This window comes from Hypanus sabinus, chromosome 29 (genome assembly GCF_030144855.1).
Source record: "Hypanus sabinus isolate sHypSab1 chromosome 29, sHypSab1.hap1, whole genome shotgun sequence".
Taxonomy (NCBI): domain Eukaryota; kingdom Metazoa; phylum Chordata; class Chondrichthyes; order Myliobatiformes; family Dasyatidae; genus Hypanus; species Hypanus sabinus.
This window is the reverse complement of record NC_082734.1, coordinates 13,904,088-13,958,807: the sequence shown is the minus strand read 5'-3', so window position 1 is coordinate 13,958,807 and position 54,720 is coordinate 13,904,088. Positions and strand designations below refer to the sequence as shown.

The following is a 54,720-nucleotide window of genomic DNA, read 5'->3' as shown; positions in this document are numbered from 1 at the left end:
AATCATTCCAAGCCAAATTGAGATCATAAACCAGGAGCAGCTGGAGTTGGCTCATAGCCTCAGTCTCACTCTGTCTATAGCAAATAAGGAGATCAGAACTGTCTAACTAAGGGCCTTTGTAATTGCAATTAGACTTCCTGACTCTCATACTCAAATCCTCTTACAATAAAGTGCCACCTGTGATTTACCTTCCACATTTCCTGCTTCACCTGCAAGACACCCTTTCAGTAAATTGTGTACAAGAATGTCCAGGTTGTTTTGAACATCTCCATTTCTCAGCCTTTTGCCTTCTAAAAAAATACCCAGCTTTTAAGTTTTCTACCAAGTGGGGCATAATTTCAATGTCGTGTTCCATGTGTCATTGTTAACTCAACTGATGCCCCTTGCCTTTCTTATCACCCGTTCATATTCTCTAATTCACTTGTAGTTTCATGTCATAGGTTGCATTGATTCCTTTTGGCCATCCAGCTTAAGAATGAACCATAAATCTCTACTCTTTCTAGTCTATCAGACGACAATACTCACTATTCCATGTCTTCTAACCTTTTCTCGCCACCCTCCTGGTTGGACCATTGTTGAAAGTCTCCTGAGAATCCAAACATCTCACATGGACGGCCTCTCTCAAAAATCTCTTCAAATGGAACTTTCAAAGAGATGCTTTCGCGCTGCCCAACAGAGTATACTCCAGTTAAAAGCTAGGAGAGTGAGGGAGGAGAGTCAGCCTCAAGGGTGGGTATTGGGCCCGGAACCGTTCACGACTTGCATGGATGATTTGGAAGAAGACACTGGATGTGGTGCTGAGGATGTGGAGAATTTGCAGAGAGATGTGGGTAGTGAGTGGACAGGGGAATAAAGGAAGGTATCAAACAAAAAGCCCATGCATACTAAGTCATCAAGAGTAATGGGAAACTGAAAGATTCGAAGACTTTTAAAGGCAACAAAGAGCCACAAAACAATAAAGACAAGGAAGACAGATTAATAAAGTGAGCTAGCACAAAATATAAAAATAGATAAGAAAGGCTTTAATAATTGTATGAAGCAGAAGGTGGTGCCTTGAGTGAACAAAGATCCTTTGGAAGATCATAAGGAGGAATTAATATTGGGCAATATGAAAACAGCCAAGAATTTGAATGATTATTTTATGTTTGTCTTCATGGTAAAGGAGATGCCTAATGTGCCAAAGACAGATGTTATGGAAGTGATGGGGAGCTTGATACAATTGCTGTCACTGAAGTGTTAGTACTGAGCAAGACAGCAATCCTGATGGAATGGTTCCTAGGGATTTGAAAGAAATGGCAGAAGTTAAAGTTGTGATAACTTGCCAACATTCTCAGGATTCTGGTCAGTTCCTGGCAGATTGGAGGACAATGGGCATCACACCATGTTAGAAAAAGGATGCAGACAAAACGTAGGTAACTACCAGCCAGCTAGCTTAACATCTGAAGTTGGAAAGATATCTGAAGTAATCATTAAGGAAGAAATAATGAAGCATCTGAATGGAAATCATTCAGTCAGGCAGGTGCAGTGTGAATTCAGGAAGAGCAGGTCCTGCTTGATAAATTTACGTTGCTCTTTGAAGATGTACTGAGCAGAGTGGATAGCGAGAAACAGGAGAATATTGTATACTTGGATCTTCAGAAAGCATTTGATAAGGTGCCACATAAAAGATTTATCCGAAAGACGGGGGTGCATGGAATTGTGGGTAATGTATTAGCATGGATAGAGAATTGGTTAGCTAATAGAAGGCAGAGAGTTGGGATAAATATTTCTCCTGTTGGCAAGCGGGATGCCTCAAGGGTCAGTATTGGACCCACAACAATTCACAATATTAATGATTTGGAAGAATAGAAACATAGAAACCCTACAGCACAGTACAAGTCCTTCAGCCCACAATTCAAGCTGAACATGTACTTACTTTAGAAATTACCTAGGGTTGCCCACAGCCCTCGATTTTTCTGAGCTCCATGTACCTGTCCAGGAGTGTCTTAAAAGACCCTACTGAATCCGCCTCCACCACCGTCACCGACAGCCCATTCCACGCACTCACCACTCTCTGAGTAAAAAACTTACCCCTGACATCTCCTCTGTACCTACTTCCAAGCACCTTAAAACTGTGCTCTCTCATGTTAACCATTCCAGCCCTGGGAAAAAGCCTCTGACTATCCACATGATCAATGCCTCTCATCATCTTATACACCTCTATCAGGTCACCTCTCATCCTCCGTCGCTCCAAGGAGTAAAGGCCAATATCACTCAACCTATTCTCGTAAGGCATGCTCCCCAATCCAGGCAACATCCTTGTAAATCACCTCTGCACCCTTTCTATAGGTTCCACATTCTTCCTGTAGTTAGGTGACCAGATCTGAGCACAGTACTCTAGTCGGGGTCTGACCAGAGTCCTATATAGCTGTAACATTACCATGTACATGTAGTGTATCTTCTGTAAGTTTCTCATGAAGCTAAGCTGAATGGAAAAGCATATTGTGCAGAGGATGAGGAGAATCTGCAAAGAGATATAGATAGGTTAAGTGAGTGGACAAGGGTCTGGCAGATGAAATACAGTGTTGGTAAATGTGAAGTCATCCACTTTGGAATGGAAACTAAAAGGTCAGACTACTAGTTAAATTATGAAAGATTGCAGCATGATGTTATGCAGAGGGACTTGGGAGTGCTAGTGCACGAATTGCAAAAGGTTGGTTTGCACGTAAAACAGGCTATCAAAAAGGCCAATGGAATGTTGGCTTTCATTGCTAGAGGGATTGAATTTTAGAGCAGGGAGGTTATGCTGCAACTGTACGGGATACAGCCGCACCTGGAGCACTGCATGCAGCTCTGGTCTCCTTGCTTGAAAAAAGATATACTAACTTTGAAGGTAATGCAAAGGAAGTTCGCCAGGTCGATTCTGGATATGAGCCTATGAGGGCAGGGTGAGTCATCTGGGAATATAATCATGGGAATTCAGAATAATGAGAGAGGACCTTCCAGAAACATATACAACTAACATAAGGTGGAGCAGGAAAGTTTATCCGTTGGTAGATACTAGAACTATGGATCATAGCCTAAAAAATCAGAGGGGAGTTGGGGGGCGGTGGTAGATTAGGATGGAGGTGAGAAGCTTTTCACAAAGAGCATCTAATCTGTGGAATTCTCTGCTCAAGGAAGCAGTAGAGTCTACCCGCCCCCCCCAAATATAATTAAGATACAGTTAAATAGATTTTTACATAGTAGGGGAACCAATTCTTCATTAAGATGGAGAGTGATATAGTTAATTCAGAAACAAAGGTTTTGAACTTAAAGAAGGGTAACTTTGAAGGTATGAGATGTGAATTAGCTAAGATAGACTGGCAAATGCTACTTGAAGGGTTGACGGTGAATATTGAATAGCAAGAATTTAAAGATCGCATGGATGAACTATAACAATTGCTCATCCCAGTTTGGCAAAAGGATAAACCAGGGAAGGTAGTGCACCCGTGGCTGACAAGGGAAATTAGGGATAGTATCAAGTCCAAAGAAGAAACATATAAATTAGCAAAAAAAAAGCAGCACACCTGAGGACTGAGAGAAATTCAGAGACCAGGAGAGGAGGACAAAGGGCTTAATTAGGAAAGGGAAAAAAGATTATGAGAGAAACCTGGCAGAGAACATAAAAACTGACAGTAAAATCTTTTATAGATATGTGAAAAGAAAAAGATTGGTCAAGACAAATGTAGGTCCTTTACAGTCTGAAACAGGTGAATTGATCATAGGGAACAAAGACATGGCAGACCAATTGAATAACTACTTTGGTTCTGTCTTCACTAAGGAGGACATAAATAATCTTCCGGAAATAGTAAGGGACCGAGGGTCTAGTGAGATGGAGGAACTGAGGGAAATACATGTTAGTAGGGAAGTGGTGTTAGGTAAATTGAAGGGATTAAAGGCAGATAACTCCCCAGGGCCAGATGGTCTGCATCCCAGAGCGCTTAAGGAAGTAGCCCAAGAAATAGTGGATGCATTAGTGATAATTTTTCAAAACTGCTTAGATTCTGGATTAGTTCCTGAGGATTGGAGGGTAGCTAAATGTAACCCCACTTTTTAAAAAAGGAGGGAGAGAGAAACCGGGGAATTATAGACCGGTGAGTCTGACATCGGTGGTGGGGAAAATGCTAGAGTTGGTTATCAAAAATGAGATAACAGCACATTTGGAAAGGGGTGAAATCATCGGACAAAGTCAGCATGGATTTGTGAAAGGAAAATCATGTCTGACGAATCTTATAGAATTTTTTGAGGATGTAACTAGTAGAGTGGATAGGGGAGAGCCAGTGGATGTGGTATATTTAGATTTTTCAAAAGGCTTTTGACAAGGTCCCACACAGGAGTTTAGTGTGCAAACTTAAGCGCACGGTATTGGGGGTATGGTATTGATGTGGATAGAGAATTGGTTGGCAGACAGGAAGCAAAGAATGGGAGTAAACAGGACCTTTTCAGAATGGCAGGCAGTGACTAGTGGGGTACTGCAAGGCTCAATGCTGGGACCCCAGTTGTTTACAATATAAATTAATGATTTAGACGAGGGAATTAAATGCAGCATCTCCAAGTTTGCGGATGACACGAAGCTGGGCAGCGGTATTAGCTGTGAGGAGGATGCTAAGAGGATGCAGGGAGAATTGGATAGGTTAGGTGAGTGGGCAAATTCATGGCAGATGCAATTTAATGTGGATAAATGTGAGGTTATCCACTTTGGTTGCAAGAACAGGAAAACAGATTATTATCTGAACGGTGGCCGATTAGGTAAAGGGGAGATGCAACGAGACCTGGGTGTTATTGTACACCAGTCATTGAAGGTGGGCATGCAGGTACAGCAGGCGGTGAAAAAGGCAAATGGTATGTTGGCATTCATAGCAAAAGGATTTGAGTACAGGAGCAGGGAGGTTCTATTGCAGTTGTACAAGGCCTTGGTGAGACCGCACCTATAATATTGTGTACAGTTTTGGTCCCCTAATATGAGGAAAGACATTCTTGCCATAGAGGGAATACAGAGAAGGTTCACCAGATTGATTCCTGGGATGGCAGGACTTTCATATGAAGAAAGACTGGATCGACTAGGCTTATACTCACTGGAATTTAGAAGATTGAGGGGGGATCTTGTTGGAACATATAAAATTCTAAAGGGATTGGACAGGCTAGATGCAGGAAGATTGTTTTCGATGTTGGGGAAGTCCAGAATGAGGGGTCACAGTTTAAGGATAAAGGAGAAGCCTTTTAGGACCGAGATGAGGAAAAACATCTTCACACAGAGAGTGGTGAATCTGTGGAATTCTCTGGCACAGGAAACAGTTGAGGCCAGTTCATTGGCTATATTTAAGAGCCAGTTTGATATTGCTCTTGTGGCTAAAGGGATCGGGGGTATGGAGAGAAAGCAGGTACAGGGTTCTGAGTTGGATGATCAGTCATGATCATACTGAATGGCGGTCCAGGCTCGAAGGGCCGAAGGGCCTACTCATGTACCTATTGTCTATATTTCTATGTTTCTATATCACCTTCCACATCCTTGGGTTATCCCAGGCAACTTGTATTTAATCCACTGGTTTCACACACTCAAACCAACCAAAGCATTTTGCATTGCTGTAAAAAAAAGGTGTTACATTTTCAGGGCACTCAATGGAACTCACTTTTCTTGTTTTGTAAGAAAGCAGAGATGTCGGTTTGCACAGGAACGTTCCCATGGGCAAAAAATAATAGAGCATTTCCACAAAGAGTGTGAAGTTTATGGGCTTTGAGAATTTTTATTTGGTATTCCAATTAAGTTTCTTTCTTGGCTCATTTAAAAGGGGGAAACAAGAGACTGCAGACATTGGAATTTATTTCTGTTTCTTCCTCCACCCATTCTATCTGCCCTCAACCTCTGACTGGGTTCCCTCCCCCACTGTCCCCATCTGCCCTCTCCCATTTAGTTCCATACTCCACCTTCCTTTCCTATCAGATCCCGTCTCGGCCCTTTATTCACCTCTGCCTATCAGCTGCTAGCTCCTGTTCCTATTAAGCACTCTACTCTCCTCCATCAGCATAACACCCTCCTCACCTGGATCCACCTGTCACCTGCCAGCTCAAATGGTTCAATTTAGCATCAGATAATGTGTACAGTTCACAAACTGAAATTCTTACTCTTCACACAGACATCCACAAAAACCCCAAAAAGAGAATGACAGAAAACGTTAGAACCCCAAAGCCCCCCACACACAGCAGCAAAAACAGCAACCCTCCTTCCTCTCCCCCCCCCCATTTGCTCCAGCAAAAGTATCACCCCCCCCCACGACCTCCTGTAACTATTAAACACACTATCCTCCTCCATCTGTCTATCTCCCTCCTCAGCTGGATCCTTCGATCACCTCCCAGCTCAAATGGTTCAGTTTACTATCAGAGAATACATACAGTATACAAGCTGAAATTATTACTCTTCACAGACATCCTCAAAACAGAAACAAAAACAAAGAATGAATGACAGAAGATGTTAGGACCCCAAGTCGCCTCTCCCAAGCACAAGCATCAACCCTCCCCCCACTTGCTCCAGTAAAAGCATCAATTGCCCCCTCACCTCCTGTTACTATTAAACACTCTACCCTCCTCACTTGGATCCACCTATCACCTGCCAGCTCTCACTTCACTCCTTACCTCTATCATGTTGTACTGGCTATCTCCCCAGTATCTTTCAGTCAGGTGAAGGGTCTTGACCTGTAACGTTAAATGTCCGTTTCCTTCTATATAGCGTTGCCTGACCCACCGAGTTCCTCCAGTTTTGTTTTCAAAGTTCAAAGCAAATTTTAGTATCAGAGTACATATATGTTCAAAGACAACCCCGAGATTCATTTTCCTGTGGGCAGGCTCAGCAAATCTGTAAAATTGTAACTTTAACAGGATCAATGACTGATAGAGTAGAATATAGAAGAGAACAAACTGTGCAAGTCCAAATATAAATAAATAACAATAAATAATGAGAGCGTGAGATAACAAGATAAAGAGTCCTTAAAGTGAGATCATTGATTGTGGGAACATCTCAATAGGTGAGTGTAGTTATCCCCTCTTGTTCAAGAGGCTGATGTTTTAGGGGTAGTAACTATTCTTGAACCTGGTGGCGCGAGTCCTGAGGATTTTGTACCTTCTACCTGATGGCAGCAGTGAGAACAGAGCACAGCCTGGGTGGTGAAGATCTCTGATGATGGATGCTGCTTTCCGTCACAGCATTTCACGTTGATGTGTTCAATGGTTGGGACAGCTTTACCCAGGCCAAATCCACTACCTTTTGTAGGATCACACACAAAGTGCTGGAGGCATTCAGCAGGGCAGGCAGCATCTGTGGAAAAAAGTAACTGTCCTTGAACCTGGTGGTGAGAATCCTGAGACACTTGTACCTTCTACCTGATGGCAGCAGTGAGAAGAGAGAAGGGCTCCTGTACTTTTTTCCACAGATGCTGCCTGGCCTGCTGAGTTCCTCCAGCATTTTGTGCGTGTTGCTCGGATTTCCAGCATCTGCCGATTTCCTCTTGTTCTACATTTTGTAGCATTTTCTGTTCAGAGGCATTGGTGTTTCCATACCAGACCGTGATGCAGCCAGTCAATAGACAACTACAGAAGTTTGTCGAAGTTTTTGAGGTCATGCCGTTTGTCGTGATGTCATGATGTTTTGAGTGTTGCCCAATCAAAAGGGACACTTCTTTTTGGAGGTTCTTGAGAACCCAGTATCTCACTGTGTACCAGAACAGATATTTTGCTACTGGATCCTTTGCCAGCCACACCCAAAAAAAGTTTGCAAAATACAAAGAGAAAATAATAAATGAGTAATTGATCTATTTTTAGTAATATTTCTTGAGGGTTAAAAGTGGTGCAGGAAGTTGGAGATTTCTTTAATGCTGCTTACAACACTTCTTGCATCCACCTGACAGATCAGTCTGGGCCTTATTTTCAGATCAACCCTGCAGGCAGGGCAGTAATCTCTCAGTACTGCACTGGGATGTTGTGCTAGATTACATGCTTAACCTTTTGAAACAGCACACACCCAGTAATTCAGAGACACGGAGGAAAGAGTGAATCTAATATAAAAACTAAGTAAGGATTTGAAACGCAGTTTATGCCCAAATGGATACTTAACCATGTCCTTGTCTGTTTTCGGGTAGGTCTCTTCACTTGTGGCTCTTTCCCAACTTGGAGATCAGTTCAAATGTGTAATATCTAGATTAATTAGTTAATTGCTGACTATTTAGACTAAAATCCATCTTAATGTTCTAGTAACGTTGGGTTGGCTAGGCCAATATTCATTAGAGTTCAAAGTATATTCTCATCAAAGTATGTATACATTATACAACTTTGAGATTAATCTCTCAACAGGCAGCTGTGAAATAAAGAAACCCAAAAGAATTCATATATATATATACATACACAGTAGTCAAACACCCAATGTACAGGGAAAAAAAACACATCATGCAATCAAATAGCGTTCTGTACTGAAGTCCACAAAGAGAGGCCCATAGTTCAGTACAGAGCTGAGACTGAACTGGCCTGCCCATACAACATGTCCAAATGACCAAACAAGCCCTTTCACTTACAATGTCTACATCAAACACCAGTCAAATTAAACTAAATATCTCTGCCTTCATATGATTCATATCCTTCCATATGTCTATCTAAAAATATCTTAAACACCACTATTGTATAGAGTATAGAAGATTGAGAGGGAACCTCAAAAGAAGTCCAAAAAGACATAGCGGGCTAAATACAGCCAGGCTGTGCATGAAGGCTGAGTTTGCACAGATACTTTGTTCATTATGTGCCCTGTTGTGTGACGCAGGCGATCGTGGTCTTCCCATCACCCTGATTGTTCTTGGCAAACTTTTCTACAGAAGTGGTTTACCGTTGTCTTCTTCTGGGCGGTGTCTTTACATTTATGTCACCTGTGCTTGTGAAGCATTGCTTTGGACAAACTGGTTTGCTGCAGTCACTGTATCGACTACACCAAGTAAATTCTGAAGAGGACTTAAGGAACCTGGTGAGAGATATAGACAGGTTAATTGAGAGGGCAAAAAAAGTTGGCAAATGGGGTATATTGTGTCAAAGTGTGAAATTGTCCATTTTGGTAGGGAAAAAAAGAATTATTTTATCAAAATCATGGAAGAATGCAGGCTCTATGGCACTGAGCGATCCATGTGTCCTACTTCACGATTCACAAAATATTAGTATGCGGGTACAGCAAGTAATTAGGAAGGCTGACAAACATTGCTCATCATGACCAGGACAGAACAGTGAAGTGGAAAAGTCATACTTCATTGATCGTGTGGATAGTCAGAGGCTTTTCCCCCAGGGCTGAAATGGCTAGCATGAGAGGGCACAGTTTTAAGGTACTTGGAAGTAGGTACAGAGGAGATGTCAGGGGTAAGATTTTTACGCAGAGAGTGGTGAGTGTGTGGAATGGGCTGCCGTCAATGGTGGTGGAGGCAGATACAATTGGGTCTTTTAAGAGACTCCTGGATAGCTTAAAAAAATAGAGGGCTATGGGTAACCCGAGGTAATTTCTAAAGTAAGGACATGTTCGGCACAGCTTTGTGGGCCGAAGGGCCTGTATGGTGCTGTAGGTTTTCTACATTTCGAAGCTTCTATGTTTCATACAGTGCACTGGTGAGGTCACAGTGTACAGAGGGTTTACTCGGCAGGTACCTGGAGTGGGCCTGTTATTTTATGGGAAATGATCAGAGAAACTGTGCTTGTATCCACTGAAGGTTACAAGAGTTAATCTGATTAACCCACTGTGGTGAACTACGTATACCTGTCTGGACACGCCCCTCTGCTGACTGCTCCTGTGGCTCCTCCCACAGACCACGGTATAAAGGCGATTGGAGGCACTGCTCCCCCCTCCGTCTCCAAGATGTTGTGTGGTGGACTCTTGCTGCTGACAGTGCTTTCTTCCAGCTAATTAAAGCCTATCTCTCGCCTCACGTCTCCGAGAGTTATTGATGGTACATCACCCACCTCTGGCCATTACCTCAGTTACTGCACTGTAAACACTTTAAACTGCTTTTTATAATGTTGTTTACATTGTAAATTCATGCTGGGATTTATGTATTTATGTGCATTTTATTCAGTATCTGTACTTTAACCTCTAACTTATTTTTAAATTAACACAAACTTATTTTTATATCATTCTTTATAAGTGTTGGATGTTGTACTTCTGTTGCATGCCGTGCCAACACACCACAGCAAATTCCTGACACGTGTAAATGTAAATGACAAGCAAGGTCGATCCGGAATCCTGAGAGATCTCGATTGAAACACATATGATCATGAGAGGATTAGCAAGGTGGACGTGGAGAGGATGGGAGAACCTAGACTAGGGGTCACTTCTTAAAAATAAAGGGTTGCAGATTTACGACCAAAATGAGGTGGCTTTTTTTTTCAGTCTCAGAGGACTGTGAGTCTTTGGAACTCTGTTCTGAAACAGAGCCTTCGTATACTTCTGAGGTAAGGATGAATTATTGAGTATAAGAGTTGGAATGTAATGGTCAGGTTGTATAAGGCATTGGTGAGGCCAAATTTGGAGTATTGTGTGCAGTTCTGGTCACCAAATTACAGGAAGGATATTAATAAGGTTGAAAGAGTGCAGAGAAGATTTACAAGGATGTTGCCGGGACCTGAGAAACTGAGTTACAGAGAAAGGTTGAATAGGTTAGGACTTTATTCCCTGGAGCGTAGAAGAATGAGGGGAGACTTGATAGAGGTGTATAAAATCATGTTGGGTATGATACAGTGAATGCAAGCAGGCTTTTTCCACTGAGGCTAGGGGAGAAAAAGACTACAGGACATGGATTGAGGGTGGAGGGGGAAAAGTTTAAAGGGAACATTGGGGGGGGGGCTTCTTCACGCAGAGAGTGGTGGGAGTGTGGAATGAGCTGCCAGATGAAGTGGTGAATGCGGGCTCACTTTTAACATTTAAGAAAAACTTGGACAGGTACATGGATGAGAGGGGTTTGGAGGGATATGGTCCAGGTGCAGGTCAGTGGGACTAGGCAGAAAAATAGTTCAGCACAGCCAAGAAGGGCCAAAAGGCCTGTTTCTGTGCTGTAATGTTCTATGGTTTTATGGAATGGATTGTTGGTAAGCGAGAGGTTGCTGAGAGATGGGCAGTGAATGGCGGAGCAGGCTTGTGGGACCGAGGAATTAACTCCTGCTCCTAATTTGTACGTATGTTTGTACTTGTGTTGGCACTTCATCATAAGGTATTTAGGGGACTTCAAGGCTGGGTAAGGCGCTTCATGTGTGCAAGGCAGTGTGGTAGCTTAGTGATTAACATAACCCTATCACAGCGCTAGTGAGCTGGGTCCAACTCCCACTAACATTTGTAAGGAGTCAGTATTTTCTCCCCGTCAATGCGCGTGCTTCTTCCCAGTGCTCCTGTTCCCCACGTTCCAAAGACGTGCGGGTTAACGTTAGTAAGTTGTGGCTTTGCTACGTTGGTGCTGGAAGCGTGGCGACGCTTGCGGGCTGCCCACCGCAATCCTCGGACTGCACTGGCTGTCGGCACAAATCGACGTGTTTTCGGGGCGGCACGGCAGCGTAACGCTCTAAAAGCGCTAGTGACCCAGGTTCGATTCCCGCTGCTGTCTATAAGGAGTTTGTATGTTCCCCCCATAACTGCTGTGGTTTCCTCCCACAGTCCAAAGACCTACGGGTTAGTAGGTTGATTGGTCACATGGTGTAACCTTTGGGCCAGAAGGGCCTGTTACTGTGCCATATTCTAAATAAATACAAGTAACTTTTTCGTTCTATGATGGAGAAGGTACCTAGATGAATAGATGATGCTGCAGAAATAGATGATGTGAAATCAGATCTGTTCCGATGTTACCGATGATCCGAGTTTACCCTAAGTTACAATTCAACACAATAAACCAGGGAACGTCTTCTTCAGTGGGGAATAATCAGAGGATGTGGGCTAGAATGTACTCAAAGGCTTCTGGTGGCTTCCTATACTTGCGGAGGTCCATTCACTCGAGTTGAGTGTGATGTTCTCCTGAGGGGTTATCCCAGAATGGAGAACGCCTGGGCGTGACTTTGGGAAGTCTGATGCACAGGCGGTAATCACACGGTCCTTGACGGATCGGAGTCAGGGTCCAGTGGCGCGGAGTGTAATTTGACACTTCATTCTTCACTGCGCGGCCGTTGTGACGTCTCCTCATCTTCCGCCAGCTCCACCGCTGAGGTCCTGGGTGGATTGCTCTTTTTCTGGAACCTTCCCTTGCCCTCACGGACACGAGCGACCCTAGCAGGAGTTAAGCTCTGCGCAGCATCGTTCTCAGGATCTCAGGCTTCACGAGCCTCTCCGCCACGACAAGGTGACGCTCCTCAGGGAAGACATACCTGTACACAGTATAGAAGACAGTATGTATCTCGGAGTAAGTTATAACCGACATATTGTGACTTTTATAACAAAGAACCAAGGTATTGTGACTTTTATAACAAGACAGAGCAATATATATCATGAGTGAATCGGAATCTGTCGAGAAGCTGCAAAATAATGAACAACCCAGGGATTGACATGTACAAATCCATGGAAGTCACAGAGTTCAGTTTGGATCCATCACAGCTCGGTCGGAGGAGCACCACCTTATATTCCTGACTGCAGTCCTGACCAAGGGGCTCAGCTTGAAACGTTGACTGTTCGTTTCCACGGATGCTGCCCGACCTGCTGAGTTCCTCCAGCGGGTTGTGCGTGTACCTTATATTCCATTTGGTTAGCCTCCAACCTTATGGCATGAACATCAATTTCTCAAACTTCTGGTAATGCCTCCCACCCCACATCTCCTTCACCATTTCCCATCCCCTTTTCCCTCTCTCTCCTTACCTGCCCATCACTTCCCCCCTTTTCTTTCTTCCATGGCCTTCTGTCTCTCTCACCAATCAACTTCCCAGCTCTTCACTTCATCCCTGCCCCTCCCGGTTTCACCAATCGCCTGGCGTTTCTCTCTCCTCTCCCCCCCCCCCCCCCACCCGCCTTTTAAATCTACTCCACAGCTTTTTTTTTCCCTCCAGTCCCGCCGAAGGGTTACGGCCCGAAATGTCGACCGCGCTCGGTTCAGTAGATGCTGCCTGGCCTGCTGAGTTCCTCGGGCATTTTATGTGTGTGCGCGTTGGTGCAGCAAGTGCTTTGCCCAAGACCACAGGAAATTGCGGGGCGTTGTGAACATATTCCAGTCCATCTCACAAACCAGACTCTTCTGCATTGACTCTGCCTTGGCAAAGCAGCCTTCGTAATCAAGGACCTCCCCTACTCAGGTCTTTCTCTCTTGTCCCCCCTCTTAGCGTGTGGAAGAGGCTAAAACCTGAGAGCACGTAGCACCATCAGGCTCAAGGACTGCTTCTGCTGAACTGTTCTAAGCCTCCCATACACTGAATTTTTGAACAGCTATTCTCCCAACCCCAGGCACTTTGTCTGCCTGCAATGTTCCTCCTCTGTAAATACAACATGGTGTTCTACATTCTGGTTTTCTTTCAACTACCTTGATGAGATTATGTCTGATATAATCCATCTTGATGGCATGCAAAGCAAAAGCTTGGCACGGTATTGCAGTGGCAATAATAAACCAATTCTAATTTGTACAGAGCATTTTATGGAGGGCTGAGCTTCAGATGAGGGCACCTAACGGCGACTCCTTTGCTTCGGAAACAGCTCTACTCCTGTCTTTAATATCTCTATTTTCCCCTTCAGGGTTCTTTTGAAGACCCTGACCTGGAGTTACACGCTGACTTTGGTTCTTTGCGAGAATGGGACCCGCTCTCAGGGCCTCATGACCGGCCATTTTTCAATACGCCAAGGACGCGGCCTAGAAGACTAGCACGCCTGCAGGGTGCCAGATTTTCGTGGCTCTGGAGGCGGGCAGATTCAAAGCCGGTGCCGCAGCAGAAAACTGGTGTGTGGTGGGAGTACACGGAAGATCGAAAGCAGTGAGCTGGCTGCTGGCTGTGCGCCCAGGGACCCGAGATCTTTGGGCACAGAGCTTGGAGAAAGCGACGCAACAGACTTTTAACACCATAAATCGGTGAGTTGTTTTGTTATGTCTCCCCCTCACTGTGAAATGGGGATCGTCTATGGCTGCTTTTAATCCAGAGACTGCATTAGATTTGACACTCTATATTCAAGACTATGAGATTCAGACAAGAATTGATATCTCATCGTTCACTGGTTAGTCCAGTGAATGTACGCACTAAAAAGTGTTGAACAAAGTTGCACAGAATGAAACACAAGAAATATGGATAACAGCAGGCCATTCAACCCCTCCTACCTTCTACACCAGCTAAAAAGATCATAGATAATCTTTTTTCTCAATACTATCTCCATATTATAGAAGAACATATAAAGAACAAGAAAATATAGACGATCCAGTCTTGCTTCATATGAAAGTCTTGCCATCCCAGGAATCAATCTGGTGAACCTTCTCTGTATTCCCTCTATGGCAAGAATGTCTTTCCTCATATTAGGGGACCAAAACTGCACACAATACTCTAGGTGCGGTCTCACCAAGGCCTTGTACAACTGCAGTAGAACCTCCCTGCTCCTGTACTCAAATCCTTTTGCTATGAATGCCAACATACCATTTGCCTTTTCCATCCACACCAACCATCAACCACCATTCCACCATTGCATCCAAACCTGTTTATAATATCCACGCATTTTTACCATTCCCTCCAGATCTTATTGCTCACCTACAAAGGTGGAAGTACAGGTAGTTCAGGAGACGGGTGGTACTGTTACTTTCATCGCCCAGGAATCTGAGTACGAGTATGGTTACAGCTTTACAAAACATTGGTTGAACTGTACCGCACAACCAGAATCAGAGTCAGGTTGATTATCACTGACATGTGTCGTAAAATGATGAAAGGGATAGAGGCAGGAAAGTTGTTTCCACTGGTAGGAGAGACTAGAACTAGGGTACATAGCCTTAAGATTCGGGGGAGTAGATTTAGGATGGAGATGAGGAGGAACTGCTTTTCCCAGAGAGTGGTGACTCTGTGGGATTCTCTGCCCAATGAAGCAGTGGAGGCTACCTCAGTAAATATATTGAAGACAAGGTTGGATAGGCTTTTGCATAGTGGGGAAATTAAGGGTTATGGGGAAAAGGCAGGTAGGTGGAGATGAGTCCATGGCCAGATCAGCCATGATCTTATTGAATGGCGGAACAGGCTCGACGGGCTAGCTGGCCGACTCCTGCGCCTATTTCTTATGTTCTCACGTTCTTATGCGAAACTTGTAGATTTGTGGCAGGGGTACAGAGCAAAAACATAAAAATACAATAAATAAATAAAGCGTGAAAGAGGAATCGTGAGGTAGCGTTCATGGACCGTTCTGAAATCTGACTGCAGAGGAGAAGAATCTGTGTGGGTATTTGGACTCATGTGCCTCCTCCTTGAGAAGAGGGCATGTCCTAGCTGGTGAGGTTCCTTCCTGGTGGGTGAAGATGTCCTCTAGGCTGGTGAACTAGTGCCCATGATGGAGCTGGCTGGATCTACGACTCCCTGTAGCTTTTTCCGATCATGTGCCATTGGCACTTCCGTACGACACTGTGAAGCAGGCAGTCAGATTGTCCTTCACAGTACGTCTGTAGAAATTGGCCAGAGGCTTTGGTGACATATCGAATCTCCGCAAAGACCTAATGAAATGCATGTGCTGGCTTGTCTCCTTGGTGGCCGCGTCAATATGTCGGTCCCAGGGTGGATCCGATAAGATGTTGATGCTCAGGAATTTGAAACTGGTTGCCCTCTCCACTGCTGACTTGGAGTGCCCTTGTGCAGCTCCTGATGGACATGATTGAAGTGGAGACATTGCAGCAGAGATTCATGGGGACGTTGCCTGGATTGGAGATCTGGAATTATAGGGGGGGGGGGTTGAATCAGATGTGCTTGTTTCCCCTAGACCAAAGGAGGTTGAGAGTTGACAGTGAAGAACTATTTAAAATTACGAGAGTCTTAGAAAGGAAAGAGTCTTAAATGACAGCTGAGAAAGTCTGCAGATGCTGGAAATCCAAAACAGCACACACAAAATGCTGGAGGAACTCAACAGGCCAGGCAGCATCTATGGAAAAGAGTAAACAGTCAACTTTTCAGGCTGAGGTCCTTCTTCAGGACTGAGAAGGAAGGGGGAAGATACTAGGATAAAAAGGTTGGGGTGGGTGGGAGCAAACTATATGCCTTTAAACCTTATGTCTTAAAGATTGGAGAGCAGCAGAGATCACAGAGGGGGAAGCAGTGATAGAGGGTTTACCGAATTCCTGTCGAAGAGAAGATTTTAACTTCTCCCGGGTAGGCATCCCTCAAAGAGATCCCTCAGTGGAGCAGCACGAGATTCTGCAGTTGCTGGAAATCCAGAGCAACACATATAAAATGCTGGAGGAACTCAGCCAGTCAGGCAGCGTCTGTGGAAAAGAGTAAACAGTCTACATTTTGGGCAGAGACTTGTCAGGACTGAGAGGAATAAAAAGAAAGGGGGAAGGACAGAGTCTGGTTCCCAGGAGAGGGGAATCTAAAACCCTGGGGCAGAGGTTCAGCCGACATCCCATGCATTTCTTTCTTGTGACTGTATGGGTTTCCTCCCAGTTCTCCAGTTTCCTCCTGCGCCCATCCCAATGATACATCGGTTGGCAGATGAATTGCCCACTGTGAATTGCCCCTACTGTGAGGTGAGTGGTGGAATCTGGGGGTGAAAAGATGATAAGAATGTAGGAAGAATTCAAAATGGGATTTGTGTAAATGGGTAGTCGATGGCCAGCATGAACACAGTGGGCCGAAGGGCCTGTATCTCTTTATAACTCTTTAATGACAGTTTTATATCCCCTCACAAGGATATAGCGACAGCAAAGAGGACCGGGGAAGATTTATTGTGATTTCGACCAGGATAACGGGTTTTAAGTATGAAGATGGAGACGAGTAAAGGAGATTTAATTGAGGTGTATAACACCACGAAAGGCCTGGAGAGGTTTAAAAGGGAAAAAAACTCATCTCTCAACAGAGGTACTTGATGCACCAGCAATAACTCTCGGAGATGGGAGGCGAACGATAGGCTTTTATTAGCTGCAAGAGACCACGATTAGCAGCAAGAGACCACCACACAACACCCTGGAGACGGAGGGGGGAGCAGTGCCTCCAATCTCCTTTATACAGGGGGCTGTGGGAGGAGCCACAGGAGCAGTTAGCAGAGGAGCGTGTCCAGACAGGTATATGTAGTTCACCACAGTACTGCAACAAGGAGGCATAATTAAAGTCAATTAGCAGAAGGATGGAAAGGGAATCAGTCACCAAGGGGGTCTAGAGCTTGCTGACTGAAAGGCTGGTGGAGGCGTTTAAAAAGTACCTGGAAGAGCAGAACTATGGATTAAAAGCTGGGGAAGTGGGATTAAATTAAAGCCCCTATGAGGTCAGGAAGGGGCTTCTGGGGTTTAAATTTCAATAATCTTCTCAGATCGAAATAACTAAACCATTCTCTTTTATCTCAGCCAGTAAATTAGCAACCTTGTGTGAGATCACATCCCAGGCAGAGTGTGACGTGACGTCTACCTTCACAGTTCTCTGGCCCTTGGTCCTGCTTGGTGATTCACAGCTCCTTGTATTTCACTTGACGTTGTGTTCCACAGAACAGCTCAGTTCAGCGTGCCCTGTGTTATGTATTGTTACGGGTTTTTTCAGTGCCTATTATAATGGGATTAGCTAACTGCTGACAGCGATGGCAAATTTCTTTAAAACACTAAACAGGCTCGCTTAGTTCAACGGCTCAGTCCTTGAAACAACTGGCACAAACCTAACCATCACAGTTTCAAAAGTCAGGAGTCCTGATGAAGGCTCTCACCTCAAAGTCACAGACTGCCCGTCCCAATGCTGGAGTTTAGGGCAGCAATGAAGGTCCCCCATCGCTGTCTGCCCTTGGCCATCCCTGTGGTTCAGAGACCTCATTTCTGCCTCCGCCTTACGGCACCAAGCTGCCTTTGTTTCCTCTGCCCTTCAGGGCTCCAATGAAGTGCCGTCTTCTCCGTGGATTGTCGCCTTGTCGTGTTGGAGAAGCTTGTGTGGTCCCGAGATCCCGAGAGCGAGGACGTCTGGAGCTATGCTCCTGGTCGGGTCACCTGGTCGAGGGTGAGGTCCCTGACAGAGAACAATCCAACCAAGAGCTCAACGGTGGAACAGGCGGACGAAGTTTCTTCGAACTCAATGGCTGTGAAGGCGGAGGAAGGCTGCAACAAATCCATCAGCTCCAACCGTCGTGGTTTCCACGCCATTGCAATCAGTTGGTTGATTTGTGAAGTATTGTGTGCTTCGTGGAGTGCAACATCAAGTACGCGTAAAACAAATACACGCACAGGCGTCTTCACTCTGTGGAAACAGAACGAAAATGATCATCCTTGACCTCGAGGGATAGCCATGATGATGAAGTGCTGTCTTGTTCACCTCAAAATGTCAGCTGTTTATTCCTCTTCATTGAAGAGTTCCTCCAGCAGTTTCATGCTTTGCTCTGGATTCCCAGCAACAATGGCCATTTTGACCACTTTGCACTGAAATGGACTTTATTTCATTCCAATTGCATTCCAACTCATTCTAACTCATGGATAGTCAACATGGCTTTGTGACGGGAAGATCATGCTTCACGAGCCTGATTGAGTTTTTTGAAGAGGTAACAAAAGAAATTGATGAGGGTAGGGCAGTGGATGTGGTCTACATGGACTTTAGCAAAGCATTTGACTAGGTCCCTCATGAGAGACTCATCCAGAAAGTCATGAGGCACGGGATAAGTGGAACCTTGGCTGCTTGGATAAAAAATTGGCTTAAAGGAAGAAAGCAGAGGGTAGTTGTGGAAGGAAAGTATTCTGCCTGGAGGTCAGTGACTAGTGGAGTGCCGTAGGGATCAGTCCTGGGACCCCTGCTATTTGTGATTTTTATAAATGACCTGGATGTAGAGGTGGAAGGATGGGTGAGTAAGTTTGCGGATGACACGAAGACTGGAGGAGCTGTGGATGGAGCTATAGGTGGTCGAAGGTTACAAGAGGATATAGACAGGCTGCAGAGTTGGGCAGAAAAATGGCAGATGGAGTTCAATCCGGACAAGTGTGAGGTGATGCATTTTGGAAGGACAAACCAGAAGACTGAGTACAGGATTAATGGTCAGTTACTTAAGAGTGTGGATGAACAAAGGGACCTTGGGGTTCAAATCTATACATCCCTCAAGGTCGTTGCACAGGTTGATAGGGTAGTTAAGAAGGCCTATGGGACGCTAGGTGTGGTAAACTATGTGTATACCTGTCTGGACACGCCCCTCTGCTGACTGCTCCTGTGGCTCCTCCCACAGACCCCTGTATAAAGGCGATTGGAGGCACTGCTCCTCCCTCAGTCTCCAGAATGTCGTGGTCACGTTTGCAGCTAATAAAAGCCTATCGTTCGCCTCCCGTCTCCAGGAGTTATTGATGGTGCATCACTAGGCTTCATTAACAGAGGGATTGAGTTCAAGAGTAGAGAGGTCATGTTGCAACTCTACAAATCTCTGGTGAGACCTCGCTTAGAGTATTGTGTTCAATTCTGGTCACCTCATTATAGGAAGGATGTGGAAGCTATGGAGAGGGTGCAGAGGAGATTTACCAGGATGATGCCTGGATTGGAGAACATATGAAGCAAGGTTAGCAAGGTTAGCAGAGCTGGGACTTTTCTCTTTGGAACATAGAAGGATGAGAGGGGACTTGATGGAGATCTACAAGATTATGAGAGGCATAGATAGGGTGGATAGTCAGTACCTGTTTCCCAGGGCACCAATAGCAAACATCAGAGGGCCTATGTACAAAATTAAGGGAGGGAAGTTCAGGGGAGACATCAGGGGTAAGTTTTTTTACACAGAGGGTTGTGAGTGTCTGGAATGACTTGCCAGGGATGGTGGTGGAGGCTAAAACATTAGGGGTATTTAAGAGCCTCTTGGACAGGCACATGGATGAAAGAAAAATGGAGGGTTATGGGGTGGTGTGGGTTTAGTACTTTGTTTTAGGGATTATATGGGTCAGCACAACATGGAGGGCTGAAGGGCCTGTACTGTGCTGTAGCTTTCTATGGTTCTATGGTTCTATTCCTTCTTATAAAAAAATTGCATATAATTAATATTTTTTCTTGTGAATATTGATTATATGATGTCTTGCACCTGTAACGTTGCAGCAAATGAGTTTTACATGGCATCTGATCCAGTGAACTTGACTTTGTCTTTACTTAGCCGGCATAAGTGGTCCCTCCTCTCTGCGTCCAATGGATCTGTGGGCACTTTGCAATGTTCGGCTACACTCTTAGAAATGCGGTCAGTGCTAGCTGGTTTAACAAGTACGCTTTCTGACAGCAGAGCTTCTTTGCATGCTGACCTATAACTGTTTTCGTTCCACAGTATCCTGGCATGGAGCTGTCTCCAAAAGTAGGAGAGTCCAGGACAAACTCGGAATAGAAGGGCGTCCTTTTAGAACGGAGATGAGGAGGCATTTCTTCAGGCAAATGGTGGTGGACCTGCGGAATTCTTTGCCGTATCAGCTGAAGAAGCCAATTCTTTAGGTGAGTTTCTTTCATTCATTTTGTACAGTGTCATATGACATCATTATTATGTGCTGGGTCGTATGACATCATCATTATGTGCCATGTTGTATGACGTGGATGATCATGGTCTTGACCATCACACACGAAATGGAGGAACTCAGCAAGTCAGGCAGTATCTGTGGAAAAAAGTACAGTCGATGTTTCGCGCCGAGACCCTTCGGCAGGACAGACCCTTTCACAGTCCTGCCGAAGAGTCTCGAAACATTGACTGTACTTTTTTTCCATAGATGCTGCCTGGCCTGCTGAGTTCCTCCAGCATTTTGTGTGTTGCTTTGACTTCCAGCATCTGCAGATTTTCTCTTGCTTGTGATGGCCTACGACCATGATTGCTCTTGACGTATTTTTCTACAGAAGTGGTTTGCCATTGCCTTCTTCTGTGCAGTGTCTTTACAAAATGGGTGACCCTCCCAGCCATTATCAATACTCTTCAGAGACTGCCTGCCTGGTGTCAGTGGTCGCATAACCAGGACTTGTGAAATACATCAGCTGTTCGTAAGACCATCCACCACCTGCTCCCATGGCTTCACGTGACCCTGAACTGGGGGTGGGGTGGGGGCTGCTAAGCAGGTGCTACATTTTGCCCAAGGGTGACCTGCAGGCTAGCAGAGGGGAGGAGCTCCTTAAAGCTGCCTTTGGCAGAGACATACTCCACCCGCCACCCAAAGTACTAAGTATATTGATTAGTAAGAGTATCTCAGGATAGGAGACTGGGGTTGAGAGCAAAAATACGTCAATCATGATCGAACGGCAGAGCAGGCTCAATGGGCTGAATGGCCTATTTCTGTTCCTGTTTTATGGTCTGACGGTGTTCAACCGTCTAGATCACTGATCCCAGCCAGCACAACTTCTTCTGCCTGCTAAGTGTTATCTGCAAACTCTCTCCAAGTTATTAACATATGGAATAAAATGCTGAACCATCTGTGCGACACCACAGGGAACATTATTTACCAGGCCCCACCAATCCGCAGCCTTCTCTTTTATCACCTGTACCACCCATTGGCTCCAGTATGGATCATTTTCATTTTCAGTCTGTTGAGTGAAAACTTACCAGGCTCCGATCACAAAAGGTTAGCCTTGTTTTTCTCCGCAGGCACAGCCAGACCTGGCAAAAGCTTCCAACGTTTTCCATTCCATTTCAGATTTACAGCTGTCACTCGGTTTTACGTGATGAAACGCCTTGTGGCATCCCATGCAGACTTTACCCAAACGAATAATAAATTAAATAAATGCCTTGGTGCGTTACCGTCACGAGAATGGAGGAAGAGTGAAAACCTTTGTCTTTTGTACCATCCATACAGATCATTTGATTAAGATGGAGATTAAGGTCAAGCGCCCCCACACCATTCGCCGGAAGTGGGACTTCCCAGCGGATAAGAATTTCAATTCCCATTCCGATATGTCAATCCAGGGTCTCCTCTTGTGCCAAGTTGAGGCCACCCTCAGGGCGGAGGGGAAACACCTTGTATTCCATCTGGAAAGCTGCCACTTGACAGTATGAATATCGATTTCTCCTTCTGGTGAGAAAACTCCACATCCCCTACCTTCCTATACTTTCCACTCTGACCTTTCACTTCTTCTCAGCTGCCTAAGACTCCACTGGGTCCCCTCCTCCTTCCCTTTCTCCCACGGTCCACTCTCCTCTCCTATCAGATTCCTTCCTCTCCAGCCCTTTACCTTTCCCACCCACCTGGCTTCACCTATCACTTTCCAGCTAGCCTCCCTCCTCCCACCCCCCACCTCTTTATTCTGGCATCTTCTCCCCTTCTTTCTCCATCCTGGTCTCGGCCCACAACGTCAACTGTTCATTAACTTCCACAGAGGCTGCCTGGCCTGCTGAGTTCCTCCAGCATTTTGTGCACGTTGCTTTGGATTTCCGGAACCTGCCGACTTCCTCGTGTTTGAGGTTAAGATTGGTTTGATTTGTCATACGTACATCGAAACATACAGAGGAACGTGCCGCCTGCGTCAACGACCAACGCTGTGCTGGGGGCAGCCCGCCAGCGTCACCTTGCTTCTGGTGTCTGCAGAGCTTTTGCCCGCAACTCACTAACGCTAATCTGTGCGTCCTTGGATGGGGGGAGGAAACCGGAACGGCCGACGGGGAAGTCCACCGCGGTCATGGGGAGAACGTACAAACTCCTTACAGAGAGTGAACCCTGGTCACTGGCGCTGTGACCTCTATGCGCAGGGTGGCGGTTAATGCGTCACTATTACGGCTCATGAGTTCGGAGTTCAGAGTTCAATTCCTACACCACCTGTAAGGAGTCTGTATGACCTTCCCATGATTGGTCAGGGCATGAAGGGATCTGGGGAAAAGGCAGGAGACTGGGGCCTTGAGGGAAAATGGATCAGCTGTGATGAAGTGGGAGAGCAGACTCGATGGCCCAAATGGCCTAATTCTGCCCCTATAATCTTGTGGTATTATGGCCCTCCTCGTGGAATGCACGGGTTTTCCCAAGAAGCTCTGATTCCCACCTGCAGTCCAAAGACGTACCAGGTAGGTTAAATGGTCATTGTAAATTGTACCGTGGTTAGGTTAGGGTTAATCCAGTTTGTTTGGGGGGGGGGGGTTGTTCCCTGATGTACTGTAAAATAAACAAACAAATAAGTAAATAGCGCTGAATAAAGTTTTATACTTGCAGAGAAAGTACAGGGCTGTCAGACCCCAAGGTACAAGGCCATAATGAGATTGACTGTTAAGTCTGGCGTCTATTACATTGAACTATGGAGCTGTTCAATAGTCTTATAATGGCGGATTAGAAACTATTCTTTAGTCTGGTGGTATGTACTTTCGGGCTTTGTCCAATGGGGGGATGAGCTCTTTCATTACGTTGGCTGCTTTACCGAGGCAGGGAGAAGTGCAGTGACAGCTCGCTGGAAGGCAGGCCGGTTTCCATGGTGCGCTCGCCCCTGTCCACAACGCTCTGCATTTTCACGCAGTCACAGGCAGAGCGGCCGTCACACTAAGCCAGGACGCACCTAAATAGGGCGCTTTTTACGGAGTATCAGTGGAAATTAGCCAGAGTCAAAGGGGACGTGCCGAATTTCTTTGGCCTCCTGAGGAAGTGGAGGGACTGGTGACCTCTCACCTATCTACAGACCCAGTTACTACTTTTAAAAATAATCCAATGGGTTAGGCCCCAGAAGAAGGCAATGGCAAAACACTTCTGCAAAAAAATTTGCCAAGAACAACCACGATCATGGAAAGACTACAATCGCCCACGTTATATGACACAGCACAAAACAAACGAACAAAGAAATAGGTGCAGCAACCATGGCCTTCCTTTCATTGGTGTCTGCTGACACTAATTAATTAATACTTGTCTGTCATTGGTTAGAGTTCCAACAGGTTTACCTCAATGTTTCTCTGACGAGGTTGAAGTTAACTCATTTCTACCTTTCTAAATAATCGATGATTACCAACCTTTACAATCCAAATGAAAATAGATGTGGACAATATAAACCCATGTGCAGTTTCCACTGATATTTTTAACACCTTAAGAAAGAAACTGGCAAATATCAGAGACTGGTCCTATTACTTTCACCAGTTTTATTTGTTTATATTTATCAAACCCATAAGTTTCCCCCCTTGGCTCATTTTTAATTTTCATTTTTATGTATTTATTGATTGAAATACAGCACAAAACAGGCCCCTCTTGCCCTTCGAGCTTCACCACCCAGCAGCCCTGCTGATTTAACAGGACAATTTACACTGACCAATTAACCTACAAACCAGTAGGTCTTTGGACTGTGGGAGGAACCCCACGGGGTCACTGGGAGAACATGCAAACCCCTTACAGACAGCAGAGAGAATTGAACCCAGGTCACCTGTACTGTAAAGCAGTGTGTACTAACCGCTACGCTACGGTGCCATTTCAGGTGAATGGCCTTGAAACATCAGGGAGGCAGAACACTGATTCTCTGAAGTATTTCTGGGAAAGGAGCCTTCTGCCATTAGCCAGCTCAATTGGTACCGTCAATCCTACCTCTCACCAATGACTGCACTGTCCTTTGCTGTGGCCAAGCAAGCCGAGGTTCCAAAGAGCAGTTGATCTTCTGAAGGTAACTAGGGGTGGACAATAAACAACTCACATGCCTCCCAGGAAGGAATGAACGATACAAACGCTCAGAGTCAGAATTGGGTTTAATAGTATCGGCTTATGTTGCGAAGGGTCTCGGCCCGAAATGTCGACTACTCTTTTCCAAAGATGCTGCCTGGCCTGCTGAGTTCCTCCAGCATTTTGTGTGTGTTTTTTCGATTTCCAGCATCTGCAGATTTTCTCTTGTTTGTTGTTGTGGTGAACTACATATACCTGTCTGGACATGCCCCCCCGCTGACTGCTCCTGTGGCTCCTCCCACTGACAGTGGCTCCTCCCACAGACCCCGGTATAAAGGCGATTGGGGACACCGCCCCGGCCTCAGTCTCCAGGATGTTGTGTGATGGTCACTTGCTGCTTGTTCTTTCTTCCAGTCAATAAAAGCCTATATCTTGCCTCACGTCTCTGAGAGTTATTGATGGTGCAACAGTTGTGAAGTTTGTTAACTTTACAGCAGCAGTACAATACATGAAAAGAAACAGTTACACTAAGTATATTAACAAAAAAACCCCACAGAAATACAAAATAAAGTAGTGAGGTAGTTTTCACGGGTTCAATGTCCATTTAGAAATTGGATGGCAGAGGGGAAGAAGCTGTTCCTGAATCACTGAGTGCATGTCTTCAGGCTTCTGTACCTCCTTCCTGACGTGTACAGGGGTTTTGAGATTTTGGGCTTTAAATTTTGGTTAATTTCTAGATTCTTGGAGCTTTATTAAAAGTTAAAGGGAAATTGTTCAGAATCAGAATCATACTTATTATTGTTGACTTACCCGGCGTGCAATGTTTTGTTTCTTCAGCAGCTGTTGAACACCACAGCACAAAAGCAGGCCTTTTGGCCCATTTATTGCATGCCTGAACAACTAATCTGCCTAGTCCCATCGACCTGCACTCGGACCATGGCCCTCCACACCCCTCCCATCCACGTACCTATCCAAACTTCTCTTAAACGTTGAAATGGAACCCGGATCCATCTGTAGCAGAGTGCAAAGATGCAAAATCACATAAAAATAGATAATGAGGCAGTGATCGTGGGTTGAAGGACATTGAGAAATCTGTCGGTGGAAGAGAAGAAGCTGTTCCTAGCATTGAGACTGGGTCTTCAAGCTCCTATAATCTCCTCTCCAATGGTTGTTATGAGAAGAGGGCATGTCCTGAATGATGGATTTAGTGGTTAATAAAAATTCAAGATCACATTAACTTAATGAAGTTTACTGCAGTCTTCCATGTCACTGTGGGGGGTTCTGATGTCCTCCCACATAGCAAAGAGGCTCTGGTAGATTTATTGAATACTGTAAATTAACTCTTAGCCTGCACCAGTTGCAAAAGGAATCAAACGTTCAAAGTAAGTATAAATTTTACAACCTTCAGGTTTGTATCCTTGCAGGAAGCCACGAAATAAGAAACTCAAAACGTAGACTATCAAACACCCAATGTGCAGAGAGAGAGAGAAAAAACGCAGTTAAGCAAGTACGTACGTTTCGAATGAAAGGGAGCCCAGAGCAGACCCAGCGCGTCAGCCTCAGCGGGTCAGGTCGTCGGAAAGCTCGCTGACACAAAGCCTGGAGCAGCTGGAGCAGGTCAATATCACGGGGAGTGGAGTAAACGTCACAGAGCAGCGAGCAGAACCGCCCCCCCCCCCCCCCGCCGTCTGGTCCCGACACCGTCCAGCCCGGCGTTTAAATTGTCCAAACACCGGCTACACCCCTCACACCAGGACACGGGCTCCACCGCGCCGATACGATAAAATCAAATCGGTGAGCATGTGTGACAGCCAACAAGCTGCAGGAAAAATAAGACAACAGGGCATGGCACTGATGGAATTGCTCCGCTGAGAGATAGCATGGAATTAAAGGGCTGAGTGTCCTCCTTTCCAATCATAATAAGCAAGCAATGGCTACCTTGCATATCTGAAAATCAAATGGGTTTGTCAGATGTTACATTCTGAAAGCTCACGTTGGATCTCTAAAGCAAAATGTAGAATTTGCAAGGCCAACTTTTAATGCCAGCACAAAGCTTGATAGGTGGGAAAGAAATATTTTCTAAATGGACATTTATTTTTTGGTCAAAACATAGAAGTCCATGCAAATGGATTAGATCCCAGAATGAGTACTGGAGGGAAATCTCTTGGGATAATTGGATCCTGCATTCGGAGTGGCGCAGGAAGGAGGGATTGGAAGCAAAGTAACACGGATGTAGGAAATTCAGAACCAAATCAGAGAATGGTAAAAATGATCAGCAGGCCAGGCAGCATCTGTGGAGGAGTGATATACAGCCTAGGTCTCAGATTAACAAACCTCTATCAGAGGACTGGAAATGAGAGAAGATGGAAATATTTTAAGTTGAGGAGAAGAGGACAAGTGGAGAGACCAGAAGAGATGTCCGGGATATGGAGCAGAGTAGCATGAATGTTACCTTAGCAACCTTGGTTCGATCTAATCACAGAACGCAAAGGTAAATATACCTTCTAACACTCCACAATCTCCACCGCTTCTTCGACCCCTGCCAACAATCCACAATTATTTTCTGATCCTGTATAATTTGGAACATGCTATTCTTTCAGGAGGTAAATCAGCGCAGAGCATCTATCTGACCCTTAATATAATTGCCTATTGCCGAGCTGAGCTGTAAAAATAATGCTGATTGCAGAATGCAAGATCGGGAGACAAATATTTATTTGTGCGTTTATCAGCACAAGGTACCTTATAACTCAAGGCATGAATATTCCTGCAGCTCATCGTTAAATGACCCAAAGCACTGCGGTTCTTAAACATCATACCCAGTACACGTTCCACTGCTAAACCATAAAATTGATATACTTTCCAGTCTTGTGCCAGAGGAATAAGAGAAAGGATTCAAAAGTCTACCCACAACCCTGCGATTTATGTTCCCTCAAAGGTGTGGATGTGCTGCTAGTGCACTAAAGAGCTTAAACTGCACACAAAAGGTTGTCACCCTCCACCTCGTTGGCATGCTAAGTATACTTCACAATTGTACACAATCACATTCCCTTTCCCGGTCGACAACGTGTCGTTTGTGATGCTTTGTCTGCAGATTTTAGAACTGGCTTATTTGCGCCGTTTTTATCGAAGAAATTATTCGGTGCGCACACGTTGTTGCTGCTGGGCAAAAAATTGCACAGCACAAGATTTTTTTGTGCACGCTGGTCATTACAACAATAGACAATAGGTGCAGAAGTAGACCATTCAGTCCTTCGAGCCTGCACCGCCATTCTGAGATCATGGCTGATCATCTACTATCAATACCCGGTTCCTGCCTTGTCCCCATATCCCTTGATTCCCCTATCCATAAGATACCTATCTAGCTCCTTCTTGAAAGCATCCAGAGAACTGGCCTCCACTACCTTCTGAGGTAGTGCATTCCAGACCCCCACAACTCTCTGGGAGAAGTTTTTTTCCTTAACTCTGTCCTAAATGACCTACCCCTTATTCTCAAACCATGCCCTCTGGTACTGGACTCTCCCAGCATCTGGAACATATTTCCTGCCTCTATTTTGTCCAATCCCTTAATAATCTTATATGTTGCAATCAGATCCCCTCTCAATCTCCTTAATTCCAGCATGTACAAGCCCAGTCTCTCTAACCTCTCAGCATAAGACAGTCCGGACATCCCAGGAATTAACCTCGTGAATCTACGCTGCACTTCCTCTATAGCAAAGATGTCCTTCCTTAACCCTGGAGACCAAAACTGTACACAATACTCCAGGTGTGGTCTCACCAGGGCCCTGTAACTTAGAGGGAATATTGCCTGCGTGATCGTTATCGATCTGTAACATAGGTTCGTGAGCATTTCCTCTCCAGTTTTAAGACCTCAGTTAATGAGTCCAATTGCATCAGTGTCAAAGTTTGAAAACGTGGCTGGTATTGAGTTATTCTCCGATCTTGGTGATTCATTTGCAAAAGTTTTATCACCATTATATGCTAAACCGACAGCGCCCTGATGACGTCTCCTCGTACAGCGACGAAACGTTTGCAAATGAGCTGCCGAGATCGGGGAACAACTCAACCCGACCCTTCAACCAGGCGTGCAACACATTTTCAGAACTGTTTGAAAATGTTCCTGTTTTCGCGACGTTAAATCTATTGTTGTCACTCTCCTTTGCTCCTCTGCTCATGTCTTAGTGCGTTCAGCACAGAAGCAGGAAGATATAAAAGCTGTCATTCAGAAAAATCGAACAATAAAGACCAACCAAGATGTCAGCCGCATTTCGGTAGAGCTGTGTGTGCAGTCAGTGTTAACCAGATCTATAATGTGAAAGGGATGTACAGTTGCTCATTGTTGGCAGAATAATTTGATTGTGCATGGTATGATATCAAGTTAAGTCAAGTCAAGTCACTTTTATTGTCATTTCGACCATAACTGCTGGTACAGTACACAGTAAAAATGAGACACTTTTTCAGGACCGTAGTGTTACATAACACAGTACAAAAACTAGACTGAACTACGTAAAAAACAACACAGAAAAAAAGACTACACTAGACTACAGACCTATCCAGGACTGCATAAAGTGCGCAAAACAGTGCAGGCATTACAATAAATAATAAACAAGACAATAGGGCAGTAAGTTGTCAGTCCAGGCTCTGGGTATTGAGGAGTCTGATAGCTTGGGGGAAGGAACTGTTGTATAGTCTGGTCGTGAGAGCCTGAATGCTTCGGGGCCTTTTCCCAGACGGCAGAAGGAGAAGAGTTCGTATGAGGGGTGCGTGGGGTCCTTCATAATGATGTTTGTTTTGTGGATGCAGTGTATAGTGTAAATATCCGTAATGGCGGGAAGAGAGACCCTGATGATCTTCTCAGCTGACCTCACTATCCGCTGCAGGGTCTTGCGATCCAAGATGGTATAATTTCCGAACCAGGCAGTGATGCTCAGGATGCTCTCAATACAACCCTGTAGAATGTGATGAGGGTAGTGGGTGGGAGATGGACTTTGCTCAGCCTTCGCAGAAAGTAGAGACGCTACTGGGCTTTCTTTGCTATGGAGCTGGTGTTGAGGGACCAGGTGAGATTTTCCGCCAGGTGAACACCAAGAAATTTGGTGCTCTTTATGATCTCTACCGACGAGCCGTCGATGTTCAGCGGGGAGTGGTCGCTCCGTGCCCTCCTGAAGTCAACAACCATCTCTTTTGTTTTGTTCACGTTCAGAGACAGGTTGGTGGCTCTGCGCCAGTCCGTTAGCCGCTGCACCTCCTCTCTGTAAGCTGACTCGTCGTTCCTGCTGATGAGACCCACCACCGTTGTTTCATCTATATATAAACCAACATTGTATCAGTTGGTGGAGTGCTGCCCTGTCCAGTATTCTGTCTTTAGGAAGAGGTAAAGCTTGAAGGTCTGATTGCCTTCTCGGTGAGGAGCACAGAAAGACATGAACAGAGGACAATCTGAACATGCTGGAAGTCCAAAGCAACACAGATGAAATGCTGGAGGAACTCGGCAGGTCAGTGACTACGCAGAAAGTTTGAAGTTAATAACTCATCTCCTTCTACCTTAGGCCATGAACATCAATCACCCCGAATAGTTATTAACTTCAAACTTTCTGCATAATCACTCAAAGAGTTGAACTGCACGTGCATGTAACGAGAGCTGTATAACTCATCTCCTTCTACCTTAGGCCACAAACTTATCAATCACCCATTTGTGGACTTTCTGGAGGTCCAAGATCCATATGCTCCACGACCGCTGGACTATGTATGTAAATGTAGGAGGGGACTATGTTGAAAAATAAATGTGCTGGGTTTTCTGAAATTGACTCCTTCTATCTTAGGCCACGACCTTATCAACCACTCCTCGTACGTTCACTGTGAAATGGAGAGACCTCTTTCTCCCTCATTAGGGGGAAAGAGAGAGCCTGTGGGATGTCAAATACCGGGTGAACGAGTCGTCTTTGGGGTTCTGCAAGTCTGTGTCTTTACTGACGCTTTGCTGCACGCTTGAGTGTTCAGTGGGGGGGGGGGTCATTGCTTTTTTTTGCTGGTGGGAGGGGAGCTGGGGGGGGCAGCTTTGGGGTTCTAACGTTTAAGTGTCATTCATTCTTTGGGGGCGCTCCTCTGTTTTCGTGGATGGCTGCGAAGGAAAAGTATTTCAGTACGTATATCGTTTGCGTTTCTCTGACGTTAAATGTCACCTTGAAACCTTTGTTTCTTGGGTAATTCCCCACCCAATTCCGATTCAGATTTATTCATCCCGCAATCACTGAAACACTCCGTGGAATGTGTTAGCCACCAACACAACCCAGGGGTGCGCTAGGGGCAGACCACGAGTGTCACCACCCATTCCGCCACCAGCCTAGCGGTGTCCTCAAGGCTCAGCAGGACAAAAGAGGAAACAGCAAAACAAGCCCCTTTCCTCCCTCCCTCCCGCCCGCACACACGGGCAGTCCTCCAACTTCAGGAGAGGCCGCTGGTCTGCCAGGCTTCGGCCATCGGGGTCCGAGGTAAAGCTGGCGGTTTACCACCTCTACGCGTAAGACCTTGTCTCCTTCAAGATGTCTCCATCAGATTCCCAAGATTCCTGGCATCTGTGCCCTCATGTGTGAGAGACGGGGAGGCCGGTCTGTTCCTTGTGCCTCGGCTGGAGGCAGCATCAGAGTTTATTGAAGTCTTCCCTCCATGTTCCAGGCCTGGTCCTAGACGATACCACAGAGTGAGTACCATCACCAGTATCCCCCCCGCCACCTCCGCCCCCAAGGCCGATTAGGGATGTGTATTAAATGCTGGCCTTGCCGCATCCTGGGAACCAATACAAAATGGCTGGAATTAGTGAGTGGTATCGCTCACATTGCAGAGGAGAAAAACGCCTTCCTGTGAGGAGACTCCTGCAAATATTGACACATTCCAAAGCACAGCTTCAGATACCAAAAGCAATGCAAGCTTTATTCTCGCTGCAGCGTCTGACATTTGTGTAAAGCAGTAAAATATTGCTGGAACATGATGACACAGAAAGATACTGCAATGATAGACACACAAAGCAGGAGCCCTTATCCTCTACTAAGATAGGATAAGCCTATTTTGAAAACCAGAATAATTTTAAGTGAATCAGACATCGTCTCTGTTTCCAATCACATTAAAATCTTATGAATTCAGCTCAAGAGCAGCCAATTCTTAGGTCTCAGTTTCTCACTGGCATTAAGGCACCATGGCGTCAAACGGTTAGAATACTGGAGGAAGTGGTCAGGTCAGGTACAATAATTAGTAACTCACACAAAATGCTGGAGGAACTCAGCAGGCCGGGCAGCATCTATGAAAAAGAGTAAACAGTCGACGTTTCGGTCCGAGACCCTTCTCCGGGACTGATTAAAGGTCCGAAACGTCGACTGTTAACTCTTTTCCACAGATGCTGCCTGACCTGCTGAGTTCCTCCAGCATTTTGTGTGTGTTGCTTTGGGCTACCAGCATCTGCAGATTTTCTCGTGTTTATGACAATAATTAGTGGTTGGTTCCGGGTGTTGTGTCTCTGGACTCACTATCATACTGAATGTTGACTCTTTGCATGATTTGTGATTTTCTCCTCTCTCTGTGCATTAGGTGATAGTCGGTCTTTTTAAAAATGGGTTACTTTGTTCTGTGGCTGCCTGTCAGGAGACAAATCTCAAGGTTGTATAATTCATACAAACTTTGATAAATAAATGCACTTTGAACTTCTGGTTTATTATTGTTAAGCGTACAATTATTCCAAACATAAGTAAAACATGGAAGTAAAATCATAACAGAATACTGTGTTATGACAGTATTGACAACTGGTTTAAGCTCATCACACACACCAAGTACAGTGAATTATTTTCACCCATGCCACTTAGACAGATTGATCCAAATGTAATAACGTTGAGGTTGTACAAAGGCAAAAGTAAAGTCAAAATGCAGAATATAGTGGAACAGTTATAAGAAATCTGTCTTTGGGCCTGGTGGTGTCTATTTTATAAGAAATCTGTCTTTGGGCCTGGTGGTGTCTATTTTATAAGAAATCTGTCTTTGGGCCTGTTGGTGCCTATTTTATAAGAAATCTGTCTTTGGGCCTGTTGGTGCCTATTTTATAAGAAATCTGTCTTTGGGCCTGGTGGTGTCTATTTTATAAGAAATCTGTCTTTGGGCCTGTTGGTGCCTATTTTATAAGAAATCTGTTTTTGGGCCTGTTGGTGCCTATTTTATAAGAAATCTGTCTTTGGGCCTGGTGGTGTCTATTTTATAAGAGATCTGTCTTTGGGCCTGGTGGTGCCTATTTTATAAGAGATCTGTCTTTGGGCCTGTTGGTGCCTATTTTATAAGAAATCTGTCTTTGGGCCTGTTGGTGCCTATTTTATAAGAAATCTGTCTTTGGGCCTGGTGGTGTCTATTTTATAAGAAATCTGTCTTTGGGCCTGGTGGTGTCTATTTTATAAGAAATCTGTCTTTGGGCCTGGTGGTGCCTATTTTATAAGAGATCTGCCTTTGGGCCTGTTGGTGCCTATTTTATAAGAAATCTGTCTTTGGGCCTGGTGGTGTCTATTTTATAAGAAATCTGTTTTTGGGCCTGTTGGTGCCTATTTTATAAGAAATCTGTCTTTGGGCCTGGTGGTGTCTATTTTATAAGAGATCTGTCTTTGGGCCTGGTGGTGCCTATTTTATAAGAGATCTGTCTTTGGGCCTGTTGGTGTCTATTTTATAAAAGATCTGTTCGAGTGTCTTACAAAATTGGGATGAACACTGTCTTTGAGCCTGGTTCTGTGTATTTTCAAGCTTCACTAACTTTTCTGCCCAAGGGAAGAGAAGGAAGAATGAGTGACATTGGAGGGATCTTTAATTGTGTTGGCTGCCTTCCTGAGGCAGTGAGAAGGGTAGATGGAGTCAGTCAAGGTGAGGCTGGTTTCCATGATAGGTTAGGCTGCTTTGACAGCCGGCTGCAACTCTTGGAGTCTTGGGCAGAGCAGTTGCCATGTTGAGCTGTGATGGCATCTGGATAGAATACAAATTGGTGATGGCATCGGGGACATGCTGAACTCTGTTAGTCTGAGGAAGTGGACGCGCTGGTGTGTGCTTTTTTGTCTATAACATCCATGTGGTTGGACCAGGACAATCTCTTGGTAACTAGGTAGTTCCTATACCTGGGAACTTTGAAGCTCACAGCCATCTCCCCCTCAGCACCATTGAAACATTCAGCGGGAGGGCATATACTCTATCCCACTTCCTGAAGTCAATTACTGGATTTCACCTTCCAGTAAACAAATTTCCACCCTCCTCCTCACTTCCCCTATTCCCCACTCTGCCCTTTTACCTCTTCTCACTCACCCACTGGGTGCTTCCCTTTCTCCTGAGGTCCACTCTCCTCTCCTATCAGATTCCTTCCTCTCCAGCCCTTGACCTTTCCCACTCACCTGTCACCTTCCAGCTAGCCTCCTTCCCCTCCCCCAGCCTTGTTAATCTGGCCCCTTCCCCCTTCCTTCTCGAAGGGTCTCCTGGCTCATCTTCTCCATAGACGCCGCCTGACCTGCTGAGCTCCCCCAGCATTCTGTCTGTGTTGCTTTGGACTTCCAGCATCTGCAGACCTCCCCCAGTTTGTGTTACCAGTTCTTCGGTTTTGCAGACACTGAGGGAAATGTGGTTGTCATGACACCATTCCACTAGGGTCTCTAGCTCCTTCCTGCACTCCGGCTTGTCACTGTTTGAGATCCAGACACTGTGGTTGTGTCACCTGCAGATCTGCAGACAGAGCCGGGAGTTCAGCCTGGACACACAATCTTGAGATCCATAATTACATTCCTGCCACTGTCTGCAAAGAGTTTGTACGTTCTTCCCTGCGGACCGCGAGGGTTTGTTCCGGGTGTTTCCTACAGTCCAAGGATGTACCAGTTGGTAGTTATAATTGGTCATTGTAATTTGTCCCATGATAGGCTGGATTAAATTGGGGGTTGCTGGGCAGCCTAGCTCGAGGGCTGGAAGGGCCTGTTCTGTGCTGTACCTCTGAATAGATATATAGATAGGAAAATAAATAATTAGATAGATAAATAGATAGATAAAATCGAGGTTAGAGGTGTAATCGGATGCACATCATCTCTGGCAGGGTCCGCAGGCCATTACTTTCTACAAAGCGAAACCCAACATCATGAATGGCAACAATGCCTCACTCCCAGATGAGCTCAACATCTTTTATGTTTGCTTTGAAAGGGAGAATAAAACTACAGCTGTGAGGATGCCTGCAGCACTGTGATCTCTGTCTCGGAGGCCATCGTCAGGCTGTCTTTCAAGAGGGTGAACCTTCGCAAGAAGACAGGCCTCGATGGAGTCCCTGGTAAGACACTGAAAACCTGTGCCAACCAGCTGCCAGGAGGTTCAAAGGCATTTTCAATCTTCTCATCGCTTCAGTCAGAAATTCCCACCAGCTTCAAAAGTGTAACAATTATACCAGTGCCCAAGTAGAGCAGGGTGAGCAGCCTTAACAACTATTGTCCAGCAGTCCACGGTGATGAAGTGCTTTGAGAGGTAGGTTATGGGCCACATTATGGTTAGAATTTGTGGATGGAATTAACTTCTGTCTCAGCAAGGACCTGGACCCAGTGCAACTTGAACTATCTCCTCAACGGGTCTAGACACCTTTTCTGGTTGGCTGCCAGCGACTAGTGACCTGTGTTAGGACCGGTTCTTTTTATGTTAAATGTCAATACTCTGGATGATGGAATTGTTGGCTTTGTTGCAAAGTTTGCAGATGATAAGAAGATAAATGGAGGGGCAGGTAGTTTTGAAGAAGTAGAGAGGCTACAGGAGGACTTAAGATAGGAGAATGGGCAAAAAAGTAGAGATGGAATACAGTGTCGGGAAATGTGTGATCAGGCACTTTGGTAGAAGAAATGAAAGGGTTGGCTATATTCTAAATGGAAAGAAAATACAAAGCAACAGAGGCACAAGGAGACTTGGGAGTCCTTGTGCAGGATTCCCTAAAGGTTAATTTGCAGGTTGAGTCGGTGGTGACAAAGGCAAATGCAATGTTAGCATTCATTTCAAGGGGACTAGAATATAAAATCAAGGATGTAATGCTGAGGCTTTATAAAGGACTGGTAAACATTGAGAGCAGTGCTGGGCCCCTTATCTTAGAAAGGATGTGCTGACACTGGAGAGGATTCAAAAGTTCACAAAAATGATTCCAGGATTGAATGGCTCGTCACATGAAGAGTGTTCGATGGCTCTGGGCCTGGATTCCCCAGAGTCCAGAAGAATATGGGGGGACCTCATTGAAACCTCTCGAATGGTGAAAGGTCTTGATAGAGTCAATGTGGAGAGGATGTTTCCTATGGTGGGAGAGCCTAAGATCAGAGAAGATCATCCTTTTAGAATGAAGATCAGGAGGGATTTAGAATGGCGAACCTGTGGAAGTCATCGACACAAGTCTTTATGTCTATTTAAGGCAGAGGTTGATAGATTCTTGATTGTTCGGGGCATGAAGGGATACGGGGAGAAGGCAGGAGATTGGGGCTGAGAGGAAAATGGATCAGCCATGATGAAATGTTGGAGCAGATTCGATGGGCCAAATGGCCTAATTCTGCCTATATCTTACAGTGTTGCGGTCTATGGTGGACGCAATCTTATTGGCTCTTCACACGGGCTTGGAATACCTGGAAAATATAAATATCAGATTGCTGCTTACTGACTACAGCTCAGCATTTAACACGATCGTTCCTATAGCTCTGATTGAAAAGCTCCAGAACCTGGCATCTGAACCTCCCTCTGCAATTGAATCTCCGCCTTCCTAACCAGAAGACCACAATCTGTGTGGACTGGAAATATCATCTCCTCCTCGCTGACGATCAACACTGGTGCACCTCAAGGACGTGTGCTTAGCCCACTGCTCTACTCTCTCCACACACATGACTGTGTGGCTAGGCACAGCTCAAGTGCCATCTATAAATTTGCTGATGATACAACCATTGTTGGTAGAATCTCAGGTGGTGATGAGGGGGCGTACAGGAGTGAGATATGCCAGGTTGTTGAATGTCGCAGCCACAAACCTGCACTCAGCATCAGTAAGACCAAAGAGCTGACTGTGGACTTCACAAGGGGTAAGACAAAGGAACACACACCAATTCTGACCAATAGATCGCTTAGAAGTGGAAAGAGTGAGCAGTTCCCTGGGTGTCAATATTTCTGAGGACTTAACCTGTACACAACATGAAAAAAGGCACAACAGCAGCTACATTCCATTAGGTGTTGGAGGAGATCTTGTGTGTCACCAAAAACGCTCTCAAACTTCTACGGATGTGCTGTGGAGAGCATTCCGACTGGCTGCTTCACCGTTTGGTGTGGGTGGGGGGGGGGGGGCTACTGCACAAGATCAAAGTCAGCTGCAGAGAGTTGTAAAATTAGTCAGCTCCATCATGGGCAGTAATCGCCGTCGTATCCAGGACAACTTCAAGGAGTGATGCCTCAGAAAGGCGGCGTCCATCATGAAGGTCCACCACCCAGGTCATGCCTTGTTCTCATTGCTGCCATCAGGGAAGGAGGTACAGAAGGTACACACTCAATGATTCAGGAACAGTGTCTTCCCCTCCGCCACCCGATTTCTAAACGGACATTAAACCCATGAGCACTACCTCACTACTTTTTATTTTGATATTTGCACTATTACTTATTTTAACTATCTAATATATATATACATATGTAACATCCAGGTTCATGTTTTTACTGCTATGCTGTAGGTATTTCATTTAGCGGTTCTGTAAGGGCAGGCTGTTCTGCTTTCAGTCTGTTTGGGTTATTGTTGAAGATAAGGGATGTTGAGGAATGTGTGCCATTCGGTTAGGATGGTGGAACTGGGAGAAGGTTTGAGGGAACACCTGGTGGGGGGGGGGGAGAGGTTCCGTAAGGGACACTAAGGTTGTTTTTTTTTTTGTTCAGCAGGAGAGGAAGAGAAAAGACTTTGGAAAGAACTGATTTGGGATTTGGCCCGGCGCAGAACCGTGATTCGATGGAGTAAGAATCCCGGGAAGACTTGAGTTCCAAATTGTGTACGTTTGACTGTCAGTTATAATGGTCCCTTTTTTGTGTGTTTTTTTTTTCTTTTCTTTACTAACCCTTCAGTGAGGATTCATAAACATAACTCCTTCAGTCGTATGCCGTGTGCTGCCTGTTATTCCTTGGCACTGCGCTGCATCCACCCAAACCGGATTTTGGGGGTGGGAGGGTCACCTCAATCTCACAGGTTTACCGTGACTGGAGTGCGTCTTGCCTAGACTTACACAGCCCAGGAAACCAGCGGCGTTTCATATGCACTGTAATTCAGAGGGATCTTTTTATTATCATGTATCGCAATGTACTGCTGCCACAAAGTCAACAAATTTCACGACTTATGCCGGTGATATTAAACCTGATTCTGGTTCCGAAACAAGTAAATAGATAGATAGATGTTAGATAAATAAATAAGATTGTTTGACAGATAGATGGACTGGAAAGTTTTACAGGGATATAGGCAAAATGCAGGCAAATGGGTCTGTCTTAGATGGACATCTTGGTTTGTATGGACCAGTTGGGCTAAAGGGCTTATTTTATGCTGTATAATTCTATGTCTCTAAGTATTGGTAGCATTTTGCATGTAATACCGAACTGAAATATCAATAACATAATATAATTTGTGTGGAAACTGCAGTAAGTTGAGAAGATTGAAGAACTAGCCAGCCATTAGAGGCTGTGGGTCCTTGACATATGGTGGAAATAATTTTTAGTGTGGTAATTTGATATGCCTGCACTGTGCTGCTGCCGCAGAACTACATATTTCATGATTCATGTCAGTGCCAATAAACCTGATTCTGAAACGGCAAGGCAGTCAGTGAAGAGCAAGTGTAGGTTCGGGACGGGGTGGGAGATGGGGGGGTGGGTTTCTGGTGTTCCCTCTGCCACAGATCTGCAGGGATCCCAAGCTATGCAGTCCAACACCAACACACCTGATTTGGAAGGGATCCAGGAATGAGTGTGGGTGAATAAAATTTGTGGTTATGTGTGCGTGCCTGCAAAGGCTAGCAGGGTCACGGCACCACGGAAAGAGATAGGGACCAACGGCATTATTTTTTTCCCTTTCGACCTTCAGCTCAGTGCCCAGAGCAATCCCACTTTCCATCGACGCTGCCCGACCTGCTGAGTTCCTCCGGCGTTACGTTGCTCGGATTTCCAGCGTCTGCAGATTTTCTCCCGTTTGCAATCCCACTTACACCGGATCGGATGGGAATGGCCACGCCTGGCTCCCTCCTTCACTTCCAGCCAGTGGAAGTTGTCCTAGGACAGGAGACTGCTCCTGATGTACCACCTCAACTAATGCCCTTCCCTGTCGTGACCTCACACCTTCCCCTGGCTCCTCTTTTTGGCTCTACTCAAGCGGAAATTTTTCATGAGCTCGATCACCAACTGCGCTGCCCTAATCCGCAGTAAACAGCCGGTTTTCCAGGCTGCTGTTTATAAAATATACTTGACAATTTTTGCATACTATGCACGACAGCTCTTTCTCCCAGGTGATGGAATTTACCTCCGTATCCAATATTAACTCAGCTGTTCTCTGTCTCTTCCGAAAGTGCCAATGACACAGTTCCAGACAGGAGAAAATCTGCAGATGCTGGAAATCCGAGCAACGCACACAAAACGCTGGAGGAACTCAGCAGGCCAGGCAGCAGCTATGGAAAAAAGCACAGTTGACATTTTAGACTGAGGGGGTCCTGCCTGTGGTGAACTATGTGCCTGTCTGGAAACACCCACTGCTGACTGCTCTTGTGGCTCCTCCCACAGACCCCTGTATAAAGGTGATCGAGGCCTGAGCCCGGCCTCTCAGTCTCCAGGATGTAGTATGGTGGTCACTCACTGCTTGTTCCTTCTTCCAGTCAATAAAAGCCGATACCTCGCCTTTACGTCTCGGAGTGAGTTATTGATGGTGCATCACTGCCGAAGGGTCTCGGCCTGAAACGTTGACTGTACTCTTTTCCGTAGACATTGCCTGGCCTGCTGAGTTCCTCCAGCATTTTGTGAAGGAAGCAGTTCCTTTGCATTTCACAGCTGGAACACCAACTTTATTGTATTCTCTCACACACACACAACCACCCGTCTACAACCTAAAACTAGTCCTGCTTCTCTTACCCTCCCAGATCTTCCAGGTTCCCCTTACCTTCTTTATGAGGTGCACCCACACCAGAGTAACACACAGAAAATGCCGGAGTAACTCAGCATGCCAGGCAGCATCTATGGAAGTGAATAAACAGTCAACGTTTAGGGCGGAGATGCTTCAGGAAGGGGGAAGATGCCAGAATATAAAGGTGGGATGGGGGGATGAGAAAGAGGATAGCTAGAGGTGATCGGTGAAGCCAGGTGGATGGGAAAGTTCAAGGGTTGGAGAAGAAGGAATCTAATAGGAGAGGAGAGTGGACCAGAGGAGAAAAGGAAGGAGGAGGGGACCCAGGGGGAAGCGATAGGCAGGTGAAAACAGGCAAAAGATCAGAGAGGGGAATAGAGGAAGAGGGGAAGGTGGAGGGATTTGTTTACCGGAAGGAGAAATCGGTGTTCTTGCCATCAGGTTGTAGGCTACCCAGACGGAATATAAGGTGTTGTTCCTCCACCCTGGGGGTGGCCTCATCTTGACACAAGAGGAGGCCATGAATCAACATGACAGAAAGGGCATGGGAATTGGAATTACCAATCGGAAATAGGGGCAGACCACAACACTTTTAAAAATGCTTCCAATTTGCTCTATCACCTCGAGGGCACCCCTTCATGAAACGCTGTCGTAGAAAAGCAGTGTCCGTCATCAGAGATCCTCACCACTCAGGCCGTGCTCTCTTCTCTCTGCTGCCCTCAGGTAGAAGGTACAGGAGCCTCAGGACTCGCACCACCAGGTTCAAGAACAATTTCTATCCCTCAACCATCAGGCTCTCGAACAAAAGGATTAACTAGACTCACTTGCCCCATCATTGAGATGCTCCCACAACCAAAAGTCTCACTTTAAGGACTCCTCATCTCATGTTCTCGGAATTTATTACTCTTCATTTATATCTGCATTTGCAAAGTTTGCTGTTCTCTGCAGCCTAGTTCATCTCTCATTGATCCTATTATAGTTACTATTCTATAGATTTGTTGCATATGCCTGCAGGAAAATGAATCTCAGGGTCATATATTGTGATTTATATGTACTTTGAACCTTATTGCATATACTGGAGCTTGTTAACATTGGACTGAATTGTGTGGAGAATCATTGCATTGTAGAATGATATTACATGTTAGGACAGGATTTGTTCCCAGCATTTAAAACCAAATCTTGTCACCTTGGATTGGATGACAAAGGAAATATAAAAAGGAAAGAACATATTATTTTAATCAGGAGAAACATTTTACAGCCACTTAGAGAGTAATCGAGAGAGACAAAGAGGGGAAGGCCCTTCGGCCCACTAAGTCTGTGCTAGACATCTACTGCCAAACTACATTAATCCTACATTCGACTCAATTTTTAATCACAGGTTTCAAAGGTACATTTAATATCAGAAAAATGTATATAACATGCATCCTGAAATGCTTTTCCTTCGCAACCATCTACGAAAACGGAGGAGTGTCCCCGAGGAATGAATGACAGTTAGATGTTCTCACCATCTCCCCATGCTCCCCCTGGTATTTTAGGGTGTGAGGGGGCGGCTTTGTTAACTGCACCACTTAGGGTCACAGAAACAGGCCCTTCAGCCCATCTAGTCCATGCTGAAACATTTACACTGTCTACTTCCATTGACCTGCACCAGGACCTTAGCCCTCCATACTCCTACCAACCACATGCCTATCCAAACTTTGCTTAAACGTTGAAAACAACTCTCAGGACCCTCTGACTGAAGAAGTTTCCCCTCATGTTCCTGTAAAACTTCTCGCCTTTCATCCTTAACCCATGTCCTCCCACCCAACATCAGTGGAAAAAACCTGCTTGCATTTATCCTGTCTGTACCCTCATAATTATGTATAGCTGATGTACAGCCACTATTATACTGCATATTGGGAAACGTGCCAATTTAGGCTAAACAAGCTCACAAACAGTACTGAGATAATGACCATAATTATCTGTTTTAATGTACACCCGGGGAACAGGGCTACCAACTCTACACAATGCTGAATTCAGATAGTTAGCATTCCCAACATTTTTATTCCCGATTTCAACATCTTTGACCATTTAATCTGATGAATCAGCTTCTCTCAGTCGTGGTGGCACCAGAACAATCGTTCGTTTCTTCGTGTCCTTGAGCCTCGACATACAGCGCGGAACAGGCCCCTCGAGAACCACCTTTTCTTGCCACCCAGGAATCCCCCAATTTAATCCCATCCCAATCAAAGGACGATTTACAATGACCAGTTGGCCTACCAACCAGTAGGTCTTTGGACTGTGGAGGAAACCCACGCAGTCACGGGGTGAACGTACAAACTCCTTACAGGCAGTGGCAGGAATTGAACTTGGGTCGCCTGTACTGTAAAGCGTTATGCTAACCACTACACTACCGTGTCAGCCTCCTCTGTCTCACATCATCATGCCTCTGGTCTGCCACCCCTGCACAGAAGCTCCTGGCGTGCTGTCCTTTGCTTTCCCCTTTCTCTGCGTCTTAATAGTGGTTCATCACTGATTTTTTTTGCAGGAGCAGTGAAGCTCACCAACCTGAATTATTAGCTCTAGATTGTTCTCCATACATGCCGTTCATGCTAATGGGTATTTCTGGTGGCTTCTCATTTAACGATGCACTGACATGGAGCGACAGTAGGGGGGTTTACAAGATGTGGGAGGGACTCCCCTACTCCTTCCAGTGATGGGACCTTTCCCATCCACCTGGGAGAGCAGGTGTCACAACCACGGATTCGGCAGCGCAGCAGATGCAGCGACTGCACTCGTGAAAATGCACATGTCAGCTGATTATTATATCATTGTGATGGTACTTATCTCCATTCTTTGTGTCATAGCACTTGTTGAGACTCGAGCAAAGCACAGCAACACTTCGCTGCCTGTTTGCATTCCGCCTCGCCTGAGAAATTAGACTGTCGAGTCAACTGACTCTGAAGACTAGTGGTATTTGTTTTATACTTAATTATTCCTTTCAGCGCAGTGTTGGCCTCATTTTCCATTTGTGAGTTTTAAATAACGGTCCTGTTTGGCCTAGCATTTATTGTTTTCTTTTCCCTCTAACTCTGTTCGCATTAAAGTCTGTGAACTATCGACCCACTTTGGTGTCTCTCACTCCGCTCTTGGGCCATCTCCGAATGTAGTGACAGAAGGTGAGCCCTCACTTGAGACCTTTCTCATCCACCTGAGAGAGCAGGTGAACTCTGAGTTGAGACCTTTCTCATCCACCTGAGAGAGCAGGTAAACTCTGAGCTGAGACCTTTCCCATCCACCTGAGAGAGCAGGTAAACTCTGAGTTGAGACCTTTCTCATCCACCTGAGAGAGCAGGTAAACTCTGAGTTGAGACCTTTCCCATCCACCTGAGAGAGCAGGTAAACTCTGCTGAGACCTTTCTCATCCACCTGAGAGAGCAGGTAAACTCTGCTGAGACCTTTCTCATCCACCCGAGAGAGCAGGTGAGCCCTCCATTGAGTGTTGCATCCAGGAGAAAGCACCCAATGACAAATTAGCTTGGCTACTGGAGCCACCGCTTCACACCTGCAGTCACCTGGTGTCGATCCTGACCTCTGGCTCTCTCTGTGTGGAGTTTGCACGCTCTCTTGTTTGACAGCCTGAGTTTCTCTGGTGCTCTCCCTCATCCCAAGTACGTGTCAGCTGGCGACTGAAGACTGCCCGCTTGTGCGAAGAGGCGGCGGAATCTGGTGGGAGCCGATAGGAACGTCGGAAAAATAAAATGCGTTGGCGTATAAACAGGCCTTTGCATTTGGCACAGCCTCTGCGGGTCAAAGGGCGAATCTCCCTACGACTCAGTGAGTAATTTACCAGATAGTGCGTCCTAGGTTCAACCTCCAGGCAACACACACAGAATGCTGGAGGAGCTCAGCAGGCCAGGAAACACTACGGAAAAAAGTACAGTCGATGTTTCAGGCCGAGACCCTCAGCCATACTGGGGAATAAAAGAAAGATGAGGAATAGATTTAAAGGAAGGGATGAAGTAAAGAGCTGGGAAGTTGATGAAAGAGATACAGGGCTGGAGAAGGGGGAATCTGATAGGAGAGAACTGAAGGAAGTGGGAAAAAGAAAGGTGGGGGGGGAGGAGCACCAGAGGGAGGTGATGGGTGGGCAAGGAGGTAAGGTGAGAGAGGGAAAAGGGGATGGGGAATGGTGAAGGAGAGGGGGTGGGGGCATTAACGGACGTTTGAGAAATCAATGTTCATGCCATCAGGTTGGTGGCTGTCCAGTCCACCCAGATATAAGGTGTTGTTCCTCCAATCTGCATGCCATCATGTTCAGTGGCAAAGCTGGGATCGACTCAACCCTTCTTTTGCTACTTGTGTGTACACTCAGTGGCCACTTTATTAGGTATGCCAGCATGTTGATGCAACTTTTGAACCAGCCAATCACGTGGCAGCAGCTCAACGCATAAAAGCACACTGACATGGTCAAGAGGTTCAGTTGTTGTTCACACCAAACGTCAAAATGGGATCTCAGTGATTTTGACTGTGGACTGATGGTTGGTGCCAGATGGGGTGGTTTGAGTATCTCAGGAACTGCTCTGGGAATTTCACGCACTACAGTTCCTAGAGTTTAAGAGAATGGCGTGAAAAACAGAAAAACAACCAGTGGGTGAAAATGTTAATGAGAGAGGTCATGGGGGAATGGCCAGACAGATTCAAGCTTTCAGAAAGGTGACTGTGACTCAAATAAAAAATGCTACTGCAATGGTGTGCAGAAGAGCATCTCTGTACGGTCAACCCGTCAACCTTGGAATGGAAAGTCTACGGCAGCAGAAGTCCATGAACGTACACTCAAGGCCCACTGTATTAGGTACAGAAGGTACTTAGTAAAGTGACCGTGGAGTATATCTCACGATACATCCACGGTACAAGTATGGAAGGAAAGAGTGCTTAGAATGTAGGGCACTGAGGAGTGCAGTAGAACAAAGGGATCTGCGAGTACAGATACGTAATTCCCTAAAAGTGGTGTCACAGGTAGATAGGGTCGTAAAGAGATCTTTTGGTACATTGGCCTTTATAAATCAAAGTATTGAGTATAAGAGTTGGAATGTAATGGTGAGGTTGACATTGATTGACATTGGTGAGACCGAATTTGGAGTATTGTGTGCAGTTTTGGTCACCTAATTACAGGAAGGATATTAATAAGGTTGAAAGAGTGCAGAGAAGGTTTACAAGGATGTTGCCGGGACTTGAGAAACCGAGTTACAGAGAAAGGTTGAATAGGTTAGGACTTTATTCTCTGGAGCGTAGGAGAATGAGGGGAAATTTGGTAGAGGTGTATAAAATTATGATGGGTATAGATAGAGTGAATGCAAGCAGGCTTTTTCCACTGAGGCTAGGGGAGAAAAAAAACAGAGGTCATGGGTTAAGGGTGAAGGGGGAAAAGTTTAAAGGGAACATTGTGGGGGGCTTCTTCACACAGAGAGTGGTGGGAGTGTGGAATGAGCTGCCAGATGAAGTGGTGAATGCGGGCTCACTTTTGACATTTAAGAAAAACTTGGACAGGTACATGGATGAGAGGTGTATGGAGGGATATGGCCCAGGTGCAGGTCAGTGGGACTAGGCAGAAAAATGGTTCAGCACAGCCAAGAAGGGCCAAAAGGCCTGTTTCTGTGCTGTAATGTTCTATGGTTCTATGGTTCTAATGAGAATAGTTGCTATTTCGAAAGTACTTAATAAAGTGGCCGCTGAGTGTAAGTCTGGCTTATTGGAACACACATACCTCAAGAGATGGAAGCCAGTAGAATGTGTTAAACTGCTTCTTGTATGTGTGGTGATCTGCGGGACTGTTGTTTAGTAACTGCACGCAGTGATACGACTGCAGTCAGGAACTTGGTGTGCAGCGTCAGATGCCCAGACTGACATCCTATTATGTTGAATGTGTTGCATTTCAGCGTAGTGAGACTGAACACAGGAAAAGAGATGTGTGGAAAAATGGTGGCCCTCAGGAAAACTGATATTCAGCAATAGAGCTGCGTTGGGTTAAAACATCTGGTGTGTAACACATCACATCAGAACTTTAAGGCCCTAACCTCCATATTTGCTTCACTTTCTAAACAAAAGCACATGCCTATATCTGCTGTAAATCCTGGTGCTGATGTCAGTCGCTTTGAAGAGATCTGCTTTCAGCACCGTGCACTAACCACAAACAATGAAGTACTTTGTGACACCTTATGCAACCTGTGGCATAAAGTAACAACGTATTAGGCTTTGTAGCATTATGGCACAATGTAGATGTGATTTTGCAAAATTGTATTAGAGAGCTGAAGCAATTTGGTATCAGCTTCCCTCCGGGTTCCCGTGACATCGCAGTAGCCTGCAAGACAATTTAGAACTTCGGTCGCTCTGTAACTCTGTCATGGAGTTCATGGCACTGATGCGGTGGTTGACGGGTGGTTAAACGCCTGAGCCACGAAGCTTTGAGCAAGCTGGGGCAGCACCATTTAGGAGAGGGGTGACTGGAAGTCTCTAGATGGGCTCGGACGGAGGTGAAGATGTTTCCACTTGTGGGAAATTGGCAATGAGCAGCACAAATCCTGCTGCTGATTATTTACACTTGTATTTACACAGTTTGATCCTCTTTACAGTTACTATAGATTTGCTAGGTACGCCCACAGGAAAAACAATCTCAGGGTTGTGTGTGGTGACCCGTTTGTGTTGGCGCATGGCCTAGTGGATAAGGCTAGTGATCTGAAGGTCACTGGTTCCATCCGCAGCGCGTTGTGTCCTTGAGCAAGGCATTTAACAACACATTGCTCTGCGATGACACCGGTGCCAAGCTGCTTGGGTCCTAGTGCCCTTCCCTTGGACAACATCGGTGGCGTGGAGAGGGGAAGGCTTGCTGCAGGGGCAACTGCCAGTCTCCCATACAACCCTGCCCAGGCCTGGGCCCTGGAAAAACCTTCCAAGGTGCAAATCCATGGTCTCACGAGACTAACGGATGCCTATATGTGGTTTCTTTCTTTTTTTCAATCTTTTATTGATTTTTTTAAAGTGTGTATAAAACAGGAGGAGAATATCTCTGCTATATGCGTTCTATATATATATATGGTTTATATGGATCTATATGGTATATATGTCAATAGCAGTACATACAGAAGGTAAAATAAACAACATCAGAATCACACACAGTGTTTATCTACAAAGTACAAATTGGATATAGAATGTATAATTCTCTTAGCAATTTATGAAGAATGGAAGGACTATTAGAAATTTTTATATAAAAGAAAAGAGGAAAATACCCCAGTATTTTAAACAGAAACAAAAAGGACTGTGCAGTCCGTCCTGAGAGAAAAACCAGGAGAAGAGAATCTCTGATCAAATCCAAGGTTCTGACAAAATAGCTGGAAGAGAATCAGTACAAAAATCAGATCATGTGAAAATATTGAATAAAAGGTCGCCAGATTTCTTCAAATTTAAAGGATGTATTCCAATGTCTGACTTCGTATTTTCTCTAACCTTCAACAGGACATGATTGCCTATAAAAGGCGGTAGGAGGGTCGTATGCACCCTGCCAGTAAATTTTACCTTGAACTTTGAAATGTCTTTAATTAAGGTTTGGGAACTCCTATCACAAAGTACAAAAGAGGTCGGGAACGAATGGAATGGGAGAACAGCAAGTTAGTAAAGGTTGTACTCATTTCCTTAGTTGGCTGTGGCTGCACGCACACATATGAATGAGCAGATAAGAACTGAAAGGATGGCAGTTCACAGAGAACATTTACAAATGGTGGGCACTGGTCGATCAGTAAGTGTTGCTACCAATTCCCTCACGAGTGGAAGCAGCTTCATCTCCATCCAAACCTGCAGTACCTTGAGACTTTGAGTGGGCCATTTGTCAGCCATCTATTCTCTAAAGTCTGGGTGGCTCCTGTTCAAGTTTACCTGCCGTACACACGTACATGGCTAAAAGAAACCTGGGGCACCAGCAGTACATACAGTCTCACACAGCACATGAGGTTACAATCTAGCACATACAGTCACACAATAACATTATCACAAGTCCCTGAGCAGCGGGGCCTGAAGACCTGAGGCACAGTTGAGCATCCTGTCCCTTTCCCTGCCCTCCCATCCCCTTTTATCCTCCTGTCCTCATTCCTATTAGAATCCACTTCCTGCAGTTGGATCACCTCTTCCCGATTTCAGTTCCTTCTGGTCTCTCTCTTGCTTGATCTCTTCCATCCGCATGGGGCACTGGAATAAATCTTCTGATTGATGCGACAGAGAAGGGCAGTTGCCCCCTAAGAGCATAAGAAATAGGGGCAGGAGTCGGCCATCTGGCTCATCAAACCTGCTCCGCCATTCGATAAGATCATGGCTGATCTGGCCATGGGCTCATCTCCACCTACCTGCCTTTCCCCCATAACCCTCAATTCTCCTACTATGCAAAAATCTATCCAATCTTGTCTTAAATATATTTACTGAGGCAGCCTCCACTGCTTCATTGGGCAAAGAATTCCACAGATTCCTCTGGGAAAAGCAGTTCCTCCTCATCTCCGTCCTAAATCTACTCCCCCGAATCATGAGGCTACAACTCCTAGTTCTAGTCTCACCTACCTGCAGAAACAACTTTCCTGCCTCTATCTCATCCATCCCTTTCATAATTTTCTATGTTTCTATAAGATCTCCTCTCATTCTTCTGAATTCCAGCGAGTACAGTCCCAGGCGACTCAATCTCTCCTCACAGTCTAAACCCCTCATCTCTGGAATCAACCTGGTGAACCTCCTCTGCACTGCCTCCAAAGCCAGTATATCCTTCCTCAAGTAAGGAGACCAGAACTGCACACAGTACTCCAGGTGCAGCCTCACCAGTACCCTGTATAGTTGCAGCATGACCTCCCAGCTCCTAAACTCAATCCCTCTAGCAATGAACATTCCATTTACCTTCTTGATAGCCGGCTGCACCTGCAAACCAACCTTTTGTGATTCATACACAAGCACTCCCAAGTCCCTCTGCACATCAGCATGCTGCAATTTTTTAATATTTAAATAATAATTTGCTCTTCCATTTTTCCTTCCAAAATGGATGACCTTGTATTTACCACATTGTGGACCATCTGCCAGAACCTCGCCCTCTCGTGTTCTTCTGCACATGTTCTCCCAGACCAAAACTTTCCCTTCAGTCGATAATAAATAATATGAAGGTGGAGTCTCATGTGGATAGGGTGGTGAAGAAAGCTTTTGGTATGCTGGTCTCTATAAATCAGAGCATTGAGTACAGGAGTTGGGATGTAATGTTAAAATTGTACAAGGCATTGGTGAGGCCAAATTTGGAGTATTGTGTACAGTTCTGGTCACCAAATTATAGGAAAGATGTCAACAAAATAGAGAGAGTACAGAGGAGATTTACTAGAATGTTACCTGGGTTTCAGCACCTAAGTTAGGGAAAGGTTGAACAAGTTAGGTCTTTATTTTTTGGAGTGTAGAAGGTTGAGGGGTGACTTGATAGAGGTATTTAAAATTATGAGGGGGATAGATAGAGTTGACGTGGATAGGCTTTTTTCTCTGAGAGTAGGGGAGATTCAAACGAGGACTTGAGTTGAGACTTAGGGGGCAAAAGTTTAAGGGTAACGCGAGGGGGAATTTCTTTACTCAGAGAGGGGCAGCTGTGTGGAACGAGCTTCCAGTAGAAGTGGTAGAGGCAGGTTCGGTATTGTCATTTAAAGTAAAATTGGATAAGTATATGGATGGACAGGAAAGGAATGGAGGGTTATGGGCTGAGTGCGGGCCAGTGGGACTAGGTGAGAGTAAGCATTCGGCACGGACTAGAAGGGCCGAGATGGCCTGTTTCCGTGCTGTAATTGTTATACGGTTATATTCAGGTTATGTAGCTGTCATTTTGGAGAGCTTGTAGTGCATTACCTAATCTCTAAGTCAACACTCTTGAAATTGCGCATCATTGACCATAAGGTGCTAGTGTGACCAAGATGCCACCATACACCTCTACTTCCTTAATCTTCCACACTCTCTGCTTCTCAGTTCTCCACCCTCCCCACCTAATCACCCCCGGTTCCAGGTTACCCCCCCCCCCCCCCAGCCTGTCTCCCATACCTAACCTGCAGAGGACTTCACACTAACAGTGACACATGCAGTGGTTTGGATAATGCCGAGGGAGGGAGCAATATTGACTGAGTGAGCAGCTCCTGAGGCCTATAAACACCAACGAGGCCTTACCAGCCTGATTTAGCACTATACACCCTTTATCAAACGAATGTTTTGAATTGTGGATTGCAGTAGGTAAGCACTGCTTCCAAACCACCCCCCCCCCACCCTCTCCAAACACCCCTGCTGATTTATTCTAATAAATAAATGTCTGCTGCACAATATAACTGTATTTCACAACACAAGCACTGGGCTGGAATCCATAAATCACGGGCCTGGGCAGAGGAATTTGGGAAAGAATGTTGCTGGAAACCAGTAATGTTTATTGTGTCTGGAGCTGTGTCCTTTGGTGAATGTGTCCTGATTCCATAATTTATCGAGCTAATCCAGTTTCTGCCACAGCCTACCCTGCTGACATTAGATAGACGGTTCTCTGGTGAATAGAAATGATGACGCTTTGAGGGCAAAACTATAGAGGACTTTGGTGTGAGCAGCCCTGAAGTAATCTGTACTGCTTTTCCCTTCTTAAGGATGTATGGAGTTGGAGGCAGTTCAGAGGCAGCTCACTAAATTGACTGCAGGTATGGAAATGCCTTTTATTTTTTAAACATAAGTGAGAGGTGATCTCACTGAAACATATGTTAATGCACAGCAGTTACACCAACAGCACCTCCCAAAGCTGCAAGAAGGATAAGGGCAGCAAGTGTGCCACTGCCTTCTTGTCCCCCTGCAACTCACATAAGATACAGAAGCAGAGCAAGGCTATTTGGCCCATCAAGTCTGCCTACCATCATGGCTGATCCGATTTTCCTCTCAGTCCCAATCTCCTGCCTTCTCCCCATATCCCTTCATTCCCTGACCAATCAAGAATCTATCAACCTCTGCCTTAAATATACATAAAGGATTGGCCTCCACGGCTGCCTGTGGCAAAGAATCCCTCAGATTCTCCTCTCTCTGGCTAAAGAAATTCCTCCTCATCTCTGTACCAAAAGGGTGCCCCTTATTCTGAGGCTGTGTCCTCTGGTCTTAGACCCTCTCACCATAGGAAACATCCTCCCCACATCCACTCTATCAAGGCCTTTCACCATTCGATAGGCTTCAATGAGGTCACCCTCAATCTTCTGAATTCTAGTGAATCCAGGCCCAGAGCCATCAAATGCTCTTCATATGACAAGCTGTTCAAACCTGGAATCATGTCATGCTATTTTGGAAATGTGTGTGGTTCCTTTATTACCGTGGTTTAAATCATGGAACTCACAATCGACAGGAGTCGTGGAGGCACCCGGAACCAGACAACAAAAGGCTGGGAGGCAAGGTTAGCATCACATTTTACAGTGCCAGCAACCTGGATTCAAATCCCACCACTGTCTGTAAGGAGTTTGAACTTTCTCCCCGTGATCGCGTGGGTTTCCTTCCACAGTCCAAAGATGTAGGTTGATTAGTCACATGGGTGTAATTGGGCAGTACGCACCCTTTGGGTCAGAAGGGCCTGTTACTGTGCTGTATCTCCAAATAACTAAGGGGCTTGTCATTATTTTCTCAAGGGCAATAAATGCTGGTATCATCAGCAACACTTGCATCTGAAAAAAGGCTTTTGATAAACTAAAGAAGAACTGCTGCAAGGGCATTTCCACCACATGGTACAATCTAGAATTTAGCTGAATCATTTCAGAAGAGGGTTGTCCGTTCACAACAGAGATGAGGAAGGTTTTTTTTCTCTCAATGGGTTACTTATTTTTGAAACTTTTGCCAGAGAACTTTGAAATCCAATCTGTCATGGCCAAGTCATTACAGACATTCTAAATATTGGGAAATTGATCGACATGGGAAAGGGTGGGAAAATGGAGCTGAGGACAAGATCAGAACAGCCAAGACCTTATTGAAAGCCAGAACAAATTTTGGGGGGCACAATGCCACTCCTGCCCCTGAATAAAATGATGGGTCTAATTGTGAACTTTGCTTGCCATCAGTTAGGCCACTAAATTCACCAGGATTCTGGCATTTTTGCGGTTTTTTTTTTGGGGGGGGCTTGTTTGATTTTGCAAGGGAGCAGAGGTTTGAGGTCGAGGGCTTTCCTTCTCCTAGATGAGCTGCCCACCATGGCTGACTAGCCCCATCTGCCCACTCATGGGGAAGGCTTTGGGAGTAAGCACAAAGGAAAATTCTGGAACTGGAGTCCCTAAGCTGGAACTGGTCGCCTCACTATAGGAAGGATGTGGAAGCATTGGAAAGGGTACAGAGGAGAGTTACCAGGATGCTGCCTGGTTTAGAGGGTATGGATTATGATCAGAGATTAAGGGAGCTAGGGCTTTACTCTTTGGAGAGAAGGAGGATGAGAGGAGACATGATAGAGGTGTACAAGATATTAAGAGGAATAGACAGAGTGGACAGCCAGCGCCTCTTCCCCAGGGCACCACTGCTCAGTACAAGAGGACATGGCTTTAAGGTAAGGGGAGGGAAGTTCAAGGGGGATATTACAGGAAGGTTTTTCACTCAGAGAGTGGTTGGTGTGTGGAATGCGTTGCCTGAGTCAGTGGTGGAGGCAGATACACTAGTGAAGTTTAAGAGACTACTAGATATCGTGGTTTCTTGAAATAACCAGAAGACGCAGAAGATTCTTCGAGAAGTTTAAGCCTTTATTTGCAAACAAAAGCTGAGACAATCAATGAGCGTGTCACTAATTGTCCGCCGAACCCTAGTTCACAGTATTCTTTATAGTAATTTCTTATCTTAGTCGCATTAGCATACCCCGTCTCCTATCTCAGTTTCAATAGTGTACCCTATCCGCTTGCAACGCTTATCACCAGCACATTATTTTCTTGATTCGCCACCAATGTTTCTGCTCAGTAACCCATACTTGCTCTAGTCTACTCCTCAGAACACATGTCCCCCTTCCCGGCTTTGACTGGTTCCCATACCATCACACCACTCCACGATCCCATCTACCACCATTATCTCTACATTGCTTACTTTCACTGTTAACTACATTCTCAAGGCATTGATGTGTTCAATAGTACAGAGACAATACAGAGATTACATTCTGGCTAATAAGTTGAATACATAGTAAATATAAGGCTGGTTTTTCACTGTTAGCTACATTCTTAAGGCACTGATGCGTTCAATAGTACAGAGGCAATACAGAGATTACATTCTCCTACTAAATTGGATACATACATAGCAAATAGCAAACACAAGGCTGGTTACATAGTTTTGGTTACACAGCAAACAATGCAACTTTATTCTCCAATATAGACAGGTATATGGAGGAATTTAAGGTGGGGGGGGGGTTATATGGGAGGCAGAGTTTAAGGGTCGGCACAACATTGTGGGCCGAAGGGCCTGTACTGTGCTGTAGTATTTTATGTTCTATGTTCTAAGGCAGTCCTACGTTGCTGGCCGGCAGCTCCTGTGACGTTGCCGGCGCCGAACTGTATTGGTCTCTGCCGTTCCTTTGGAATCACCAGCTGTGCAGAGAGGGTGAGCCTACTGCAGTGGCAACTGCTTGTGTACTAACTTGCATTGGACAACCTCGACCGACGGAGGCCTCAGTCTCATTCTGTTTGACGTCAGCCATCCATCCAAGCCTGGCCACGTATAGTCTTGGTCTTGCGCAGTATTCTCCTATCTCGCATAGCCTTTAAACGTTAGGACTGCTGATGATCTAATTTCCTGTGCTGTGACGGTGGAGTGCTAATTTCTTTTCTAATATGCTCGTGGGACATGGCTGTTTCTGCCAAGCGCAGCATTTAATGTTCGTCCATAATTGCACCCAGATTGAAGACCTAGCCTGGCCATTTAAGGGAACATTAAAAGACAACCAAAATAGTGGGCCTGTGGTTCATAAAAACCTGAAGTGGTAGAGATGAGAGATTTCCTTCTCTGAAGGACATTAGTGAACATCGATCTGGAGGTTTCTAATTTTTAAAAAAATCAAATTTTACACAAAACATGTGCAGCGGTAGATTTCAGTAGGAAAAGTAGAGGAAAGGCAAAAGAAAGGGGGCTCAATAAAGGGGAAGAGGAATATAGAGATCTGGGGATATATGTGCACAAAGTAACAGGCAGGGCAGATTGAGAAACCATATGGGATCCTGGGCATTTTAAATAAGTAATGAAGAGAATTTTTTAAGACACTGGGAGTGGGTGCCACACTTTAGGAAAGGCACGGAGGCCTTAAAGATTTTCACTAGACTGATTGAGAAGCATAAACTGCAGGTGCTGGAAATCCAAAGGAAAAAAGAGGCTATAATACTATAAAAGAATCACAAACATGAGAAAATCTACAGATGCTGGAAATTCTAGCGACACACAAAATGCTGGAGGGACTCAGCAGGCCAGGCAGCTTCTCTACCCAAAATTCAGACTCTTTACCCAACTCCATAGATGCTGCCTGACCTGCTGAGTTCCACCTGCATTTTGCAAGTGTTACTCCGGATTCCCAGCGTCTGCAGAATCTCTTGTGTTAATGCTGGAACTATTCAGGTCAGGCGACACCTGTGGAGAGAAAGTTCACTGACAGACATATATTTTGTAAGTCTCTCCAAGTACTTCTAGCGTATTTTGTTTCTGATTTACTTATGAGCATGACAAAGGAGTTTAATTACATGGCTTGAATGGAGAAGCCGGCGTCGCTCTGCTTGGGAGAAAAAGGCAGAGGGGTGATGAGTTGGAGGTCTTCCAAACCATGAAGTATTTACATTACTGACAGAGAGATAACTTCCCCTAGAGTTGATCATCAACCAGACGGCATAGAATGAAGTCAACTGCCGGAGTTGTTGCTGATTGCTAAACTCCCTC

General features: G+C 45.4%; 1 long non-coding RNA gene across 5 annotated transcripts; it reads left to right on the top strand.

Annotated features, from left to right (window-relative positions):
- The first annotated feature begins 2,792 nt into the window (after window positions 1-2,792).
- LOC132383022 (uncharacterized) lies at window positions 2,793-39,780 on the top strand. Of its 5 annotated transcripts, none has more exons than XR_009508526.1 (5): window positions 2,793-2,927; window positions 20,414-20,574; window positions 34,866-34,989; window positions 37,590-37,696; window positions 39,251-39,780. It is a non-coding gene; the product is annotated as an uncharacterized LOC132383022 (long non-coding RNA). The 5 variants fall into 5 exon arrangements; XR_009508528.1 differs by having other exon boundaries at window positions 37,587-37,696; XR_009508529.1 differs by lacking the exon at window positions 34,866-34,989.
- The last annotated feature ends 14,940 nt before the right edge of the window (window positions 39,781-54,720 follow it).